This window comes from Lolium rigidum, chromosome 1 (assembly GCF_022539505.1).
Source record: "Lolium rigidum isolate FL_2022 chromosome 1, APGP_CSIRO_Lrig_0.1, whole genome shotgun sequence".
NCBI classification, from domain to species: Eukaryota; Viridiplantae; Streptophyta; class Magnoliopsida; order Poales; family Poaceae; genus Lolium; species Lolium rigidum.
The window spans coordinates 181498045-181570133 of NC_061508.1; the positions used below are offsets into that span (position 1 = coordinate 181498045).

At 41.7% G+C, this 72089-nt stretch overlaps 1 protein-coding gene and 2 long non-coding RNA genes across 4 annotated transcripts; 2 read left to right on the forward strand and 1 right to left on the reverse strand.

Annotated features, from left to right (window-relative positions):
• Positions 1–32406: 32406 nt before the first annotated feature.
• LOC124682787 lies at positions 32407–33407 on the forward strand. Its single transcript, XR_006996444.1, has 2 exons — positions 32407–32627; positions 33011–33407. It is a non-coding gene; the product is annotated as an uncharacterized LOC124682787 (long non-coding RNA).
• A 1099-nt stretch (positions 33408–34506) lies between these two features.
• LOC124682788 lies at positions 34507–36714 on the reverse strand. The gene is made up of 2 exons (XR_006996445.1): positions 36622–36714; positions 34507–34905 (listed from the first exon to the last, which is right to left on the reverse strand). It is a non-coding gene; the product is annotated as an uncharacterized LOC124682788 (long non-coding RNA).
• A 1167-nt stretch (positions 36715–37881) lies between these two features.
• Positions 37882–41418, forward strand: LOC124685705 (syntaxin-52-like). 2 transcript variants are annotated; one of them, XM_047219826.1, is made up of 8 exons: positions 37882–38104; positions 38760–38813; positions 38942–39158; positions 40072–40173; positions 40334–40437; positions 40716–40816; positions 40896–40940; positions 41018–41418. In XM_047219826.1, the coding sequence occupies exons 3-8, from the start codon at positions 38944–38946 to the stop codon at positions 41147–41149; spliced, it is 699 nt and encodes a 232-aa protein (XP_047075782.1). In that variant the 5' UTR covers positions 37882–38104; positions 38760–38813; positions 38942–38943; the 3' UTR covers positions 41150–41418. The 2 variants fall into 2 exon arrangements, with proteins under 2 accessions (XP_047075782.1, XP_047075781.1); XM_047219825.1 differs by lacking the exon at positions 38760–38813 and having other exon boundaries at positions 37883–38104.
• Positions 41419–72089: the final 30671 nt, after the last annotated feature.

Here is a 72089-nt window from a genome sequence, read left to right on the forward strand (position 1 = left end):
TAATTAGCTTGGATTAACACGGATTATCATTGCATAACATATGTTTCAACCAAGTGTCACAAAGGGGTACCTCTATGCCGCTCGTACAAGGGTCTAAGGAGAAGGTTCGCATTGGATTTCTCGCTTTTGATCATTCTCAACTTAGACACCCATACCGGGACAACATAGACAATAGATAATGGACTCCTCTTTTAATGCTTTAGCATTCAACAACAGATAATATTCTCATAAGAGATTGAGGTTTTGTGTCCAAACTGAAACTTTTACCATGATTCATGGCTTTAGTTGGCGGCCCAATGTTCTTCTCTAACAATATGCATACTGATGTCTACGTTCCCCCTCCTTTCCTGTAGACAGTGTTGGGCCTCCAAGAGCAGAGGTTTGTAGAACAGCAGCAAGTTTCCCTTAAGTGGATACCCAAGGTTTATCGAACTCAGGGAGGAAGAGGTCAAAGATATCCCTCTCATGCAACCCTGCAACCACAAAGCAAGAAGTCTCTTGTGTCCCCAACACACCTAATAGGTGCACTAGTTCGGCGAAGAGATAGTGAAATACAGGTGGTATAAATAAGTATGAGCAGTAGCAACGGTGCCGGAAAAGTGCTTGGCGTGTAGTTGATGGTGGTGGTATTGCGAGCAGTAGTAACGCAATAGAAACAATAAACAAGCGGTAGTAATGTAGCGAGTAGTAACACAGCGAGTAGTAACGCAAGCAGTAGTAACTCAGCAGTATTTAGGGACAAGGCCTAGGGAATAGACTTTCACTAGTGGACACTCTCAACATTGATCACATAACAGAACGGATAAATGCATACTCTACACTTTTGTTGGATGATGAACACATTGCGTAGGATTACACGAACCCTCAATGCCGGAGTTAACAAGCTCCACAATAATGCTCATGTTTAAGTAACCTTTAGTGTAAGATAGATCAACGCTACTAAACCAAGTACTAGCATAGCATGCACACTCGTCACCTTCATGCATATGTAGGAGGAATAGATCACATCAATATTATCATAGCAATAGTTAACTCCATAATCTACAAGAGATCATGATCATAGCATAAACCAAGTACTAACACGGTGCACGCACTGTCACCTTTGCACACATGCAGGAGGAATAAACTACTTTAATAACAAATCACTAGAGTAGCACATGGATAAATTGTGATACAACATGCTGCAATCATAAAGAGATATAAATAAGCACCTCACTATGCCATTCAATGAGTAAGTATTCTGTGAAATCTAGCCTAAGAGACCCACACGGTGCACACACTCGTCACCTTTACACACGTGGGACGAGGAGTCTCCGGAGATCACATAAGTAAAACCCACTTGACTAGCATAATGACATCTAGATTACAAGCATCATCATATGAATCTCAATCATGTAGGGCAGCTCATGAGATTATTGTATTGAACTACATAGGAGAGAGATGAACCACATAGCTACCGGTACAGCCCCGAGCCTCGATGGAGAACTACTCCCTCCTCATGGGAGCAGCAGCGGTGATGAAGATGGCGGTGGAGATGGCAGCGGTGTCTATGGAGAAGCCTTCCGGGGGCACTTCCCCGCTCCGGCAGGGTGCCGGAACAGAGATCCTGTCCCCCGATCTTGGCTTCGCGATGGCGGCGGCTCCGGCAGGTTTCGTGGGTTTCGTCAATTCGTCTCGGGTTTTCCGATCCGGGGGCTTCTTATAGGCGAAGAGGCGGCGCCGGGGGTCGAAGGGCTGGCCAAACCCTAGGGGGCGCGGGCCCCCCTAGGCCGCGCCGGGTATGGTGTGGTGGGCCTGTGCCCCCCCTCTGGTCCCTCTCGTGTGTTCTGGATGCTTCCGGGGATTCTAAGATCTTTGGCGTTGATTTCGTCCGATTCCGAGAATATTTCTTTACTAGGATTTCTGAAACCAAAAACAGCAGAAAACAGCAACTGGCACTTCGGCATCTTGTTAATAGGTTAGTTCCAGAAAATGCACGAATATGACATAAAGTGTGCATAAAACATGTAGATAACATCAATAATGTGGCATGGAACACAAGAAATTATCGATGCGTTGGAGACGTATCAGCCCCAAGCTTAGTTCTGCTCGTCCCGAGCAGGTAAAACGATAACAAAGATAATTTCTGGAGTGACATGCCATCATAACCTTGATCATACTATTTGTACAGCATATGTAGTGAATGCAGCGATCAAAACAATGTATATGACATGGGTAAACAACTGAATCATATAGCAAAGACTTTTCATGAATAGCACTTCAAGACAAGCATCAATAAGTCTTGCATAAGAGTTAACTCATAAAGCAATAATTCAAAGTAAAGGTATTGAAGCAACACAAAGGAAGATGAAGTTTCAGCGGTTGCTTTCAACTTATAACATGTATATCTCATGGATAATTGTCAATGCAAAGCAATATAACAAGTGCAATATGCAAATATGTAAGAATCAATGCACAGTTCACACAAGTGTTTGCTTCTTGAGGTGGAGAGAAATAGGTGAACTGACTCAACAATAAAAGTAAAAGAATGGTCCTTCAAAGAGGAAAGCATCGATTGCTGTATTTGTGCTAGAGCTTTGATTTTGAAAACATAAAGAGAGCATAAAAGTAAAGTTTTGAGAGGTGTTTGTTGTTGTCAACGAATGGTAGCGGGTACTCTAACCCCCTTGCCAGACAAACCTTCAAAGAGCGGCTCCCATTTTATTTTATTTTTGGGTGGCACTCCTTCCAACCTTTCTTTCACAAACCATGGCTAACCGAATCCTCGGGTGCCCGCCAACAATCTCATACCATGAAGGAGTGCCCTTTTATTTTAGTTTTATTATGATGACACTCCTCCCAACCTTTGCTTACACAAGCCATGGCTAACCGAATCCTTCGGGTGCCGTCCAACAATCACATACCATGGAGGAGTGTCTATTTTTGTTAATTAATTTGGGACTGGGAATCCCATTGCCAGCTCTTTTTGCAAAATTATTGGATAAGCGGATGAAGCCACTAGTCCATTGGTGAAAGTTGCCCAACAAGATTGAAAGATAAACACCACATACTTCCTCATGAGCTATAAAACATTGACACAAATCAGAGGTAATAAATTTTGAATTGTTTAAAGGTAGCACTCAAGCAATTTACTTTGGAATGGCAGGAAATACCATGTAGTAGGTAGGTATGGTGGACACAAATGGCATAGTAGTTGGCTCAAGTATTTTGGATGCATGAGAAGTATTCCCTCTCGATACAAGGTTTAGGCTAGCAAGGTTGTTTGAGGCAAACACAAGGATGAACTAGTACAACAAAACTCACATAAAAGACATATTACAAGTATTATAAGACTATACATTGTCTTCCTTGTTGTTCAAACACCTTACTAGAAATTATCTAGACCTTAGAGAGACCAATTATGCAAACCAAATTTTAGCATGCTCTATGTATTTCTTCACTAATGGGTGCAAAGTATATGATGCAAGAGCTTAAACATGAGCACAACAATTGCCAAGTATCACATTACCCAAGACATTTATAGCAATTACTACATGTATCATTTTCCAATTCCAACCATATAACAATTTAACGAAGAGGAAACTTCGCCATGAATATTATGAGCTAAGAACACATGTGTTCATACGAACCAGCGGAGCGTGTCTCTCTCCCACACAAGCATGATGTAATCCAATTTATTCAAACAAAAACAAAAACAAAAGCAAACAAACGCTCCAAGCAAAACACATAAGATGTGGCCGAATAAAAATATAGTTTCAGGGGAGGAACCTGATAATGTTGTCGATGAAGAAGGGGATGCCTTGGGCATCCCCAAGCTTAGACGCTTGAGTCTTCTTGATATATGCAGGGGTGAACCACCGGGTGCATCCCCAAGCTTAGAGCTTTCACTCTCCTTGATCATAGTATATCATCCTCCTCTCTTGATCCTTGAAAACTTCCTCCACACCAAACTCGAAACAACTCATTAGAGGGTTAGTGGACAATAAAAATTAACATGTTCAGAGGTGACACAATCATTCTTAACACTTCTGGACATTGCATAAAGCTACTGGACATTAATGGATCAAAGAAATTCATCCAACATAGCAAAAGAGGCAATGCGAAATAAAAGGCAGAATCTGTCAAAACAGAACAGTCCGTAAAGATGGATTTTATTAGGCCACCAGACTTGCTCAAATGAAAATGCTCAAATTTAATGAAAGTTGCGTACATATCTGAGGATCATGCACGTAAATTGGCATAATTTTCTGAGCTTCCTGCAGGGCAGTGGGCTCAGATTCGTGACAGCAAAGAAATCTGGAACTGCGCAGTAATCCAAATCTAGTACTTACTTTTCTATCAAAGACTTTACTTGGCACAACAAAACACAAAACTAAGATAAGGAGAGGTTGCTACAGTAGTAAACAACTTCCAAGACACAAATATAAAACAAAGTACTGTAGCAAAATAACACATGGGTTATCTCCCAAGAAGTTCTTTCTTTTTAGCCATTAAGATGGGCTCAGCAGTTTTAATGATGCACTCGCAAGAAATAGTATGTGAAGCAAAAGAGAGCATCAAGAGGCAAATTCAAAACACATTTAAGTCTAACATGCTTCCTATGCATAGGAATCTTGTAAATAAACAAGTTCATGAGGAGCAAAGTAACAAGCATAGGAAGATAAAACAAGTGTAGCTTCAAAAAAATTAGCACATAGAGAGGCATTTTAGTAACATGAAAATTTCTACAACCATATTTTCCTCTCTCATAATAACTTTCAGTAGCAACATGAGCAAACTCAACAATATAACTATCACATAAAGCATTCTTATCATGAGTCTCATGCATAAAATTATTACTCTCCACATAAGCATAATCAATTTTATTAGTTGTAGTGGGAGCAAATTCAACAAAGTAGCTATCATTATTATTCTCATCAAGTGTAGGAGGCATAGTATAATCACAACAAAATTTACTCTCCATAGTAGGTGGCGCCAAAAGACCACTATTATAATCATCACAAATAGGAGGCAAAGTATCATCAAAGAAAATTTTCTCCTCAATGCTTGGGGGACTAAAAATATCATGAAAACCAGCTTCCCCAAGCTTAGAACTTTCTATATCATTGTCAACAATGGTGTTCAAAGCGTTCATACTAATATTACTACCAGACATGCAAAGAAGATTTCATAGGTTTTTTAATTTTCGCATCAAACAATCCATGTTTTAAATCAGGAAATAGAATAAGAAGCTCACTCTTGTACATTATGCCAAACTAGTGTAAACAAGAAACAACAAGATGCAATTGCAGGATCTAAAGGAAATAGCTTCGAGCACACACACGACGGCGCCGGAAAAAGACTTTACCCGAGACCGTAGTATGAGAGCCTTTTACCTTTCCTCCCCGGCAACGGCGCCGGAAAAGTGCTTGATGTCTACGTTCCCCCTCCTTTCCCGTAGACAGTGTTGGGCCTCCAAGAGCAGAGGTTTGTAGAACAGCAGCAAGTTTCCCTTAAGTGGATACCCAAGGTTTATCGAACTCGGGGAGGAAGAGGTCAAAGATATCCCTCTCATGCAACCCTGCAACCACAAAGCAAGAAGTCTCTTGTGTCCCCAACACACCTAATAGGTGCACTAGTTCGGCGAAGAGATAGTGAAATACAGGTGGTATAAATAAGTATGAGCAGTAGCAACGGTGCCAGAAAAGTGCTTGGCGTGTAGTTGATGGTGGTGGTATTGCAGCAGTAGTAACGCAGTAAAACAGTAAACAAGCAGTAGTAATGTAGCAGTAGTAACACAGCAGTAGTAACGCAGCAGTAGTAACTCAGCAGTATTTAGGGACAAGGCCTAGGGAATAGACTTTCACTAGTGGACACTCTCAACATTGATCACATAACAGAACAGATAAATGCATACTCTACACTTTTGTTGGATGATGAACACATTGCGTAGGATTACACGAACCCTCAATGCCGGAGTTAACAAGCTCCACAATAATGCTCATGTTTAAGTAACCTTTAGTGTAAGATAGATCAACGCTACTAAACCAAGTACTAGCATAGCATGCACACTCGTCACCTTCATGCATATGTAGGAGGAATAGATCACATCAATATTATCATAGCAATAGTTAACTCCATAATCTACAAGAGATCATGATCATAGCATAAACCAAGTACTAACACGGTGCACGCACTGTCACCTTTGCACACATGCAGGGAGGAATAAACTACTTTAATAACAAATCACTAGAGTAGCACATGGATAAATTGTGATACAACATGCTGCAATCATAAAGAGATATAAATAAGCACCTCACTATGCCATTCAATGAGTAAGTATTCTGTGAAATCTAGCCTAAGAGACCCACACGGTGCACACACTCGTCACCTTTACACACGTGGGACGAGGAGTCTCCGGAGATCACATAAGTAAAACCCACTTGACTAGCATAATGACATCTAGATTACAAGCATCATCATATGAATCTCAATCATGTAGGGCAGCTCATGAGATTATTGTATTGAACTACATAGGAGAGAGATGAACCACATAGCTACCGGTACAGCCCCGAGCCTCGATGGAGAACTACTCCCTCCTCATGGGAGCAAGCAGCGGTGATGAAGATGGCGGTGGAGATGGCAGCGGTGTCTATGGAGAAGCCTTCCGGGGGCACTTCCCCGCTCCGGCAGGGTGCCGGAACAGAGATCCTGTCCCCCAGATCTTGGCTTCGCGATGGCGGCGGCTCTGGCAGGTTTCTGTGGGTTTCGTCAATTCGTCTCGGGTTTTCTGATCCAGGGGCTTCTTATAGGCGAAGAGGCGGCGCCAGGGGGTCGAAGGGCTGGCCAAACCCTAGGGGGGCGCGGGCCCCCCCTAGGCCGCGCCAGGGTATGGTGTGGTGGGCCTGTGCCCCCCTCTGGTCCCTCTCGTGTGTTCTGGATGCTTCCGGGATTCTAAGATCTTTGGCGTTGATTTCGTCCGATTCCGAGAATATTTCTTTACTAGGATTTCTGAAACCAAAAACAGCAGTAAAACAGAACCGGCACTTCGGCATCTTGTTAATAGGTTAGTTCCAGAAAATGCACGAATATGACATAAAGTGTGCATAAAACATGTAGATAACATCAATAATGTGGCATGGAACACAAGAAATTATCGATACGTTGGAGACGTATCACATACTCAAACCATTTGATCATGAAAATCGCCCTTACTTCAGACAAGACGAACATGCATAGCAACTCACATGATATTCAACAAAGGTAAAAGTTGATGGCGTCCCCAGAAACATGGTTACCGCACAACAAGCAACTTATTAAGAAATAAGATACATAAGTACATATTCTTCACCACAATAGTTTTTAAGGCTATTTTCCCATGAGCTATATATTATAAAGGCAAAGAATGGAAGTTTAAAGGTAGCACTCAAGTAATGTACTTTGGAATGGCAAAGAAATACCATGTGGTAGGTAGGTATGGTGGACACAAATGGCATAGGTGTTGACTCAAGGATTTGGATGCACGAGAAGAATTTTCCAGGGGCACTTAACTTGCTCAGACGAAAATTCTCAAATTGAATGAAACTTGCGTACATATCTGAGGATCACGCACGTAAATTTGCAGATTTTTCTGAGTTACCTACAGAGAACCCTGCCCAGATTCGTGACAGCAAGAAATCTGTTTCTGCGCAGTAATCCAAATCTAGTATTGACTTTACTATCAAAGACTTTACTTGGCACAACAATGCAATAAAATAAAGATAAGGTAAGGTTGCTACAGTAGTAACAACTTCCAAGATTCAAATATAAAACAAAAGTGCTGTAGTAAAAACATGGGTTGTCTTCCATAAGCGCTTTTCTTTAACGCCTTTCAGCTAGGCGCAGAAAGTGTAAATCAAGTATTATCAAGAGATGAAGCATTAACATCAAAAAATTTCTCACAAACAAAACTTGTTGCAGAGGGTACCTTAGATGCTTCATTATCTAAATTTCCCATAGTGGTACTAAGGGTTTTATCAATTTTAGGCTTATAATAATTCTTCAGCTTAGGCACCTTAGAGACATACATGAATTTTTGCTCCTTGCCCACATAAGCTTTCTCCTTAAATTTAAGAGAAGAAAAGTTGAACCCAATGTTCCCATAGCTTCTTCAAGTTTACCAATTCTATGGGTTTGATTATCATGGATAGCACAAGTTTCTAAAGTAGCAATTCTTTCATTAATTTCTCCTAGGGATTTATCAAGTTTATCAGTATTATCAAGTAATATCCCCAGTTTAGTATCAACACTTGGAAGATTTTTCTCTATGGCTTCCAACTTTTTCATGACATCCTCAAGAGAGATTTCAATTTTAGTTTCATTAACAGGTGGTATTCCAACTAGGCTCTCAATGATGCAACTAGCTTCTAAAGCAGGAGTACCTAGGAAATTATCCCCCGAAAGAGTATCAAGAACATACCTATTCCAGCTAGATATACCAACATAAAAGTTCCTAAGTAGGATAATAGTGGAGTGTTTCTTAGTGCACCTATGATGAGCATCACTAATTCTATACCAAGCATCTTTAAAACTTTCTCCACCTTGTTGCTTAAACGAACGGACTTCAACTTCAGGATTACTCATTTTAGCAGTAGTAAATAAAACAAACTAGATAAAGTAAATGCAAGTAACTAATTTTTTGTGTGTTTTTGATATAGAGAACAAGACAGTAAATAAAGTAAAGCTAGCAACTAATTTTTTTGTGTTTTGTTTTAGTGCAGCAAACAAAAGTAGTAAATAAAGTAAAGCAAGACAAAAACAAAGTAAAGAGATTGGAAGTGGAGACTCCCCTTGCAGCGTGTCTTGATCTCCCCGGCAACGGCGCCAGAAAATATGTTGCTGGCGTGTAGTTGACGTGGGAGATAGAAATCTTTGTGGTGTAACTTTTCTTCGATCCCCGGCAACGGCGCCAGAAAATATGCTTGATGCGTGCAGTTAACACACGTCCGTTGGGAACCCCAAGAGGAAGGTGTGATGCAGACAGTAGCAAGTTTTCCCTCAGAAAGAAACCAAGGTTTATCGAACCAGGAGGAGCCAAGAAGCATGTTGAAGGTTGATGGCGGCGAAGTGTAGTGCGGCGCAACACCAGGGATTCCGGCGCCAACGTGGAACCTGCACAACACAATCAAAGTACTTTGCCCCAACGTAACAGTGAGGTTGTCAATCTCACCGGCTTGCTGAAAACAAAGGATTAAACGTATTGTGTCGAAGATGATGATTGTTTGCGAAGAACAGTAAAGAACAATTGCAGTAGATTGTATTTCAGATGTAAAGAATAGGACCGGGGTCCACAGTTCACTAGTGGTGTCTCTCCCATAAGATAAATAGCATGTTGGGTGAACAAATTACGGTTGGGCAATTGACAAATAAAGAAGGCATAACAATGCACATACATATATCATGATGAGTACTATGAGATTTAATTAGGGCATTACGACAAAGTACATAGACCGCCATCCAGCATGCATCTATGCCTAAAAAGTCCACCTTCAGGTTATCATCCGAACCCCTTCCAGTATTAAGTTGCAAGCAACGGACAATTGCATTAAGTATGGTGCGTAATGTAATCAACACAAATATCCTTAGACAAAGCATCGATGTTTTATCCCTAGTGGCAACAAGCACATCCACAACCTTAGAACTTTCTATCACTCGTCCCGCATTTAATGGAGGCATGAACCCACTATCGAGCATAAATACTCCCTCTTGGAGTCACAAGTATCAACTTGGCCAGAGCCTCTACTAGCAACGGAGAGCATGCAAGAACATAAACAACTCATATATGATAGATTGATAATCAACTTGACCTAGTATTCAATATCCATCGGATCCCAACAAACACAACATGTAGTATTACCAATAGACGATCTTGATCATGATAGGCAGCTCACAAGATCGAACATGATAGCACAATTAGGAGAAAAGAAGACCATCTAGCTACTGCTATGGACCCATAGTCCAGGGGTGAACTACTCACACATCGATCCGGAGGCGATCATGGCGATGAAGAGTCCTCCGGGAGATGATTCCCCTCTCCGGCAGGGTGCCGGAGGCGATCTCCTGAATCCCCCGAGATGGGATTGGCGGCGGCTGCGTCTCTGGAAGGTTTTCCGTATCGTGGCTCTCGGTACTGGGGGTTTCGCGACGAAGACTATATGTAGGCGGAAGGGTAGGTCAGAGGGCTTCACGAGGGGCCCACACAACAGGCCGGCGCGGCCAGGACCTGGGCCGCGCCGCCCTAGTGTGGCGTCGCCTCGTGGCCCCACTTCGTTTCCTCTTCGGACTTCTGGAAGCTTCGTGGAAAAATAAGCCCCTGGGCGTTGATTTCGTCCAATTCCGAGAATATTTCCTTACTAGGATTTCTGAAACCAAAAACAGCAGAAAACAGCAAGTGGCTCTTCGGCATCTCGTCAATAGGTTAGTGCCGGAAAATGCATAATAATGACATAAAGTGTGTATAAAACATGTGAGTATCATCATAAAAGTAGCATGGAACATAAGAAATTATAGATACGTTTGAGACGTATCAACAGGCGTGACGATCGTCGGGGTGGTAACCGCATCGGTTCTGGAGGAAATCATGCCAACTACAGGGAACGACCACTTCGGGTCCCAGACTTACCGTTCGTCGAGCATTTGAATGCTCCTTGTTATATACGCGCGTACATCGACCCAAATGATAACACCAAAAAGTCAAGCCATCTGCTCAGGGTCTGCCGACAGTTTCTTGAGCTTCAGAAGTTCTGCGAGTCGAGTAAGGGGCAGACACGGCTCCCAAACCCACCACCGCTACCTCAGCATCAAGTTCAGCAAGTTCAAACTCATGCCTCTAATGAAGCTTTTCCTCCGCCTCAGGGGCAGATGAGCATGATTCATAAAACCAACGTTTCTAGAAGAGAGATGAAAAAGCATACGCAAGAGATTAATCTTGCAGAAGGCACCATGGCTAACGTCCCGGAGTTCATCGACTGGTCTACGCAAAGCATCCTGTTCAGCAGAGCCGAACACCCGATGTCTATTCCAAGGCCGGGTCATGCAGCTTTGGTACTCGAAGCACAAATCGGAGGATTCAATATGAGAAAAGTATTCATGGATGGTGGAAGCGGATTGAACTTGATATTCGCAAGAACAGTCAAGAATATGGGCATCACAACCGATATGTTGCAGGAGTCCAATACATGTTTCCATGACATTGTACCAACCTTGCCAGCATACCCTCTTGGCAGGATTTCCTTGAATGTAGTCTTCGGGAAACCCGACAATTTCAGGAAAGAAAGGATTGAGTTCGAGGTAGTGAATTGGGAATCATACCGCGCTATTCTCGGGAGGCCGGCTTACGCTAAGTTCATGGTTGTACCGCACTACGCGTACTTAAAGCTTAAGATGGCAGGCAACAACGGAACCAATATTATGGTTCATGGGAGTTTCTCTCGTTCAGATAATTGTGATCGAGAGTTCCAGAAGATTGCTGGTAAGTTTGGGATAATGCAAGAATTTAAAACCATCGACTTCCCTTCCAAGCAGTTGGCTCTTCAAGACAAAGATTCTAAGCTTAAGGAGGTAGATAGCGGCAAGATGACAAAGAAACAACCGGACGATTCTACAACGGCAGTACCAACTGTTAAAACTTCGGCAACAGATGTAAGAGCCTCGGAAGAAGGCACTAACTCTTTGGCAGTAATTGTCAGTGCTTCTACAGAAACTATCGGCACCGCCCCGGATACCATTGGCACTTCAGAAGTCATTGACACCTCAGCAGGCGTCGACCAAGAGAAGAAGGACCCTCCTCTTACTTAAGAAGACGAGCGGTGGCATATATCTTTATTTTCGTAGAATTTTATTTTCAATAAGGCTTTCTTAAGCCATAGCAATTTAGCTTATCTTATCGTCATAGACCTATTAATAAAAGTTCAAGTTAAGTTTATACGAGCACTCGATTGATTCGGGACACCCGACAAAATTTTCAAGATTCTTCGCAATATACCACGAGCATCGACTTCGAAATATGATTACAGTAAGAGAACTCGATAAAAAAGATCGGGAGTCGCCTATGCTGGTTATGCCCAAAATTATCATCTAATCCTTAGGGAAAATGTGAGTGCTGCAATGGATGATAATCAAAGGGTCTTAGAAAAATACACTAATAATACACGTTATCCTCTACCAAAGCCTCAGGGAACATGCGAACGCTGTTAATGGCAAGGATAATATAAATTATGAAAGGCCCATGCCGGTACGTCGAACAAGGAAGTAGTAAGAGCAACGGAGTCAATAGCGAGCATAGTTTCCTCGATTTAACTCAGGGGCTGCCGCCAAAAAAATTATACATTTTCGGTTATAGCAAAGTTGCGATTCCTACGGTTTTCTTGAACCCGCAACATGAGATGATCACTCAAAAATTTGCTGCCAATATTTTTTACAAAGCATCACAATATCAATGCCAGAAAAACTAGTGCATCAAGAATTGCGGCTTAGTCGATAATATCGCCACTGGCGTTTGAAGATAATCTTGCGAGGTATCGATACTTTGTCAAAAGTGGCAAACGTGTCGTCTCTAGCAAGTTATTCATCTTTAGAAAAGTTTTTCAAGATTAATGCAAAGGAAAATATTAGGATTGGGTGAACAAGTTACATCGTACACGCGAATAAACTTATACCCAAAGCATCCGAATATTCGGGTGCAGAGAACTGTCAGAAGCATGAGTTACAATTACAACAGAGTTACAATAGCATCAAAGTTATTCATGGGGAATTCCAACTATACCATCTGCTTCTATGCTGGCCTCCAATCTAGCAACTACAATGGAGGCAGGGGTCCTAACAGCAGGAAAATATTGGCTTATATTGCCATCAGCTTGTGTGATTGCTTCCAAATCCAATGAAGGATGTTGTGATAGCACGAAAGCAAAGGCTGATTCGGCCCCCCGCAAGAAGCTGGCTGCGAACCAACGTCCAAACTCTTTCGGTGTTCTTAAAGTTCGACATTAAAGCCAGTAGCGTTGGAGGAACTCGATTAAGGGGGAACATGGCTTTCCATATCATCCTCAGCCTGCATGGCACTTTTCAAAGAACCGATGCACTTGTTGCACCCGATCCTGCAATTTTGCGACAGTGGCAGCTTTCGACTTGTCTGTCCAAAAGACTTCATTGAATTGCGAAAGATTGGTCAAAGCATTCACGCGCTCATGCACTCACTTGTTTACTTCGGACAAGTTCAGAGCTATGACTGGTAAAGATAATGATGCAAAGATCAGAAGCTAAGGAGAATTATCCTAACAGTCAAGGAAATTGAAGGAATATCGAAGATCAAAGCATTCACGCGCTCATGCACTCACTTGTTTACTTCTGTAGCTTTCTGCAGTTCGCTTAGCGCATATCGCTCTGCTTCAATGGCCAGTTCACCTTTCTTCTTTATCACAACTGCCATGGCATGGATGCTCCACAGATCTTTCTCCATTTGAGAAATCCAGGTCTTCATTCGCTGAAGGCGATCATTTTCAGAGTCGGCAGCCGAAGAACCTTAGACAAAAGAAGGCCCATGAGTCACCTACAAAGTACACCATCAAGTGTGTGTTAAAAATATATATGCGTGGTGTCAATGGATTTTACTCCCATCGGGAGCGCGCAGTCAGAAATAAAAGCATCACAGTTGAAAAGGATGAACTGGCAACATAGCCAGTATTGAATTCATTACAGATGGGGGCTTTAGAAAAGCCATTGTTTGAAGCAAAATGTCAAGTTACAATTTAGTAGCAAAAACTCAAGGAGCCTGGGTATGCGTCGACGGGCTTGGTGTAGTGATGTCTACGCACGCTTCAATTCCTGTAGACAGTGTTGGGCCTCCAAGAGCAGAGGTTTGTAGAACAGCAGCAAGTTTCCCTTAAGTGAATCACCCAAGGTTTATCGAACTCAGGGAGGTAGAGGTCAGAGATATTCCTCTCAAGCAACCCTGCAATTAAGATACAAGAAGTCTCTTGTGTCCCCAACACACCTAATACACTTGTCAGATGTATAGGTGCACTAGTTCGGCGAGGAGATAGTGAAATACAAGTAATATGGATGAATATGAGTGGTAATAACAATCTGAAATAAATACGGCAGCAAGTAAACATGTAGCATAACTTGTTGGAAACGGTGTTTCAATGCTTAGAAACAAGGCCTAGGGATCATACTTTCACTAGTGGACACTCTCAACATTGCAATCATAATTGAATATAAATATAAGCACTTCACTATGCTATTCTGAATTACTCTCTGGCGGGATAACGAACACTAATTCACCGTGTAGGGCTGCAAAAACAAACCTTAAAGATGTATTCCCAAGTACTAATAAACACCCCACGCTCGTCACTCGTGAGCATTCATAGAAGGTACTAACACACCACAATTTCATAGAGACATCCAACTCAAATCATAACCCAGTGAACAAGTATTCTGTGAAATATAGCCTAAGAGACCCACACGGTGCACACACTGTCACCTTTACACACGTGGGACAAGGAGTCTCCGGAGATCACATAAGTAAAATCCACTTGAATAGCATAAGACATCTAGATTGCAAAGCCTATGATCACATAGATGAGCAAATAAGTACTACTCTCAAACACTCGCTTGTTGGATGACAAACACCATTCATTGTGTAGGGCTACAAGAGATCCCTCAAGCCGGAGTAAAAAAGCTCCACAACATCCGGAGTTCATATTCAAAGTAACCTCTAGAGTGCATAATAGACGAGAGTAACATATACACATTCATATAGATCACATCATGGGAGAGAGAGATGAACCACTTAGCTACCGGTAGAGCCCTTAGCCTCGGGGGAGAACTACTCACTCCTCATCATGGGAGACAGCAGCGGCGATGGAGATGGCGGTGGTGTCGATGGAGATGGCTTCCGGGGGCAATTCCCCGTCCCGGTGGCGTGCCGGAACAGAGACTTCTGTCCCCCGAACTTGGCTTCGCGATGGCGGCGGCTCTGGAACTTTTCTCGTGTCGTGGCTTATTCCTTTAGGGTTTTGGAGGCGGAGAGAATATATAGGCGGAAGGGCAACCACGGAGGAGCCAGGGGGTGGCCCCCCCATAGGCTGGCGCGCCCCCCCTTTGGCCGCGCCGCCATGTGGGGTGGGGCCCCCAGGGCTCCCCTCTGGTCCCTCTCTGGCTCTCTGGAAGCTTCCGTGAAATATAAGATCGTGGGCATTAATTTCCTCCAATTCCGAGAATATTTCATGTGTAAGATTTCTGAAACCAAAAACAGCAGAAAAGAGGAACTGGCACTTCGGCATCTTGTTAATAGGTTAGTTCCGGAAAATGCATAAAAACATCATAAAGTATGAACAAAACATGTAGGTATTGTCAAAAAACTAGCATGGAACATCAGAAATTATAGATACGTTGGAGACGTATCAAGCATCCCCAAGCTTAGTTCCTACTCGCCCTCGAGAAGGTAAACGATAAAAAGAATAATTTCTAAAGTGACATGCTACCAACATAATCTTGATCAATACTATTGTAAAGCATATGAGATGAATGAAGTGATTCAAAGCAATGGTAAAGACAATGATTAAACAACTGAATCATATAGCAAAGACTTTTCATGAATAGTACTTTCAAGACAAGCATCAATAAGACTTGCATAGGAGTTAACTCATAAAGCAATAGATTCAAAGTAGAAGGCGTTGAAGCAACACAAAGGATGATTAAGTTTCAGCAATTGCTTTCAACTTGTAACATGTATATCTCATGGATAATTGTCAACATAAAGCAATATAGCAAGTGCAATAAGTAAACATGTAAGAATCAATGAACATAGTTGACACAAGTGTTTGCTTCTAAGATAGAAAGAAGTAGGTAAACTGACTCAACATAAAGTAAAAGAAAGGCCCTTCGCAGAGGGAAGCATGGATTACTATTTTTGTGCTAGAGCTTTTATTTTGAAAACATAGAAACAATTTTGTCAACGGTAGTAATAGTTCATATGTGTTATGCATAATACATCTTATAAGTTGCAAGTCTCATGCATAGAATACCAATAGTGCTCGCACCTTGTCCTAATTAGCTTGGATTAACACGGATTATCATTGCATAACATATGTTTCAACCAAGTGTCACAAAGGGGTACCTCTATGCAGCCTGTACAAAGGTCCAAGGAGATAAATCGCATTTGATTTCTCGTTTTTAATAGATCTCAACCATGGACATCCATACCGGGACAACATAGAAAACAGATAATGGACTCCTCTTTAATGCATAGGCATTCAACAACGAGATAATATTCTCATAAGAGATTGAGGATTAGTGTCCAAACTGAAACTTCCACCATGATTCATGGCTTTAGTTAGCGGCCCAATGTTCTTCTCTAACAATATGCATACTCAAACCATTTGATCATGAAAATCGCCCTTACTTCAGACAAGACGAACACGCATAGCAACTCACATGATATCCAACAAAGGTGTAATAGTTGATGGCGTCCCAGAAACATGGTTACCGCTCAACAAGCAACTTATAAGAAATAAGATACATAGCAACATATTCAAAACCACAATAGTTTTTAAGGCTATTTTCCCATGAGCTATATATTGCAAAGACAAAGAATGAAATTTTAAAGGTAGCACTCAAGTAATTTAATTTGGAATGGCAGAGAAATACCATGTAGTAGGTAGGTGTGGTGGACACAAATGGCATAGTTTTTGGCTCAAGGTTTTGGATGCACGAGAAGTATTCCTCTCAGTACAAGGCTTTGGCTAGCAAGGTTGTTTGAAGCAACCACAAGTATGAACTGGTACAACAAAACTTACACAAGAACATATTGCAAGCATTATAAGACTCTACACTGTCTTCCTTGTTGTTCAAACACTTCACCAGAAAATATCTAGACCTTAGAGAGACCAATCATGCAAACCAAATTTCAACAAGCTCTACGGTAGTTCTCCACTAATAGATTTAAACTACATGATGCAAGAGCTTAAACATGATCTACTTGAGAGCTCAAAACAATTGCCAAGTATCAAATTATTCAAGATAATATACCAATTACCACATGAAGCATTTTCTGTTTCCAACCAAATAGCAATAAGTGAAGCGATCAACTTTCGCCATTGAACATTAAAAGTAAAAGCGAAGAACACTAGGGTTCTTAAGAAAAAGCGGAGCGTGTCTCTCTCCCACACAAGGTATGATCCAATTTATTCAGAGAACTAAGATAACAAAACGAAAATAAAAGCACACAGACGCTCCAAGTAAAGTACATAAGATGTGACGGAATAAAAATATAGTTTCACTAGAAGTGACTCGATAATTTGTCGATGAAGAAGGGGATGCCTTGGGCATCCCCAAGCTTAGATGCTTGAGTCTTCTTGAAATATGCAGGGATGAACCACGGGGGCATCCCCAAGCTTAGACTTTTCACTCTTCTTGATCATAGTATATCATCCTCCTCTCTTGACCCTTGAAAACTTCCTCCACACCAAACTCAAAACAAACTCATTAGAGGGTTAGTGCATAATCAAAAATTCACATGTTCAGAGAGGACACAATCATTCTTAACACTTCTGGACATTACCCAAAGCATCTGAAAGTTAATGGAACAAAGAAATCCATTCAACATAGCAAAAGAGGCAATGTGAAATAAAAGGCAGAATCTGTCAAAACAGAATAGTCCGTAAAGACGAATTTTTTAATGGAACTTAACAGGCTCAGATGAAAAAGCTCAAATTGAATGAAAGTTGCGTACATATCGGAGGATCATGCACGTAAATTGGCAGAATTTTCTGAGTTACCTACAGACGGGGCTGCTTAATTTTGTGACAGTAAGAAATCTGTTTCTGCGCAGTAATCCAAATCTAGTATCAACTCTACTATCAACGACTTTACTTGGCACAACAATGCAATAAGGTAAAGATAAGGAGAGGTTGCTACAGTAGTAACAACTTCCAGGACACAACAAAACAGTAACAAAATAAAAACATGGGTTATCTCCCAAGAAATTCTTTCTTTATAGCCATTAAGATGGGCTCAGCAATTTTAATGATGCTCGCGCAAGAAATAAGAGTTGAAGCAAAAGAGAGCATCAAAAGCAAATAAGAAACACTTTTAAGCCTAATCCACTTCCTATGCATAGGAATCTTGTACACAAATAAATTTATGAAGAACAAAGTGACAAGCATAGGAAGATAAAACACGAGTAACTTCAAAATTTTCAGCATATAGAGAGGAAACTTAATATTATTAAGATGCATATAACCATGTTTCCCCCTCTCATAATAACTTTCAGTAGCATCATGAACAAACTCAACAATATAACTATCACATGAAACATTCTTATCATGAGCTACATGCATAAAATTATTACTCTCCACATAAGCATAATCAATTTTATTAGTAATAGTGGGAGTAAAACTACCATAACCATCATTGTAATCATCATAAATTGCAGGCATGGTATAATCATAATAACCTTTATCCTCCATAGTAGGTGGCACAAAAATACCACTATCATTATAATCATCATAAATAGGAGGTAAAGTATCATCAAAGAAAATTTTCTCCTCAAAACTTGGGGGACTAAAAATATCATACTCATCAAAGCCAGCTTCCCCAAGCTTAGAATTTTCCATAGCATTAGCAACAATGGTGTTCAAAGCATTCATACTAATAACATTCCCATTAGCATGCATATAAAGTTCCATGGGTTTTTTAATTCTCTCTTCAAACACATCATGTCCTAATTTAAGATAAAGTTCATAAAGATCTCTCATTTTGTTGTTGTTTTCCATTAAGCCTAACTAGTGAAAACAAGAAACAAAAAGATATAATTGCAGGATCTAAAGGAAATATCTTCGAGCACTCACACACCGGCAACAGTGCTAGGAAATAGCTTAGTAGTCGGAGGATGTGAATACCTTTTACCTTACCTCCCCGGCAACGGCGCCAGAAAATAGCTTGATGTCTACGCACGCTTCATTTCCTGTAGACAGTGTTGGGCCTCCAAGAGCAGAGGTTTGTAGAACAGCAGAAAGTTTCCCTTAAGTGAATCACCCAAGGTTTATCGAACTCAGGGAGGTAGAGGTCAGAGATATTCCTCTCAAGCAACCCTGCAATTAAGATACAAGAAGTCTCTTGTGTCCCCAACACACCTAATACACTTGTCAGATGTATAGGTGCACTAGTTCGGCGAAGAGATAGTGAAATACAAGTAATATGGATGAATATGAGTGGTAATAACAATCTGAAATAAATACGGCAGCAAGTAAACATGTAGCATAACTTGTTGGAAACGGTGTTTCAATGCTTAGAAACAAGGCCTAGGGATCATACTTTCACTAGTGGACACTCTCAACATTGCAATCATAATTGAATATAAATATAAGCACTTCACTATGCTATTCTGAATTACTCTCTGGCGGGATAACGAACACTAATTCACCGTGTAGGGCTGCAAAAACAAACCTTAAAGATGTATTCCCAAGTACTAATAAACACCCCACGCTGTCACTGTGAGCATTCATAGAAGGTACTAACACACCACAATTTCATAGAGACATCCAACTCAAATCATAACCCAGTGAACAAGTATTCTGTGAAATATAGCCTAAGAGACCCACACGGTGCACACACTGTCACCTTTACACACGTGGGACAAGGAGTCTCCGGAGATCACATAAGTAAAATCCACTTGAATAGCATAAGACCTCTAGATTGCAAAGCCTATGATCACATAGATGAACAAATAAGTACTACTCTCAAACACTCTCTTGTTGGATGACAAACACCATTCATTGTGTAGAGCTACAAGAGCTCCCTCAAGCCGGAGTAAACAAGCTCCACAACATCCGGAGTTCATATTCAAAGTAACCTCTAGTGTGCATAATAGACGAGAGTAACATCTACACATTCATATAGATCACATCATGGGAGAGAGAGATGAACCACATAGCTACCGGTAGAGCCCTTATCCTCGGGGGAGAACTACTCCCTCCTCATCATGGGAGACAGCAGCGGCGATGGAGATGGCGGTGGTGTCGATGGAGATGGCTTCCGGGGGCAATTCCCCGTCCCGGCGGCGTGCCGGAACAGAGACTTCTGTCCCCCGAACTTGGCTTCGCGATGGCGGCGGCTCTGGAACTTTTCTCGTATCGTGGCTTATTCCTTTAGGGTTTTCGAGGCGGAGAGAATATATAGGCGGAAGGGCAGCCTCGGAGGAGCCAGGGGGTGGCCCCCCATAGGCTGGCGCGCCCCCCCTTGGCCGCGCCGCCATGTGGGGTGGGGCCCCCAGGGCTCCCCTCTGGTCCCTCTCTGGGCTCTGGAAGCTTCCGTGAAATATAAGATCGTGGGCATTAATTTCGTCCAATTCCGAGAATATTTCCTGTGTAAGATTTCTGAAACCAAAAACAGCAGAAAACGAGAACTGGCACTTCGGCATCTTGTTAATAGGTTAGTTCCGGAAAATGCATAAAAACATCATAAAGTATGAACAAAACATGTAGGTATTGTCATAAAACTAGCATGGAACATCAGAAATTATAGATACGTTGGAGACGTATCATGTAGCTCCTCCGACAGCCGGCTTGTTAGTTGTCACCAGATCAAGAAGCTGCAGCGTGTATTTGCGCGCTGACGCTTTGAAATGGCTAAGGTTGATAGCTAGCCCATCTTGACCCTTCGACAACTCCTTTGTCAACAACTCCACATCGGCTTTGAAGCCATGCCCCATCAAAAGTTGGAAAGCAAGGAGAGCGACGACGTACTAGGTACGTTTGAATACTTCGATGGTGCCTTCGGTGTTGACGGAGGAAGTATCTGCCAGCTGCCCTAGAGTTTTCTTTTGATCTGTGATGGCGTGCAGTTGTTGGGGAACCCCAAGAGAAAGGTGTGATGACCACATCAGCATGTTTTCCCTCAGTAAGAAACCAATGTTTAATCGACCAGTAGGATAAAGGCGTGTGACTTCTGAAGGTGTTGCTAGCTGACTAGTGGCAGGGCGCACTACCAGCATCAGCAACAACGTGTAACCTGCACACAAGACAACCAAAATACTTTGCCCCAACTTACAGTGAGGTTGTCAATCTCACCGGTTTGCCGAACACAAAGGATTAGACGTATCGAGTGGAAAGAGATGTTTGCAGTGGAATTAAAGAAAACAGTATTTGCAGAAAGTAAACAGAGTAGGATTGCAGTGGTTGAATTTATCGGTGTAAAGGAAAGGACCAGGGTCCACAGTTCACTAGAGGTGTCTCTCCATAAAGATAAATAACATGCTAGGTGAACAAATTACAGCTGGGAAATTTACACAATCTCGACCATACATGACAAGATGATTACTATGAGATTCGTTTGGGCATTACAACATAATACATAGACTGTAATCCAACTGCGTCTATGACTAATAATTCACCTCCCGGTTATCATCCGAACCCCTTCCAGTATTAAGTTGCAAGCAACAGATTATCGCATTAAGCAATGTGTGTAAAGTAAACAATAGAATTACCCTTGGATAAAATATTATTGTTTTCTCCCTACTAGCAACAACACATCTACAATCTTAGAAGTTGTTGTCACTCTTCCAGAAAACTAGAGGCATGAACCTGCTATCGAGCATAAATAGTCCCTCTTGGAGTCACAAGCATATACTTGGCCAGACTATCTACTAGCAACGGAGAGCATGCAAGGTCACAAATAACATAAGACAAGAATATATAATCGATCTCAACATAGTATTCAATATTCATCGGATCCCAGCAAACACAACATGTAGCATTACATAAGGATGATCTTGATCATGTAGGGTGATACGTCTCCAACGTATCTATAATTTCTGATGTTCCATGCTTATATTATACCAATTGCTACATGTTTTATATACACTTTATATCATTTTTATGCTTTTTCCGGGACTAACCTATTAACAAGATGCCGATGTACCAGTTCCTGTTTTCTGCTGTTTTTGGTTCCAGAAAAGTTGTTCGGGCAATATTCTCGGAATTTGACGAAACAAAAGCCAAACCTCCTATTTTTCCGAGGGACACACGGAGCCAGAAGGGCAAGCCAGGGGGAGGCCCACGGCCTCCACACCATAGGCCGGCGCGGCCAAGAGGGGGGCGCGCCGCCATATGGGGTGGGCCCCTCGGGCACCCCCTCGCGTCGCCCTTTCGCCTATATATTCCTTCCGTCGCGAAAACCCTAGAGAATCCAGTCATATTCCACCAAGGGTTCCGCAGCGCTGCCGCCATCGACGACAAGTTTCGGGGGACAGAATCTCTGTTCCGGCACGCCGCCGGGACGGAGAATTGCCCCCGGAGTCATCTCCATCGACACCACCGCCATCTTCATCGCCGCTGCTGACTCCCATGATGAGGAGGGAGTAGTTCTCCCCCGAGGTTGAGGGCTCTACCGGTAGCTATGTGGTTCATCTCTCTCTCCCATGGTGTGATCTTTATGTGATCATGAGCTTTGTAATCTAGTTGAATATGTAGATGTTACTCTTGTCTATTATGCACTCTAGAGGTTACTTTAATATGAACTCTGGAGTCACTCTCCACGGTGTGATGGTGACAAGTGTGCGCATCGTGTGTGATTCCTTTATGACGTTGTGGAGCTTGTTTACTCCGGCTTGAGGTGTGCTTTTGCAGCCCTACACAATGAATGGTGTTTGTTATCCAACAAGAGAGTGTTTGAGAGTACCATTTATTTATTCAATTATGTGATCATTGTTGAGAGTGTCCACTAGTGAAAGTATGATCCCTAGGCCTTGTTTCTAAGCATTGAAACACCGTTTCCAACAGGTTCTGCCACATGTTCACTTGCTGCCATTTTTATTTCAGATTGCAATTGCTACTTACAATCATCCATATTACTTGTATTTCACTATCTCTTCGCCGAACTAGTGCACCTATACATCTGACAAGTGTATTAGGTGTGTTGGGGACACAAGAGACTTCTTGTATCTTAATTGCAGGGTTGCTTGAGAGGGATATCTTTGACCTCTACCTCCCTGAGTTCGATAAACCTTGGGTGATTCACTTTAGGGAAACTTGCTGCTGTTCTACGAACATCTGCTCTTGGAGGCCCAACACTGTCTACAGGAATAGAAGCGTGCGTAGACATCAAGCTATTTTCTGGTGCCGTTGCCGGGGAGGTAAGGTAAAAGGTATTCACATCCTCCGACTACTAAGCTATTTCCTAGCACTGTTGCCGGTGTGTGAGTGCTCGAAGCTATTTCCTTTCGATTCTGCAATTAGATGTTTTTGTTTCTTGTTTTTATTTCACTAGTTAGGCTTAATGGAAAACAACAACAAAATTAGAGATCTTTATGAAATTTATATTGAATTAGGACATGATGTGTTTGAAGAGAGAATTAAAAAACCCATGGAACTTTGTTTGCAAAATAGTTGTAGCCATGTTTTTAGCATGAATTCTTTGAACACTATTATTTTTAATGCTATGGAAAAGTCTAAGCTTGGGGAAGCTGGTTGTGATATTTTTAGTCCCCCAAGTTTTGAGGAGAAAATTTTCTTTGATGATACTTTGCCTCCCATTTATGATGATTATAATGATAGTGGTATTTTGGTGCCACCTACTATGGAGGATAAAGTTTATTATGATTATACCATGCCTGCAATTTATGATGATTACAGTGATGGTTGTGATAGTTTTACTCCCACTATTACTAATAAAATTGATTATGCTTGTGTGGAGAGTAATGATACTTTTATGCATGTGGATCATGATAAGAATGCTTTATGCGATAGCTATATTGTTGAGTTTATCAATGATGCCACTGAAAATTATCATGAGAGAGGGAGACATGGTTTTATATATCTCAATAATATTAAGTCACCTCTCTTTTTGTTGAAAATTTTGAAGTTGCACTTGCTTTGTCTTTCTATGATAGTAGCTTCATGCTTCAATAATTTGTTTTCTCACAAGATTCGTTTGCATAGAAAGTGGGTTAGACTTAAATGTGTTTGGTATTTGCTTTTTGATGCTCTCTTATATTCAACTCTCATCTTTATAAGAGCATCATGAAAATTATCATGCCTAGCTAAAAGGCGTTAAAGAAAAGCGCTCTTGGGAGACAACCCATTGTTTTATTTCTGCAATTTTTGTTTTATATTTGAGTCAAGGTGCTTGTTAATACTGTAGCAATACCTTTGTATCTTTATTTTATTGCATTGTTGTGCCAAGTAAAGTCTTTGATAGAAAGTTGATACTAGATTTGGATTTCTGCGCAGAAACAGATTTTTAGCTGTCACGAATTTGAGCTTTTCTCTCTGTAGAAAACTCGTAAAATCCTGAAAAAATTCATGCGTAATCCTCAGATATGTACGCAACTTTCGTTCAACTGGAGCTTTTTCATCTGAGCATGTTAAGTGCCTCGAAAAAAATCGTCTTTACGAACTGTTCTGTTTTGACAAATTCTGCCTTTTATTTCGCATTGCCTCTTTTACTGTGTTTGAGTGGATTTCTTTGCTCCATTAAATTTCTGTAGCTATGGGTAATGTCCAGAAGTGTTGGTAATGATTGTGTCCTTGCTTAACATGTGAATTTTTGATTATGCACTAACCCTCTAATGAGATTGCTTTGAGTTTGGTGTGAAGGAAGTTTTCAAGGATCAAGAGAGGAGGATGATATAATATGATCAAGAAGAGTGAAAAGTCTAAGCTTGGGGATGCCCCCGTGGTTCATCCCTGCATATTTCAAGAAGACTCAAGCGTCTAAGCTTGGGGATGTCCAAGGCATCCCCTTCTTCATCAAACTTATCAGGTCACCTCTAGTGAAACTATATTTTAATTCCGTCACATCTTATGTGCTTTATTTGGAGCGTCTGTGTGCTTTTATTTTCGTTTTGTTATTTTCTTTCTCTGAATAAATCAGATCCTAGCATGCTTGTGTGGGAGAGAGACACGCTCCGCTTTTTCAATTGAACACCTGTGTTCCTCGTTTTACTTTAATATTCATGGCGAAAGCTGAAAGCCGCAGCACTTATTGTTATTTGGTTGGAAACAGAAAATGCTTCATGTGGTAATTGGTATATTGTCTTGAATAATTTGATACTTGGCAATTGTTTTGAGCTCTCAAGTAGATCATATTTAAGCTCTTGCATCATGTAGTTTAAACCTATTAGTGGAGAACTACCGTAGAGCTTGTTGAAATTTGGTTTGCATGATTGGTCTCTCTAAGGTCTAGATATTTTCTGGTAAAAGTGTTTGAGCAACAAGGAAGACAGTGTAGAGTCTTATAATGCTTGCAATATGTTATTATGTAAGTTTTGCTGTACCGGTTTATACTTGTGTTTGCTTCAAACAACCTTGCTAGCCAAAGCCTTGTACTGAGAGGGAATGCTTCTCGTGCATCCAAAACCTTGAGCCAAAATCTATGCCATTTGTGTCCACCATAACTACCTACTATGTGGTATTTTTTCTCGCCACTCCAAAGTAAATTGCTTGCGTGCTACCTTTAAAACCTTTCAAAAATTCATTCCTTGTTTTTGCAATACATAGCTCATGGGAAAGTAGCCTAAAAAACTATTGTGGTAAGGAATATGTCGCATGTGTATCTTAGTTCTTATAAGTTGCTTGTTGAGCGGTAACCATGTTATCTGGGGACGCCATCAACCTGTCACACCTTTGTTGAATATCATGTGAGTTGCTATGCATGTTCGTCTTGTCTGAAGTAAGGGAGATTTTTCATGAGTTGAAATGGTTTGAGTATGCATATTGTAAGAGAAGAACATTGGGCCGCCAACCAAAGCCATGTATCATGGTGGAAGTTTCAGCTTGGACATTAATCCTCAAATCTCTTATGAGAATATTATCTGTTGTTGAATGCTTAAAGCATAAAAGAGGATTCCATTATTTGTTTTCTATTTTGTCCCGGTATGGATGTTCTCAAGTTGAGATCTATCAAAATCGAGAAATCAAATGCGATTTATCTCCTTGGACCTTTGTACAGGTGGCATAGAGGTACCCCTTTGTGACACTTGGTTGAAACATATGTAATGCGATGATAATCCATGGAAATCCGAGCTAATTAGGACAAGGTGCGGGCACTATTAGTATTTGATGCATGAGGCTTGCAACTTATAGGAAGTTTTATACATAACCCATATGAATTATTACTACCGTTGACACAATTGTTTCCTTGCTTTCAAAATAAAAAGCTCTAGCACATGAGTAATCCCTGCTTTCCTCTGCGAAGGGCCTTTCTTTTACTTTATGTTGAGTCAGTTTACCTACTTCTTTCTATCTTAGAAGCAAACACTTGTGTCAACTGTGTGCACTAATTCTTACATGCTTACTTATTGCACTTATTATATTACTTTGTGTTGACAATTATCCATGAGATATGCATGTTGAAAGTTGAAAGCAATTGCTGAAACTTAAATCTTCCTTTGTGTTGCTTCAAAACCTCTTATTAAGAATCTATTGCTTTATGAGTTAACTCTTATGCAAGACTTTTTGATGCTTGTCTTGAAAGTACTATTCATGAAAAGTTTTTGCTATATGATTCAGTTGTTTAGTCATTATCTTTTTGTTAGCAAACTATAGACCATTGCTTTGGGTCACTTCATTCATCTCATATGCTTTACAATAGTATTGATGATGTTGGTAGCATGTCACTTTATAAATTTTTTTTTATCGTTTACCTACTCGAGGACGAGTAGGAACTAAGCTTGGGGATGCTTGATACATCTCCAACGTATCTATAATTTCTGATGTTCCATGCTTATATTATACCAATTGCTACATGTTTTATATACACTTTATATCATTTTTATGCATTTTCCGGGACTAACCTATTAACAAGATGCCGAAGTGCCGGTTCTCGTTTTCTGCTGTTTTTGGTTCCAGAAAAGTTGTTCGGGCAATATTCTCGGAATTCGACGAAACAAAAGCCAAACCGCCTATTTTTCCGAGGGACACACGGAGCCAGAAGGGCAAGCCAGGGGGAGGCCCACGGCCTCCACACCATAGGACGGCGCGGCCAAGAGGGGGGCGCGCCGCCATATGGGGTGGGCCCCTCGGGCACCCCTTCGCGCCGCCCTTTCGCCTATAGATTCCTTCCGTCGCGAAAACCCTAGAGAGTCCAGTCATATTCCACCAAGGGTTCCGCAGCGCCGCCGCCGTCGACGACAAGTTTCGGGGGACAGAATCTCTGCTCCGGCACGCCGCCGGGACGAGGAATTGCCCCCGGAGTCATCTCCATCGACACCACCGCCATCTTCATCGCCGCTGCTGACTCCCATGATGAGGAGGGAGTAGTTCTCCCCCGAGGCTGAGGGCTCTACCGATAGCTATGTGGTTCATCTCTCTCTCCCATGGTGTGATCTTTATGTGATCATGAGCTTTGTAATCTAGTTGAATATGTAGATGTTACTCTTGTCTATTATGCACTCTAGAGGTTACTTTAATATGAACTCCGGAGTCACTCTCCACGGTGTGATGGTGACGAGTGTGCGCATCGTGTGTGATTCCTTTATGACGTTGTGGAGCTTGTTTACTCCGGCTTGAGGTGTGCTTTTGCAGCCCTACACAATGAATGGTGTTTGTTATCCAACAAGAGAGTGTTTGAGAGTAGCATTTATTTATTCAATTATGTGATCATTGTTGAGAGTGTCCACTAGTGAAAGTATGATCCCTAGGCCTTGTTTCTAAGCATTGAAACACCGTTTCCAACAAGTTCTGCTACATTTTCGCTTGCTGCCATTTTTATTTCAGATTGCAATTGCTACTTATAATCATCAATATTACTTGTATTTCATTATCTCTTCGCCGAACTACTGCACCTATACATCTGAAAAGTGTATTAGGTGTGTTGGGGACACAAGAGACTTCTTGTATCTTAATTGCAGGGTTGCTTGAGAGGGATATCTTTGACCTATACCTCCCTGAGTTCGATAAACATTGGGTGATTCACTTAAGGGAAACTTGCTGCTGTTCTACGAACCTCTGCTCTTGGAGGCCCAACACTGTCTACAGGAATAGAAGCGTGCGTAGACATCATAGGGCAGCTCACAAGATATAAACATGAGGCAAAAATTGGAGAAGACAACCATCTAGCTACTGTTATGGACCCACAGTCTAGGGATGAACTACTCACGCATCACATCGGAGGCGGGAATGACAATGTAGATGCCTCCAGTGATGATTTCCCCCTCCGGCAGGGTGCCGGGAAGAGCTTCAGAACCCTCCCGAGCTAGGGTCTGCAATGGCGGCCGCGACGGAACTTTTCATGGATGAAGTCTCGGGTGTTCCAGGTTTTCCCGAGATCGTGATTAAATAGGCGGAGGGGCGATGTCAGTGGAGTCCGGGGTGGCCCATACCACCCCTAGGCGCGGGCCAGGGCCAGGCCGCACCTAAGGCAGGTGTGGCCGCCCTGCTGCCCCCCTTCAACTCCTCTCTAGACTTTGTCTTAGTTATGGAAAATTTTTGACTTCGGCTTTTGTTTCGTCCAATTCCGAGAAAATTTCCTTTACAATTTTCTGAAATACAAAACATCAGAAAATAGGGAACTGGCACTGTGGCATCTTGTTAATAGGTTAGTGCCGCAAAATGTATAAAAGTGCAATGAAGCATGAGCAAAACATATACAAATTGGTGTAAAACAAGCAATGAGCATCGAAAATTATAGATACGTTTGAGACGTATCAGCATCCCAAAGCTTAACTCCTGCTCGTCCTCGAGTAGGTAAGTGAGAACAAAATAATTTTTGAGGTGACATGAAGCCAACACAATCTTGATCAAGCATTGTAAAGCATTGCGAGTTGGGATCGAAGTACTCTAAATATAGACATGACAGATACTTAGCAACTATGTTATAACATGAGAAGTAACTCAAACAAAGGATCATGAATAATAGTGCATTGAAAGCAACTGTTTGTTTATGAGCTTAGATAAAACATAGCAAAATGGTACTTAGCATGTCCTTTATGAAGTAGCAAAACATAAATGCTATGACACCTTTAAAGTTCAGAGGGTGACTAGATACAAGTAACTTTAAGAACAAGCAATAGCACCATCATGAATCAATCAATAATAATTTTGGGAATATGCACATTGCACTAAGAATGACAATTATGCTCTCTTAATTGGTGCATAAAGTAGAATATCAAGACTCAACATAAAAGTAAAAGAGATATTCTTTGCAGAGTAAGCAAGATAAACAAGTTTTATAAACCTTCCAAAAAGTATGGTACTCATTAGCTTTGAGCTCTCATTGCCGCTATCATAAGCATCTTCAATGGTTAAAGTTAATGTGAGGTAAATATGAGCTATATGCTTGACAAATCACAAGTTGAAAACTTCATGCCCCTTGAATACGAGTACCTAAACCTCATGCTACTCAACTTAGGTCCCAAATAAGTTCTTATCATTGTAAGTATACATGTATCATTGAGAACCGCCAACGGGGTACCTCCTGCCCGATGATATGGAAGCACTCCCATACCAAAATGACAAGACAAACAAACAATGAGCACCTCAACAATTTTTTTTATTTACTATGGGTATAACTTTTTATTAAAAATTCTTCATAGAATGCTCACTATGGTTCGCTGTTAATTTCCACCATGAATGATGCATGGCTTAGATTAGCGGCCCAAGCGTTTCTCTAACTCATATACAAATTCCATGGACTTACAAGTTTCCATTATATTTCGCACCGCTAGGCATCCATAAACAAAAGAACATGAAATCAACTGAATATGAATAAGTGCAATGTTGAAAGCATTCCCCATGAAAGCATGGTTATGCTAACTCCCAACTTGCAATTTGCAAACATATAAACTTCATAAGATAGTCACAATGATCAAATTTATTAAGTGCAAGAAAGTAAATGTGCCATTAAGTTCGTGAGAGCTTTACTGACTAATTTTCTCATGCCAAAATAATTTGGAAGATAAATAAAAACATGATGAATATACTTGAAATAGCAATAATGCTAGTAGGTAGATATGGTGGACACACTTGGCAAACTTTGGTGATGGTGGTTGGATGTACGAGTAGATCTCATACTCAGTACAGGCGGAGGCTAGCAAAAGACTGGGAGCGGCCAACTAAGAGAGCAATAATGGTCATAATCATGCATAGCAACAAAACATTATGAATCAAAGCATAAAGTGATATTACAAGTCAAAAACTAAATGATCATAGAGGTTTTAGTTGTCTGATTATAGTCATAACATGGTATAAGCATTCACCAAGTCAACCCAATAAAGCATCAAAGGAGAATACCACAATATTATGTTTTTATGATGGAAACAACACATGATTCTTTCAATGACACATTATGCACTCTCAGATATTCGAGACAAGTCATGCTACAACAATAAACACTAATCATATGACAAGAATAACATCCAACATGACATGCCAAAGTCTATGGCACAGTCTAGACAAGCTTTCTTTTGCATCACTATAGTCACGAAACATTTTACTCGTCTCCAACACCAATCAACTTATTTGAAATAGCTCTCAGAGATGAAAGACAATATGGACCAGAAAGCTAATCATACATAAATAAAGAATACTAACAAGCTCTGAAAAAAATTTAAGAAGAACAAGAGCTAAACGCAGTACTAGAAAACTAGAACACTCGCAGAACAATAACAACGAAAACTAGAGCGTTCTATGCAATTAAAACGGAGTGTGTATCTCTTCAAAACAAATGTGCAGGGATCCAACATATGCTACATCAAAAAAAACTAAACTAAACTAAAATAAAATAAAGACGTTCGAAGAACAACACATGGCGTATGAAGCAATAAAAATATAGCGCGTAGAGAGATAACCTATTGCTTTGTTGATGAAGAGGGGATGCCTTGGGCATCCTCAAGCTTTGACGCTTGTACCTCTTGGATATTTCTTGGGGTTCAGGGGCATCTAAATTCATCAACATATTTTAGCATAATATTACGCTTTGGAGTGAATACCTTCATTGTGGACTTAAAAGCAAAAGGATTTCTTGTTAGTCCGTCTATTTTTGCCCCCGTATTTCGTCCAAATTACAGATTTGCCACCGCCAAGTGAAAAAACGGTTCGTCCGTCTACACGACAACCAATCTGGCGAGCGGCCCCGCGACGGCCACAAATCCTCCACATCGGCGATAATCAGCAGCAGGTGCTCCTGCGTCCCGACCGAGCTCGACCTGTGGACACCGACTCAGCCATGAAACGACAGTTGATTCAGACACGCAAGGACAAACCTGATGACGACCTGCTGAACTTAACAATGATGTCAGTGTAAACTGGGGGACCTACTGGTGCTTGTTTTTCGTTTGTTCTGGAGTGGGTTACATGGGTTATATGCATGAGCTGCCGAGAAAAAAAAAGGATCGATTGATTTTTTTTATATAATGCCTTTGCTGCTTTTTGTGCGGGAGAAAGATGGAGGCCAGCTGATTTGGTAGGGAGAAGCCTACGTCAAATTTGTGGTTCCCCTTTCAGAATCTACTTAGTTCTGAATTTCATTTGCAAGAGAACATGCACACTAAGTTGATTTGGGAACATTATGCTACTAACAGCAACAGTCTTCTCTCTTGCAGCTGACGCCCAAATCATCATTTAAGCTCAAGCTACACGTTCCAATGGTCTTTCGGCTTCCTGATGCATGTAGGCATACTGCTGGTCACACTAGAGGAAACAACATATTTGCCGCGTATCAAAAATACCCGGCGACGGGCTGAAAGCATCCGGTGAAGACAACATGGAAAAGACCTGGCCGGAGAAGAATGGGACTTTGCCGTGTACAGATTTTCGGCACCCGGAGGAAAAAATATGGCCTACCTAAAAATTTGACTTTGCCATGTACCATCAAAAAACACCAGATAAAGATGCTCTTTTCCGGGTATCTAACGGGAGACACCCGGCGAAGAAACGCGTCATTATTCTCCCGTTGGACGTGCGCCTTATACGCCATGTGGAAGCCTTCTTCGCTGAGTGTCCCGTTGTGGCACTCGGCAAATAGCAACTTCGTCCTGTGTATTTATTTACTTAGCGTGTTTTCTCTATTGTGTAGTGTTTTTAATATTCGCCGGGTGCTAACACTCGGCATAGTATTCTTCGGCATGTAATGATTTTTGGCACCTGGTGCAGAGTGTCTTTGCCGTGTACCCGAGAAAATACACCCAATAAAGATAAATACAAGTTTTATCATGATTGGCGATTTTAGGAACCGTCCAATCAGTTTAATCCAACGGTAGAAAAATTAGTAGTACCGGAAAGTACACAGAAATAAGTACTGGAAAGTACTCATTTATTTTATTTTTTAAAGAGCAAATATGTCATTTTACGTCCATTGACCCAACTTGTCTGGATGATCTCTCTAACTGTCTCCTTTCTCTCCCCGCGCATGTCCCCTGTCCCCAATCCCTCCCCCACCTCGCCGCCGGCGTGAGCTCCGACTGAGCGAGGACGCCGCGGACGATCGCCCCAGCCGAGAGTGGCGGCGGGGCCAACAGGAGGTTGCGCAGCCCCGCCTACTTTCCCTCCACCACGTCGCCCTGGGCCTGAGCTCGCCAATCGATCCACCACCTGGCCGCCGGCGTCAGCTCCGATTTGGGGTCTGTTTGTCGGTTCCAAAACGCTTGTAGCTGGGGACGCCTTCATTTTCCTCAGGTCTGATGTTGCTTCTTTTCTTCCCAATATAACACTTCCGTTAATGAGAATTGTCATATTTGCAGTGGACTATTTATCATTTGGTTTACGTGAATGATTGTGTTGTATGGAGATTATGTTGTATCGAATGTTTGTGTAGTTGACAGAAACTACATGTCAGAATCAATTTCGTTTGCAACGGTACAACTTTTGTAAAAGCTCTTAGAGGGGGAAAGAAATGTGATTTGTACATTATCAGGAATGGTCCACCCTCAATTGGTAGTTATGATAATGATAGCATGAGTGAAGAGGTACTTTACGTTGCTAATTTTGTACAAATTTACAAAGTTTTTCTCTATATTACCTCTATGTTGTTCGTAATACTCTTTTATGCTTTCGGACAGGATCAGCTCATTGCAGATTCATGGTGGGAGGCCACTGATATGGGCGAGTGGAACATGGAGGAAGATGGGTCATCAGCATGGACAGAGCAACCTCAACTGAACACCCATAAACAAGGCATTGACTTTTAGCAACACCGATATAGTCATTCAGTATGTAGAAAGAAACTGAATAACCGGGATGATTCTGAATGGTTATTTAGTAGGCTCTGAGATGAAGGCCCTTCCTGACATTTTTATCTATCTTTCATATTTGCCCTTTTTGTCTTGTGAATTCGGTCAGGTCGGGATGAAGGCCCTTACTGACATATTTATCTATCTTTCATATCATGGGATTATTTTCCATCACTTTCTCATATATATATGGATTGGCTGAATAGCTTTTCCAAGGTTTCCTCTTTGTTCAGCTAGCCTTCTCAATAATCTATAGCCGTGTTTATTGTTCTTGTCTAGCGTAGGATAATAATGTTCTGTACATCTACGTATACAATTACCTTGTACGGAGTATCAGCTGACTCGGAATCAATGGATAAAGCTCTCCTCAAATTGTGCAGCCTGTATGCTGGATTGGAGAGGAGCCAAAGTACACAAATTATACTCTAGGTTTTACTTGAACATTGTACTACATATTTTTGTTGGACAGCAGTTCAGTAAAACCTACAAGCCTTCATCTCCCACGAGTGTAGGCCTGCCCAACTTTGACCATACTAGCGATCATTTACCAATTGGTTCTGATTTTAAGGTTCTCACTAGCTAGCGCCTATGCTGGTCGCTTTTTTCGACTTATTTTTTTTGACACAAAAACAGTAGGGGAAAAAACTCCCTACCGTGTCATTTTTCATTTATATATATGCAAAGGATCATAATTTACAATGGAGTTCTCAACAATCTAAGCTCATAAATTATCTAACCAGGATAGCATGCCCTCCTTAATACCCTCCTTAATACTAGGCTTGGCTCGGTGAGAGTGGATTTTGTACACCCACGCATGGGTGTGGGTGTTTCCATCACCGTCCATTGTGCTTTGAGATTTGGATAAAAATATGAGAGAGAAAAGAATCTTTCTATCTACCATGGTGGGCACGAATCTTGAGAAATAAATGAACGGTGACGGAAACATCCACACCCATACGTGGGTGTACAAAAGTATTTCTTTTTACATAATCTTTAAACTTGTACAAGCATCTGGATAGACTAGGAGCATTATTATTAAAGATGGCGTCATTTCTTTGGTCCCATATACTCCAGCATCCTGTAATGATAATCTCCATAAGAAAATTCATATGGTATCTTTCCTTAACTTCAGCAATCATATAATTGATGGTTAAATCAGTATATAGTTTGCTCATTGCTTATCTTGTGTGAAATGTTCTGTTCAGTTGCTCCATTAGGAGTCAATCGCAAGTGAGCTCATAATAGGGTATTAGCAGTAAAACCAAGTACTGTAGAAGATTCAGCGATGTTTCTATTAGACAGACGAGTGAAGTTGACGTGCCAGGAAAATAAAACACAAAGATTAACCATCACATCGTCTTTTATCATCTCTTTGCAAAGACACAGGACAGGTTCCTGTGAACCCACCGAGCTGGTTAACAAAACCCACCACCAGCAGTATTACATATGATACCATATCAGTGTTTTACATTTTATTGATGACTACACCCAGACGGTTGCGCCTTTGGTTCAAACTACACCCTCCTTGGCTCGATTGAGAACAACTTGGAGCATCTTTGCAGCTGTTCTTCTCTCGTCCAATCTACACGCTCGTGTTTGCGGATGTTCTTCTCTTTTCCTGATAGAGGTATGGCTATGAGATTCAGGTTCATCAGCACGATGAACTGGCACATCGTCAGCCTCACCAAAAACAGCTTTATGCATTACTTCAGAGATATAAGATCCTTGGAGGCACATAAACAAGAGCACATAAGGTAACAGTGAGTTAAGCTTGGAAAAAGAAATAGTAGTGGTAGTATACTTGAGTTTGCAGGAGCTCCTTCGAAATAGATGGGGCAGACAATAGATACATGCTGTAAAATTCAAGCCTGGTTCGTCTTTCAACCAGGAAAATTTTACCTCAGCTATGCACAAGCCACAAGAAACATACACAACTAAAAGAAAAAGGAGATAAGCTACAACACCCACAAAAAGAAGTTCGCCGTCAGCACAAGATAGCCATAACTATAATAATCAGCAAATACACAAAACAATTGAGCCAGAGAAATAAGACAATCATGCAAATACACAAACACCAGGATTAGTACAGTTACACTATGAACCCTTTTACTGGTGGTTGATGGTAAGCAGTAACAAGGTAGCATGCCAGGAACTGTTCAGATAAGGCATCACCCATATCTCACCACCGTCTTCACCATCAGCATTATCTGATTACAGGACTTCACCATATAGAGCAATCTCTTTCTCTCATGACAGACTTAATAATATATTTGAAACTGATGCTAAGCCACTAGTGCTGTCCCTAGCATTCTTGTTTGATCAAATCACCGTTCAGTATAACAGCGAGAGCTGGCTCCTAATGACTCCCACACATGTTTTCTCATACCATAATGCAGGAACTAGAACATAATTCAGCTTTGAAGTATGCATTACGAATTCCACAACTATAGGTATCTTTCCTCCACCATACCCAGGCACAACTAAGAACTGTTGTCACCTTTCATGCTCCACAAGCGATGCAGTTATTAGTCACTAAGAAGTAACATCAAACTTCAAAAGTTCGACACATATTCCGTCCTAAGTTTTACAGTGTACACAAAGCCCTCGACATGGGTGTCCAGGCAATGCCAGAATAGCTTGATTATGCCTTTCATTTATCTCTAGAAATGAATGACAACAGAATATCATTCTATATTCCAACAGAAAGTTTTTTTTAAAAAAAAACCGTAAGACAGAGCTCGTGTAAATTATAAATACATGTAAGCTCTTCAAAGTGTAAATTGCAGCCAAACCATAGCAAAACTTTATAGTTAAATAATCAGGTCCTTTAAAAGTGTACAGTACAAATGTACAACCAAAACTCCACAAGTACAGGAAAATTGTATAATTCAGCCAAGTCCTTGAGAAGTGGAACTCAATCCAATAAAAAATTTATCAGAAATATTTGTTATTGTACATAAATCATATCTTCTTAAAAAAATGAACATTACTAGCTAGATGTATGATGCAAGGATATGCAACACTAATGCAGAAAGAGATGGAACATGTTAGAAAATAAATGCCTTGAATATGAAGAGCTCCCTGGAGTCCCTGTGATGACAAGATGTAAAACAGAAATATTCAACCATAGGCTGATAAAACAGTTCTCTCACCAAAAGTTTTAAGTGATGATCTGTTGTTTATAGCAGTAGTGCATTAGCATGCAGTACTATGATTTTGATTACGAACTGGGACTAACAAGTGATATTTGCAATTGCACATTTAGTTGGCTCAAATTTTATAAGAACATAGTACCTTACGGCTGCATGATTTGGCTCCGACCAAAGAGAAAAAAGGTGTACGGCATATTCAAGTATATTTGAGAACTGTGCAACAACCAACTTGTCTGTACGAATTTGCGATTTGCAACCCAGCAGAAAAAACAAGTTCAGGCTGCTCACCTGGGGCCGGTAGATCGACCTCTTGCCGGAAGGAGGCGGCGGGGCAGTGGGCAGAGACGGCGGACCGCATCATGCTCTCCAGCGGCTAGGGCAGGCGGGCGGCGGCTGGGCAGGCTGGCAGAGGCGCAGGGAAGTCCCCCAAAAGCAGCGGCGAGGCCAATCCCCGGCGAGGCCCGTATTTTGGCGCAATCACTGCATCCTGCATCGCCGTTGGCCGAGATCCCCATCGTGCAACGCCCGCCTCCGCTTGACTGGATCGTGCTCTCTAGCGGAGAGGTTGTGCAGGGTGAGAAGTTACAGTAATACCCTAGGTCCTGGTTTTATGAATTGATAAATAATTGCGTGAGATCAACGGCTAAAATAAATCGAAGCGGTAGTACTGGGTAGTACTAGGAAGTACTTGCCAACCACCGTAAAAGGGCTCAAAGATAAAAGAATGCAGCAAAGATCTGTTTTCCTGAAGTGTCAGATCTAGAATGGCAAGCAAGTCAAAAAGCGTCTGATGAGTCTGAGTCATCTTCTATTGCCACTTTATTTATAAAGCTTGCATCCTCTCTAGGACCTAGCATTTTCAAATAGATATTTGCGATTTATTCATGTACCGTGGTTGATGGGTATCGGTAGAAATTATGTTCTTTGCGCAAGCATTTTATTATGATTTATATAGTCATAAAATTCTTCACATTTAAAAAAAAAAAATTAACATAGATGGCATATTTGCTTTTGTGTGGATTGTTCTATAGTAGGACATGTGTAAGAGAATAGAAATTTGGGTGAAAACCAAGTTCTGAAACAATGGTACGAAAAAATCAAGGCATACTTTAAACCTATATTGTTTGATTTATTTTAGACCCTTGCAACGCACATGCACTTTTCCTATTTAAACATAAATATGAATAAAACATATAGAAAATATTACCCATATCATTATTTTTGGTAGATGAGTCCAGTAAAAAAAATGAAATTTTGAGTAATTACAATTTCAAGTTTGAAAAATATTTAATAAAAATTAGTTGAAGAATCTTCACCCGGTGCAACGCACGGGCTCTTTTGCTAGTCTATTTAAATGTACGGAGTAGTTGATTTATGTAGAGCGAGGCGGCAGTTTTTTTTTCCGGGTGGAAACAAATTTGAGTTGTCCTCCCTGCGGACCCCGCCCGATGGCTCGTCGGCTCGCCGTGTCCGTCGCCGTTGACGTCCCTATCGCATCAGACACTCACAGAACGGCACGTATTTTCTCAAAAAAATTAAAACTCCATAAAAAACACGGAGAAAATAACAGGGCGACAAGCGGGGAAAGCCGAAAGGGGGAGGCGACGCAGCCTAGAGGCGTAATCCCAAGAAGCTTCAACCTCCGATTCCCGAGAGCATATCGTCCAGGTTCCTGAATTTACATCCGGATCCACTGGAGGCGTCCCCTACCCGTCCACGATAGTAACCGCTCGCTCCCAGAAAAGTCCTCCCCCACCACGCGCTCGACCAGGTTCGTCTGCCTCCGTTTTTCCTCCAATTTCGCTCAAATTCGAGCTCAAAATTCCACACCTAACGGGATCCACGGAGAGGAAGAAGATTTGACGGGAGGGGAGGGGTTTGGGTGGCGCTGCCATGGTGAGCCGGGAGAGGAAGAAGAAGATTCGGCATGGGAGGGGCGGGGACGGCCGGGAGAGGGGGGTAAGTCACCCAGCCGGCCAGGGCGCGCGGTCAGAACGAGTTGGGGGCAGGGGCACGTACAGATCGACGCCATCCCGACCACCTTGATTTTGACCTCACCTCCGATCTGTGCGCAAATATGTCAACTCAGAGAACATAAACGTGCACAGATGTACCCATTTTTTTCTTGGAACAGGAACAATGAGCGGTAGCAATTCTGCGGGGTGCTGTCTGCTAGAGCCACTGATTGCAATTTTTCTACTGTTGTCAAATTGTTGTCCAATTGATTGGGAAATTGAGTGGAGTTGACTGCAATTTCGCCAATTTTGCTACTGCTTATGTTGAATAAATTGTACCCTGCTTTGTTTTATGTCTCAGTTCTGCTAATTTTGCATTGTTAAAACATTCCCTGTTTGGTACTTCTTTTTTGTTTTGGTACATTTATGAATTATTTCTTGTGGTGTATGAATTATTCCCTCAAATTGTAGCGGTTCAAGAAATAACCATTACGAAGTTGGTTACAAAGTATTGGTAAAATATAGGTAAATGTGATATTGTTAAAATATTGCTCCTTCTTATACCTATATATCATGCTAAAGCTTTATATCATGCCATACTTTTTTGTGCTCACCTGACAATTATTATGCTAATACTATTGTGAATTAACCAGCAATGGCATCATCTTCGGACCCATGGATGAAAGAGTACACTGAAGCATCTAAGCTTGTTGATGATATAAGTTCCATGATTGCCGATAGAGGATCTCTTCCACAATCAGGCCCTGAAATTATGCGTCACACATCAGCTATTCGCAGAAAAATAACTATTCTTGGGACTAGACTGGATAGTTTGGTGACGTTGTTGTCCAGGATTCCTCCAAAGTCACTGTATGTTCTATTACGACTACTTTTTCTTTATGCATTATATACTGATGATCATTGGAGTCCCTACATTGACACTATATTTGTAGACTCTGATGTCTTGACAGTTTATTGTGAAAGTTACAAAGGTATATCGGACAGTAGAATCTCAGAGAATTTGTATTAAATGTTAAATACCACTATTGTCATGTTCGATGTATCCTACATCGGTTGGCTGCTTAACTCTTCTAGGCTCAGTAAAACAATCGTTATAATGGTCTGTGCAATATAGGGAAGAGGCTTCCATGCTGGTTGCAAGTTTCATGTGAAATGTGTATCTGGTACGACCTGGTAGTTGTGAGTTGCTAGAGGACTAGGCTTTGGCCCAAGTGCCTTGAGAGCAACTCTGGTCAATCGGAGCACATGGAGAAAGCAGGGGATGATGATAGGAGAAGGGGAGTAGGGTTAAAGAGACTTCTTATAACAAGGCCAAGGCCTTAGATAGCCGGCTGCTATTAACTAACTCCTTTAGCAAATAAGATGAGGTTCTAAAAAAATAAGTAAATGGAGATAGTCCTAGTAGATTGGAGAAAAAACTAAACTAGAATACTAAGACCCTTGTATATATAACAGTAGTCTATGTGAATTTTTTTAGTACTGTAGGATTGTCATTGAAGGCTGATTTTTGTCTTCTGCATCAATAACAACTACATCAAAGCCTTTTCCCCAAGCTAGTTGGGGCAGGCTAGATATGAAAGCCAATGGACATATAAGGAAACCAAAAAGACAAGGAGAGAAAAACTAATTAAAGAATGAGTAAACTAGGATTTTTGTCTTCTGCATATGTATAATAAATTAGTATCCTGCGGTTAAAAGGTCTGATGATTTATACTTGCTATCAAAAAATTAAGCATAGTGTTTTTTTATAAAATTTGTGCAGCACTGACAAGGAGATGCATAAGCGCCAAGATGCGCTTTCCAACTTAAAATCGAAAGCAAAGCAGATGGGGACAAGTTTCAATGTGTCAAACTTTGCAAACAGGTGTGTTCTTTCATGTCAGTACTGAACCTAGTGCCCTCTTATCCTGCATCAGTGCTCACCTTTTCTTGGGGGTTAAAAATATACTTGAAAACTTAATTTCTTTCAAATTTGCTCAGAATACGTAATAAGAATATATATAATATGCATTTATTCTATGTAGGGAGGATTTGCTTGGTCAGGGTAAGAAAGCAGCTGATGATATGAGCAGAGTTGCTGGGTTGGATAACCAAGGGATTGTTGGCCTTCAGAGGCAAGTTATGAAAGGTATTACTGTTAGTTTTTATTATTGTTCCTCCAGTAGTTTTCCGTTAACTATGGGCCTTCTCAATTATGTAAATTGAATAAATACACATTTGTGCCTAAGCGAACTTAATATGTTCCATGGGCCCCTGTTTGGTATTGTTACTACATTCATGTTGGTTAGCACATATATTTATATTATTCTCCTTTTTGATTTTTTTTATATTCTTAAAAGTACCAGTGTCTTGTACAGATGATAACCATTGTGTGGTAGCTTATTCCTTTTCTTCAACAATTTGCAGAACAAGATGAGGGTCTTGAAAGGCTGGAGGAGACAGTACTGAGCACAAAACATATAGCACTAGCAGTCAATGAAGAACTTACTCTGCATACAAGATTGATTGTTAGTGCTAGTGCCCCTAAAAGAGCCATGTGAATGTGTTTCCAATAATGGATGAATAATTCCTTTCTCCATGTTGCAGGATGACCTTGAAGATCACGTGGACGTTACGAACTCCCGACTTCAGGTAGATATTTTACTACTATTTGACATGAATTAGTCAGCTTATGCGGATGTGACATTGACGGGGCTCTCTTCATTCAGCGTGTGCAAAAGGGGCTTGCAGTTCTGAACAAGCGCACCAAAGGTGGCTGCTCATGCATGGCCCTGCTGCTATCTGTTGCCGCCATAGTGCTGCTCGCCGTGATTGTTTGGCTTCTCATCAAGTATCTGTAAAGAAGATGCTGCTTTGCAACCTTTGTTCATTGCATCGCTTGTTTGCTACTCCATTGGAATGTGCAGTCTCTCGAAAGATATATGATGGTTTTTATGGTGGTACTTTCCTTTTTTTTTTTTTGGAATGGTTATACTCCGAATCAATATGTACAAGGTATGAGGCTCGGGCATACGTCCAGCAATATGTGTGAACATTTGTGCCCTTGTAAGCTTGCGGTGAGAAATGTAGACATTTTATGTGAGGATTTATACATATCCTGTACCTGTCATTTTCCATTGTCGTAGTGTGCCACCAATGCAAGGCCGCTTGTATTGCAAAACCAGGCCCATCTCTTCAGGCCACAATGTTGAACTTTGTTGTTTTTATCTGGGCCGATGGTCGTCCACGAGGCAGAGGGTTTATAGTGGTTGCAGTTGACTGTGTTGACGATTGATTTGATTGGTAGTTAACACAATGTTTCCGCAGCCGAACTCAAGGCTAAGGAGTGATTGGTTGTTCACAAGGAAATTTCCATATTTTTCCATTTAGCCTACTGGATACCTTATGAGGAGAAATGGAGCTTGGACTGTTGTTATGTTTGGTTGCAAACAATTTTAGTAGCGGTATGAGGGTGAAGTAAATGCCAGACTGGTTGGCAAGCCACAAATCGTGTTTCTCAGCTTCGTTGATACAACACATATTGTTCTATAGCTCGCATAAATTTCGATAAGGTCACCTTGCACAGTCAGCCGAAAGTTCGCAGATGATCATATGTAGGATGTATAACGTAAAGAAGAAAGTAAGGTGTGAAATGACGAGAGGGTCTAATGTTGATAAGATGATTTATGGTGTTAAGGTCTCTAACGCGGAAGACTGGTGGTAATTTAGGTTGAAAGAGGAGGGTTCAGAAAACTTCATTGGTGGTGTGGATCATGCGTTCGGCTCGGCCATTTTGGGGAGGTGTATAGGGACAGGATAGGCGAAGAGCGACACCATGGGAAAAGAGATAGATCCGTAGATTGGTGGTGAGAAATTCTTCTCCGTTATCATATTGAAGACATCGTATGGTTGTGTGGAATTGATTTGCGATGAAGACAAAGAAGCGAAGCAGAGTATCACAAGTATCAGATTTTGCATGTAGAGAAAACACCCAAGAAAAATGCGAGAAATCATCAGGAATAACTAAGTAATATTTGTAGCCTGGACAACTAAGAACAGGTGACGTCCACAGATCAGAATGAATAAGATCAAACGGAAACGATGCATGGGAGTGGGATGTAGAAAAATGTAATTTCGTGTGTTTCCCTAATTGAAAAGCATCGCATAAAGTTTGAGACGTTGCATGTTTATTACAACTTGAAAGAAAATCTAAAGGTAAATGCGACATGGCGGAAGAGTTGTGGTGGCCTCCGGCGCAGGCTCCGTTGTCGGGATGGCCACCCGAGTAGTGATGTTGCTGACCTCTACCGCGGTCACGTCCGCCGCCGTGCTTCTGACCTCCACCTCGGCCTCCACGTTGGCCGTATTGGAACCCAGGGATCGGATACCGTCCACGGTAGTTGGGGCTAACGCCAGGAGGACGCACGGGGTTGCAGCTGCCACTGCGGGCGCCACGGCCACCAGTCTGCACAGTGAGTGCTTGGGCACCAACATGGTGGTTTTGAGAGGTGGCGTCAACCTCAGCGCGATGAAGACGGGAGCAGGCGTCGGCGAAGGAGCGGACCGCTGACTTGAGAATCTCGGCCTATAGCTATTACTGCTCACCAAGGCCGTCGATGAACTGAAGGATGAGGTCGTGGTCGTCAACGGGGCGGCCGATTGCAGCAAGATCATCTGCGACCCGCTGCAGTTTGCTGGCGTAGGTGGAGATGGAGAGATCGCCACGAGGGCTGCTGCGAAACGCCTTGCTAAGGAAGAGGTAGTGCGATGCCTCGTTGTCGAGGAAGAAGCGGGTGATGTGCGTCCATGTCGAGCAGTCTCGGCCGTCGGGGCCGGAGACGAGGCGGTAGAGATCATCGCTCAAGGTGCCCATGAACCACAGAGAGATGTGGATATCCACTGCTATCCAAAAGTCGTCGGGGGCGGTGGGGGCTGCACCGTCGATGATGTGATCCATCACCTTATACATGTTGAGGAGGAAGATGATGATCTGCCTCCACATTGAGAAGTGTTCGCCAGCGGAATTGACCTGAAATTTGATGTAGTTGTGGATGTGAACTCCGATGATCGGGTGAGAGGTGGGCTGTGATGGAAGCGGCGTGTAGAGGATGGAAGTCTACAAGGCAGTGTTGGTGACGATCGGAAGATCGATCATTAGGATTTGGAGGTTTAGGGAATCAGAAGTTGTAGTGTTTAGGGGGATTTTGGGAAGAGGTGGGCCAAGAGACGGTAGTGTTTGGGGGATTTTGAGAAGTTCGCTGGAGGCGTTTGGGTTTTGGGGAGGTGGGAATACGTCGGTGGTGGCGGCGCTGATGGAAGGCGGCGCGCCTGACTCTGATACCAAGAAGACGGAATATATTCTTATTATTGATAATAAACCAAGGATTACAAGTGTTCATATAGGGGAGAGAGGGAGAGGTAAAACCCTAGCCGAACCAGGCCCATATAGAAGTACAATTCAACACGTCGGACTTCCTCTTAAGAGGACCGCAAGGCCCATAGCTTTAGCCCGAGGGATAGGTGGTCTCTCTCAGGCACTATGACTATGTCGCTCAAGATGATCTATGTGAAGAACGCTTCAGCAACCTTTCTGCACCTCTCGATCTAGACTGGATGAGGTAGGAGAACTACATCAATACTCTTGAAGCACACAGGGATCGCGTGAAGGGACGCGTAGGGATAGTCAAGTTTGTCAACACCAATCATCCTTCACATCAAAGAGAAAGACACCGTTGAGAGATACTTTCACAGGAGGCACATATAAGGAGACTTTTTTTATTCATGCACCGTGAAAAATTTATTCATCAACACGCACATGAAACCACAACAAAAATGGGAGTAAAAGGTGTCCGAGGACATCCCCTATCCAAAAAAACCCGTTTATAATCTCGATGAATAGGTGAGTAAGATCGAGTTCAGAACATGGAGTAACAAGCCTGAAAACAAAGAGGAACTCAACTCCATATGTAAAGTTTTTACTAATAGCATGAATAAGCTTCTTGAATATGTACCCAGGATCAACCGAGGCATAGCCTACCTAGAATAATCCAACAACTTGCTACGGGACACCCTCATCAACGCCACAACTCCGCTCTCTACCTCGCCTTCCCATGGTACCAAATAATCTCTAGGGATTATTTGATCCTACCTAGCTTGATTTCAATCTTGGGGAATTTTTAAGACCTTGCAATCTTTATTATTTTAGCATGTTTACATTTTTGCAAGTTTAGTTTGCTTTCCTATGTTGCAAAATAAGTTGCATCATCATCTCTTAAATAGGGGATGATTCTTATCTTTTGGGCCATGAAACAATATTAAGAATTCAGTTTGTGATTGTTTTATTAGATGTATGAATTAAGTTGAGTTCTACCTCACTTGTACTTTGATGATGATTTTAGGATCTTACACACCATTAATCTTATTCAGACATGTATAAGATAGTTGATGTCATGGGACATACCATGAGCTTGATTATCAAATACAAGAAAAATAAAAATAAAAAGGGAAGAAAAAGATAAACAAAAGAAAATATGTATAAGTTTAATCTAGAATCTTAGAATGAGTAAGAAGTTGAGGTAGATACTCAACTCACAAACAATGAATTACTTCAAACTCGCCTTTGAAGTCTCCTTGGTCTCTTTTAAGTCTTCTCGTGTAATAGAATTTAAGCATGTCTAGCTTATGGCACAACTCTAAAAAATGACCTAATAATAATTGTTCTATGAGCAAGTAGACATGCCCGCATGTGTGAGAATAAATGAAAGTGATTGTTCTAGGTCGTTTATTTGTAACGTCTAAATATGTTTTAGATCTTCTCATTACGCTTGTTCGGTTGAACTTTATGAGCTATATCATGTTATTTACTATTCTCCGCACAATAAAATAATTCTGAAGGTGAGGAATCCTCCCAAATCATTTAATTTGTATAACTAATATAGAGCCCAATGATGTTTCTATATCTTTCAAATTTATTATATGTTGTAATGCACTCATTTATTTTAATATTGACTTGCTCTCCGAAAACATGAGGACGATGTTTTTAAAGCTGCTATCTTGCTCAGGGATGAGCAAGGATCTAAGCTTGTGGATGTTGATGATTGTATTTTACATTGTGTTTTTCATTATGTTTTTACATAAGTAATGATAGGAGTTTTGCATTTTACCATGATCGCGTGTGGACACACACAATTTTTTTGGGTCATTCCCACCCTCCGAGGCTCGCTTCCCAGGGAAACCCTAATCCATTGACTAATTGCCGTCAGCGCATGTGCGTGTAGCCGGACGCACCCGGGGGTTACAAAATTGGTTGAAAACACACCCCACCATGATAATGTACACACCATGTGGACACTCATAATTTTTTGGGTCATTCCCACCCTCCTAGGCTGGCTTTCCAGGGAAACCCTAATCCATTGACCGTGTAGTCTACAACATTGACTAATAGCCGCCAGCGCATGTGCGTGTAGCCGGACGCACCCGGGGGTACAAAATTGGTTCAAACAACACCCCACCATGTTAGTGTACACACCATGTGGACACACACAATTGTTTTGGGTCATTCCCACCCTCCGAGGCTCGCTTCCCAGGGAAACCCTAATCAATTGACTAATTGCCGTCAGCGCATGTGCGTGTAGCCGGACGCACCCGGGGGTACAAAATTGGTTCAAACACACCCCACCATGAAAATGTACACAACATGTGGACACACACAATTTTTTGGGTCATTCCCACCCTCCTAGGCTCGCTTTCCAGGGATACCCTAATCCATTGACCGTGCGGTCTACAACATTGACTAATTGCCGTCAGCACATGTGCGTGTAGCCGGACGCACCCGGGGGTACAAAATTGGTTCAAACAACACCCCACCATGATAGTGTACACACCATGTGGATACACACAATTTTTTGGGTCATTCCCACCCTCCGAGGCTCGCTTTCCAGGGAAACCCTAATCCATTGGCTAATTGCCGTCAGCGCATGTGCGTGTAGCCGAACGCACCCGGGGGTAAAAAATTGGTTCAAAACACACCCCACCATGATAATGTACACACCATGTGGACAAACACAATTTTTGGGTCATTCCCACCCTCCTAGGCTCGCTTTCCAGGGAAACCCTAATCCATTGACCGTGCGGTCTACAACATTGACTAATTGCCGTCAGCGCATATGCGTGTAGCCGGACGCACCCGGGGGTACAAAATTGGTTCAAACAACACCCGACCATGATAGTGTACACACCATATGGACACACACAATTTTTTGGGTCATTCCCACCCTCCGAGGCTCGCTTCCCAGGGAAACCGTAATCCATTGACTAATTGCCGCCAGCGCATGTGCGTGTAGCCGGACGCACCCGGGGGTACAAAATTGGTTGAAAACACACCCCACCATGATAATGTACACATGATACGCGTGAAGCACACATCCGTTGGGAACCCCAATTGGAAGGTGTGATGCGTATAGCAGCAAGTTTCCCTCAGTATGAAACCAAGGTTATCGAACCAGTAGGAGATGAAGGCCACGTGAAGGTTGTTGGTGAACGAGTGTAGTGCGGCGCAACACCAGAGATTCCGGCGCCAACGTGGAACCTGCACAACACAATCACAATACTTTGCCCCAACTTAACAGTGAGGTTGTCAATCTCACCGGCTTGCTGAAAACAAAGGATTAAACGTATGGTGTGGAGAATGATGTTTGCTTGTAGAAAACAACCGAGAACAGAGATTGCAGTAGATTGTATTCAGATGTAAAAGAATGGACCGGGGTCCACAGTTCACTAGTGGTGTCTCTCCCATAAGATAAATAGCATGTTGGGTGAACAAATTACAGTTGGGCAATTGACAAATAGAGATGCATACATATCATGATAATTACTATGAGATTTAATCAGGGCATTACGACAAAGTACATAGACCGCTATCCAGCATGCATATATGCCTAAAAAGTCCACCTTCAGGTTAGCATCCGCACCCCTTCCAATATTAAGTTGCAAACAACAGACAATTGCATTAAGTATGGTGCGTAATGTAATCAACACAAATATCCTTAGACAAAGCATTGATGTTTTATCCCTAGTGGCAACAACACATCCACAACCTTAGAACTTTCTTCCACTGTCCCAGATTCAATGGAGGCATGAATCCACTATCGAGCATAAATACTCCCTCTTGGAGTCACAAGTATCAACTTGGCCAGAGCCTCTACTAGTAACGGAGAGCATGCAAGAACATAAACAACATATATATGATAGATTGATAATCAACTTGACATAGTATTCAATATTCATCGGATCCCAACAAACGCAACATGTAGCATTACAAATAGATGATCTTGATCATGATAGGCAGCTCACAAGATCTAACATGATAGCACAATGAGGAGAACAACCATCTAGCTACTGCTATGGACCCATAGTCCAAGGATGAACTACTCACGCATCAGTCCGGAGGCGGGCATGGTGATGTAGAGCACTCCGGTGATGATTCCCCTCTCCGACAGGGTGCCGGAGGCGATCTCCTGAATCCCCCGAGATGGGATTGGCGGCGGCGGCGTCTCTGGAAGTATTTCCGTATCGTGGCTCTCGGTAATAGGGTTTTCGCGACGGAGAGTTTAAGTAGGCGGAAGGGCAGAGTTGGAGGCAGCGCAGGGGCCCACACCATAGGGCAGCGCGGGCCCCCCCTTGGCCGTGCGGCCCTGTGGTCTGGGCGCCTCGTCGCCCCACCTCGTATCCTCTTCGGTCTTCTGGAAGCTCCGTGGAAAAATAAGACCCTGGGCGTTAATTTCGTCAATTCCGAGAATATTTCCTTTGTAGGATTTCTGAAACCAAAAATAGCAGAAAACATCAACTAGCTCTTCGGCATCTCATTAATAGGTTAGTGCCGGAAAATGCATATAAATGATGTAAAGTATGTATAAAACATGTGAGTATTGTCATAAAAGTAGCATGGAACATAAGAAATTATGGATACGTTTGAGACGTATCAAGCATCCCTAAGCTTAGTTCCTACTCGCCCTCGAGTAGGTAAACGATAACAAGGATAATTTCTGAAGTGACATGCTATCATAATCTTGATCAATACTATTGTAAAGCATATGAAGTGAATGAAGTGATTCGAAGCAATGGTAAAGACAATGATTAAACAACTGAATCATATAGCAAAGACTTTTCATGAATAGTACTTTCAAGACAAGCATCAATAAGACTTGCATAGGAGTTAACTCATAAAGCAATAAATTCTTAGTAGAAAGTTTTGAAGCAACACAAAGAAAGATATAAGTTTCAGCAGTTGCTTTCAACTTCAACATGTATATGTCATAGATAATTGTCAACACAAAGTAATATGATGAATGCAAATAAGAAAGTATGTAAGAATCAATGCACACAGTTGACACAAGTGTTTGCTTCTAAGATAGAAATAAGTAGGTAAACTGTCTCAACATAAAATAAAAGATTGGCCCTTCGCAGAGGGAAGCATGGATTACTATTTTTGTGCTAGAGCTTTTATTTTGAAAACATAGAAACAATTTTGTCAACGGTAGTAATAATTCATATGTGTTATGCATAATACATCTTATAAGTTGCAAGTCTCATGCATAGAATACCAATAGTGCGCGCACCTTGTTCTAATTAGCTTGGATTAACACGCATTATCATTGCATAACATATGTTTCAACCAAGTGTCACAAACGGGTACCTCTATGCCGCCTGTACAAAGTTCCAAGGAGATAAATCGCATTTGATTTCTCGTTTTTAATAGATCTCAACCATGGACATCCATACCGGGACAACATAGAAAACAGATAATGGACTCCTCTTTTAATGCATAAGCATTCAACAACAGATAATATTCTCATAAGAGATTGAGGATTAGTGTCCAAACTGAAACTTCCACCATGATTCATGGCTTTAGTTAGCGGCCCAATGTTCTTCTCTAACAACATGCATACTCAAACCATTTGATCATGAAAATCGCCCTTACTTCAGACAAGACGAACATGCATAGCAACTCACATGATATCCAACAAAGGTGTAATAGTTGATGGCGTCCCCAGAAACATGGTTACCGCTCAACAAACAACTTATAAGAAATAAGATACATAGCAACATATTCAATACCACAATAGTTTTTAAGGCTATTTTCCCATGAGCTATGTATTGCAAAGACAAAGAATGGAATTTTAAAGGTAGCACTCAAGTAATTTACTTTGGAATGGCGAGAGAAATACCACATAGTAGGTAGGTATGGTGGACACAAATGGCATAGGTTTTGGCTCAAGGTTTTGGATGCACGAGAAGAATTCCCTCTCGAGTACAAGGCTTTGGCTAGCAAGGTTATTTGAAGCAAACACAAGTATGAACCGGTACAACAAAACTTACATAAGAACATATTGCAAGCATTATAAGACTCTACACTCGTCTTCCTTGTTGTTCAAACACTTCACCGGAAAATATCTAGACCTTAGAGAGACCAATCATGCAAACCAAATTTCAACAAGCTCTACGAGTAGTTCTTCATTAATAGGTGCAAAGTACATGATGCAAGAGCTTAAACATGATCTATTTGAGCACAACAATTGCCAAGTATCAAATTATTCAAGACAATATACCAATTACCACATGAAGCATTTTCTGTTTCCAACCATATAACAATGAACGAAGCAGTTTCAACCTTGATAAGGGGTTGCCCGATCTTCTCAGTAAGCGACGGGTGTTGATGAACACGTGATGGTAGCAGCGGATGAAATCGATGATGATGAGGAGGATAACTTGTATGACGCCGACGAAGTCTCTCGATTGATTCCTGATGCCAATGCAACAGCTCTCAACCCTGCAAGATATTCGCAACTCCACACACTTGCGCACGTAGCCGCCGACCACGAAGCGGTAGATTGCAATCTTCTAATCCCCAATGGAACAACGAGATCACACAAACTTTCGGTAGCATAAAACTCCGGATCGCAACGAATTGGAGAGTTGGGGAACAATAGTTTTGCTTAGCAAACAACTATGAACTAGGGTTTATCTTAAACGTGGTCTAAAGCAGCTAGGGGGTCGTCCAAGGCACTTATATAGGCGTCCGGGACGAGTTCGGTCGAAAAATACAAGTAAAACCGACCCGGAATAGATCTGGTCGAGATAGACTCGGACTGGTCCGGTCCGGGATCCGGTCGACCGGGCTGTGGACCGGGCGGGCCGGTCTGTGGTCCGGTCAACCGGGCGGAAACCGGGAAACTGCGAAGTTTCCGGTTTTTGCCCGGTACGAGAAAACTCATCCGGTTGGCGGCCGGTTTCCGACCGGTCGACCGGGCCAGAGACCGGGCTGTCCGGTCTGGGGGCCGGTCTGACCGGGTTCTGGACCGGCCTGGACTTCTTCTTCTCCTCTCGCGCATGCCTCCCGCTCCTCCCTCGCGCGTCCATGAGATATCTTCATGTCCAGCTCCATGTCCAGCTTCACGGCCCTCTTGACGTCCGTCTTCATGTCCAGCTGCTCCTCTCCTCGTGCGATGCTTGTCTCCTCTTGATACCTGATGATACATAAATAATAGGACTTAGGCAGTATAAAGTTCTCATCAATCAAAGTATCGTTTAGGAACAAGTTCACCTGTTGTTTAAGTAGCTTCGCACGAGCTCTTGTAATTGGTCCAATCCGAACTTCATTGGACTTGAGCTTCACAGCGAGGTTCATCTTCATTTGCTAATGACGGAGGTAGTAGTGAGGTAGGGATGTCCTCATCATCCCCCCCCTTCAAAAGGCGTCGACCCCGACGCTCCAAGGTCTTCTCCGTCATATGGTGTCAAATCAGCAACATTGAAAGAATTACTGACACCAAACTCATCAACTGGAAGATCTATCGAGTATGCATTATCATACTCGATAATGTACGATAATGTACGGAAAAGACTCAATGAACTCAACCCACTTAGCAAGACGCCTATGCAAAGTAGATTGGGCTTTCAGATATTTCAAAGCTTCATGATCAGAATGTATGATAAATTCTTTTGGCCACAAGTAATGTTGCCAAACCTCAAGAACTCTAATTAAAGCATACAATTCTTTATCATATATAGGATAGTTCAACTTAGCACCAGATAATTTCTCAGAAAAATATGCAATTGGGCGACCCTCTTGCATCAACACACCACCAATTCCAATACCACTAGCATCACATTCAATCTCAAATTGCTTATTGAAATCAGGAAGTGCAAGCAATGGTGCAGAAGTTAATAATCGTTTTAGTTCATCAAAAGCATGATCTTGGGCAACGCCCCACTCAAAGACAACACCCTTTTTAGTCAATTCATTCAAAGGTGCAGCAATAGTAGAAAAATTGGGCACAAAACGGCGATAAAACCCAGCTAGACCATGAAAACTTCGTACTTGACTCACACTCATGGGAGTAGGCCAATTTTGAATAGCTTCAATTTTAGACACATCTACTTCTACTCCATGCTTAGAGACAACATAACCCAGAAATATGACCTTATCTTTGCGAAATGTGCACTTCTCAAGATTACCATAGAGTTTACTATCACGCAACACTTGCAAAACATGTCGAATATGTATAATATGATCAGATTCATTGCGGCTGTAGATTAATATGTCATCAAAATACACAACCACAAACTTGCCAATAAAATCACGCAAAACATGGTTCATCGGTCTCATGAAAGTGCTAGGTGCATTAGTCAAACCAAAAGGCATTACTAACCACTCATATAAACCAAATTTTGTTTTAAAGGCGGTTTTCCACTCATCCCCTTCTTTCATCCTAATTTGATGATAACCACTACGCAAATCAATTTTAGTAAAAACAGCAGCACCACTCAATTCATCTAGCATATCCTCTAAACGGGGAATAGGATGACGATATCGAATAGTAATGTTGTTTATGGCTCTACAATCTACGCACATACGCCATGTACCATCTTTCTTAGGAACAAGAATAACGAGAACAACACAAGGACTAAGGCTTATGCGGATATAACCTTTGTCGAGTAGCGCTTGTACTTGCTTCTGTATCTCCTTCGTCTCTTCGGGATTCGTTCTATATGGCGCCCTATTGGGCAGCGATGCTCCGGGGATCAAGTCAATTTGATGTTCAATACCTCGCAATGGTGGAAGTCCTGCGGGTACCTCTTCCGGAAACACGTCGCTGAATTCCTGCAAAACATTAGAAACACCAAGAGGAAGAGGGGTCATGTCGTTAGAAACCAAAACCGTACCCCTGTACATGAGCACAAGGGGCATGGCTGTAGAATCCTCACTAAATTCTCTCATGTCTTGTTTGGTGGCTAATGAGACTAAGGAATTCACTCTCTCACTTTTCGTTATATCACTCACGGCATTACAATTCTCTCGCCTATCTATGGATGCATCCTCCAAGTTCACTTCAATCTTCTGACGAGACTCATTGACAATTTTCTGTGGTGACATAGGCTGTAAGTTAATTTTCTTGCCCTTCAACTCCAAGCGATATGTATTGGCGCGGCCATTGTGTTGCACAGAACGGTCATAGAGCCATGGCCGGCCCAACGACGAGGTGACAAACCGTCATAGGAACCACATCAAAATCAATGGAATCCTTATACGGTCCAATCTCAAAATCGACTCGCACCATGTGGCTCACCTTCATCTCACCATTATTGCTCAACCACTGAATATAATATGGATGCGGATGCGGTAGATACTTCAGTTTCAGCTTGGCACATAACTCTTTGCTTGCTAGATTGCGACAACTCCCGCCATCAATAATGACCTTGCAAGCTTTATCAGGACCAACTAGTGCCTTTGTTTGGAACAAATTACAGCGTTGTGTAGATGCACTTGATCGCACATTAAGAACACGCTGCGAGACAACAATAGTTTGAGCTTCGAAGGAAAAGCATCATAACCATCGCTATCATAATCATCCTCATCTGGAGCATTTGGATCAACATCATCTCCAGTTTCATACTCATTGTCCTCATTAATGATCATAACTTTGCGATTAGGACAATCCTTCTTGAAGTGACCCTTGCCACCACATGTATGACAAACCATATCACGGTTGCGCGCTGTTGACATGTTAGAACTAGTTCCACTTGCTGCAGGAGCGGGCTTCTTTGTGTTGGTGACACTAGAGACCGGCTTGCTAGACGAAGAAGGAACATCCGCGGGCGCGTAGATGGCGCCATGGAGGGCGGCGCGGGGTGTGTAACGCCCAGCGCCTGTAGCACGGCCCTTCATTTGCAGTTCTTCAGCCAACTGTGACTCAGCTTCTCTTGCATGATGTAGCAACTCATTCATAGTAGCATAAGTGTGATGACGCACAATACCCTTGATGTTAAATCTGAGACCATTCAGAAATCGCTGTAGTGTCATCTCAAGGGATTCTCGGACACGGGCACGCTGCATAAGCATCTCCATCTCCATGTAGTAAGCATCAACTGTCAACACACCTTGTTTCAATTGGGTCAACTTGTCAAAGACAGAACGCAAGTAATTGGTAGGCACAAAACGAGCTCTCATTGCCGCCTTCATAGCACGCCATGTGATAATAGGCAGCTCACCATCTTCTTCTCGAGCACTCACAAGTCCATCCCACCAACGCAATGCATAGCCATCAAATTCGGAGGAAGCAAGCTTGATCTTCCTATCTTCGGTATAGTCGGGATGTAAACGCCATAATCTCTCAATCTTCAGCTCCCATGTAAGATATTCTTCAACATCGGTACCTCCTTCAAATCTGGGAATTGAGAACTTGGGCTTACCCAAACCATCGTCTTGTTGTTGTAGTACACGTTGGGCTCCGACGGGGACAAAACCACGACCACGGAACGCATCACCAACGCCACGTCCAAGACCACGACCAACACCACGCCCTTGAGCATGAGCAGCTTCGGCATTGTCACCTTGCACACTGCCATCTTCATCAAGTGGTGGTTGTTGTTGCACCATTGTACGTATCTCACCAACGGCGGTTGTCAAAGCTTGTATAGATGCTTGAAGAGTCGTCACCGATGTTTGAATGGTATTAACCGCTGTTGTAGTCTCATCGACCTTCAAATGAACACTCTGAATATCCTTGTCCAACGCTTCATTGGCAACACGGATTTCACGTTGTAGGTGATCACGTAGTGCCTCATACTCCAGCCAAGTAACTGTCGCTGCTGGATCCTTTTTCTGCATCACATCAACATTCTCGGTAGAAGACATGATTAGTAGGTTAGTGCACTAAACAAAAATCTTTGGTGGTACTCTCACAACTCACTCAAAACTGATAAGAAAGGTAAATCTTACCGCTCCAAAGTGAATTAGTATTGCTTACCAACTTGGATTGACGGACTAGTGCACGGATGTAGCGAAGCGAATATCAAGGGTATAAGAACAATCACACGACAAAGCAGGATATATGTGGGGCTGTAGGTGGGCTACCTATTTGCACCAATAACAAGCTCTAGCGCTGACCGTAGACAACCAATGATACTCACACAAGGCGATATAATGGGGCAATGCAACTATATGTGGAAAAAGTTGCAATGCACTAGAGAGACGCTAGCAAAGCTCAACGAGACAGGCACAAGATTGCTCAACTACGGGTGCAGTAAAGTAAACTTAGGCCTTCACTTGATTCAACTAGCACGTCACTTTTCTTTTTGGATTTTTCTTTTTTGTATAACACACGCAGCTAGGTAGCTCTGTTTGCTTCTGTTCAATTTTCTCTTTTTTTTTTGATTTTTTTGACACAACTCCTTGATAACACGGCCAACAGAAATTGCAAAGCACCAAAAACCTAACGAGCAGCCTGTCGAGCGGTAAAACTAGTCTCTTCTGGGGAAGTTCCTAGTCACTTTATATCGATAGGCTGTGTCTATGGTTGGGAACAAGCACACTGTAAGCTATATGGACTCGGAGTAACAAAAACTGACACCACTAGATATAGTAACACAAGATGATAGAGTAAACACAAACCCTAACAATTCTACTAGATGAAAGATGAAGAGACGCAAAAACAACTACGAAAAGCAACTAAAACTCGAAATTAGTGCAATCTAAGGCTATGGCAAACCCTAACCCTATCTTTTTATGGCTTTTTCTGGATAGGAAACACTCACAACTCAACTATGGGGTGGATTGTGGATGGCTTACCGAGGAAAACTGGAAATCTGATACCAAGATGATAAGGGGTTGCCCGATCTTCTCAGTAAGCGACGGGTGTTGATGAACACGTGATGGTAGCAGCGGATGAAATCGATGATGATGAGGAGGATAACTTGTATGACGCCGACGAAGTCTCTCGATTGATTCCTGATGCCAATGCAACAGCTCTCAACCCCGCAAGATATTCGCAACTCCACACACTTGCGCACGTAGCCGCCGACCACGAAGCGGTAGATTGCAATCTTCTAATCCCCAATGGAACAACGAGATCACACAAACTTTCGGTAGCATAAAACTCCGGATCGCAACGAATTGGAGAGTTGGGGAACAATAGTTTTGCTTAGCAAACAACTATGAACTAGGGTTTATCTTAAACGTGGTCTAAAGCAGCTAGGGGGTCGTCCAAGGCACTTATATAGGCGTCGGGACGAGTTCCGGTCGAAAAATACAAGTAAAACCGACCCGGAATAGATCCGGTCGAGACGGACTCGGACTGGTCCGGTCGGGATCCGGTCGACCGGGCTGTGGACCGGGCGGGCCGGTCCGTGGTCCGGTCAACCGGGCGGAAACCGGAAACTGCGAAGTTTCCGGTTTTGCCCGGTACGAGAAATCTCATCCGGTTGGCGGCCGGTTTCCGACCGGTCGACCGGGCCAGAGACCGGGCTGTCCGGTCTGGGGGCCGGTCTGACCGGGTTCTGAACCGGCCTGGACTTCTTCTTCTCCTCTCGCGCATGCCTCCCGCTCCTCCCTCGCGCGTCCATGAGATATCTTCATGTCCAGCTCCATGTCCAGCTTCACGGCCCTCTTGACGTCCGTCTTCATGTCCAGCTGCTCCTCTCCTCGTGCGATGCTTGTCTCCTCTTGATACTCGATGATACATAAATAATAGGACTTAGGCAGTATAAAGTTCTCATCAATCAAAGTATCGTTTAGGAACAAGTTCACCTGTTGTTTAAGTAGCTTCGCACGAGCTCTTGTAATTGGTCCAATCCGAACTTCATTGGACTTGAGCTTCACAGCAGGTTCATCTTCATTTGCTAATGACGGAGGTAGTAGTGAGGTAGGGATGTCCTCATCAAACCTTCGTCATGAACATTAAAAGTAAAGCTAAGAACACCAGTGTTCATATGAACGAGCGGAGCGTGTATCTCTCCAACACAAAGAATGCTAGGATCCGAGTTTATTCAAACAAAAACAAAACAAAAGCAAACAGACGCTCCAAGTAAAGCACATAAGATGTGACTGAATAAAAATATAGTTTCACTAGAGGTGACCTGATAAGTTGTCGATGAAGAAGGGGATGCCTTGGGCATCCCCAAGCTTAGATGCTTGAGTCTTCTTGAAATATGCAGGGATGAACCACGGGGCATCCCCAAGCTTAGAATTTTCACTCTTCTTGATCATATTGTATCATCCTCCTCTCTTGATCCTTGAAAACTTCCTCCACACCAAACTCAAAACAAACTCATTAGAGGGTTAGTGCATAATAAAAAATTCACATATTCAGAGGCGACACAATCATTCTTAACACTTCTGGATATTGCACAAAGCTACTGAAAGTTAATGGAACAAAGAAATCCATTCAACATAGCAAAAGAGGCAATGCGAAATAAAAGGCAGAATCTGTCAAAACAGAACAGTCCGTAAAGACGAATTTTTTAGTGGCACTTAACATGCTCAGATGAAAAAGCTCAAAAGTAATGAAAGTTGCGCACATATCTGAGAATCACGCACGTAAATTGGCAGAATTTTTTGATTTTTCTACAGAGAGATCTATGCAAATTCGTGACAGGTAGAAATCTGTTTCTGCGCAGCAATCCAAATCTAGTATCAACTTAACTATTAGAGACTTTACTTGGCACAACAATGCAATAAAGTAAGGATAAGGAGAGGTTGCTACAGTAGTAACAACTTCCAAGACACAACAAAACAGTAGTAAAAACATACATGGGTTATCTCCCAAGAAGTGCTTTTCTTTAACGCCTTTCAGCTAGGCGCAGAAAGTGTGAATCAAGTATTATCGAGAGATGAAACATCAACATCATAATTTGTTCTAATAATAGAATCAAAAGGTAACTTCATTCTCTTTCTAGGGAAGTGTTCCGTACCTTTCTTGAGAGGAAATTGATACTTAATATTACCTTCCTTCATATCAATAATAGCACCAACAGTTCGAAGAAAAGGTCTTCCCAAAATAATGGGACAAGATGCATTGCATTCAATATCCAAGACAACAAAATCAACGGGGACAAGGTTATTGTAAACCGTAATGCGAACATTATCAATCCTCCCCAAAGGTTTCTTTATAGAATGATCAGCAAGATTAACATCCAAATAACAATTTTTCAATGGTGGCAAGTCAAGCATATTATAGATTTTCTTAGGCATAACAGAAATACTTGCACCAAAATCACATAAAGCATTACAATCAAAATCATTGACCTTCATCTTAATGATGGGCTCCCAACCATCTTCCAACTTCCTAGGAATAGAAGTTTCAAGTTTTAATTTATCTTCTCTAGCTTTAATGAGAGCATTTGTAATATGTTTTGTAAAGGCTAAATTTATAGCACTAGCATTAGGACTTCTAGCAAGTTTTTGTAAGAACTTTATAACTTCAGAGATATGAAAATTATCAAAATCTAAACCATTATGATCTACAGCAATGGGATCATTGTCCCCAATATTTTGAAAAATTTCAGCAGTTTTATCACAAACAGATTCAGCAGTTTTAGCAGTTTCAGACAGTTTTGCACGCTTTGTATTAGGAGTAGAAACATTGCCAACACCAATTATTTTATCATTGATAGTAGGAGGTTTAGCAACATGTGAGGCATCAACATTACTAGTGGTGGTAATAGTCCAAACTTTAGCTACATTATCTTTAGCAAGTTTTTCTTCTTTTTCTTCTCTTTCCCACCTAGCATGCAATTCAGCCATCAATCTAATATTTTCATTAATACGAACTTGGATAGCGTTTGCTGTAGCAAATGAATTAATATCTTTAGTTTCATTAGGCATAACTTTCAATTTTAAAAGATCAACATCAGCAGCAAGACTATCAACCTTAGAAGCAAGAATATCAATTTTACCAAGCTTTTCTTCAACAGATTTGTTAAAAGCAGTTTGTGTACTAATAAATTCTTTAAGCATGACTTCAAGACCAGAGGGTACACTTCTATTATTGTTGTAAGAATTACCATAAGAATTACCATAACCATTACCTTTATTAGAAGGACATGGCCTATAGTTGTTACCAGAATTATTCCTATAAGCATTGTTGTTGAAATTATTATTCTTAATGAAATTCACATCAAAATTCTCTTCTTGAGCAACCAATGAAGCTAAAGGAACATTATTAGGATCAACATTAGATCTACCATTCGCAAGCATAGACATAATCACATCAATCTTATCACTCAAGGAGGAGGTTTCTTCAACAGAATTTACCTTCTTACCTTGTGGAGTCCTTACCGTGTGCCATTCAGAGGAATTTATCATCATATCATCAAGAAGTTTTGTTGCGGCGCCTAGGGTGATGGACATAAAAGCACCTCCAGCAGCTGAATCCAATAGGTTCCGCGAAGAAAAATTCAGTCCTGCATAAAAGGTTTGGATGATCATCCAAGTAGTTAGTCCATGGGTAGGGCAATTCTTTACCAAAGATTTCATTCTTTCCCATGCTTGAGCAACATGTTCATTATCCAATTGCTTAAAATTCATTATGCTACTTCTCAAAGATATAATTTTAGCAGGAGGATAATATCTACCAATGAAAGCATCTTTACATTTAGTCCATGAATCAATACTATTCTTAGGCAAAGATAGCAACCAATCTTTAGCTCTTCCTCTTAAGGAGAAAGGAAACAATTTCAGTTTTATAATATCTCCATCTATATCCTTATACTTTTGCATTTCACAAAGTTCAACAAAATTATTAAGATGGGCAGCAACATCATCAGAACTAACACCAGAAAATTGCTCTCTCATAACAAGATTTAGTAAAGCAGGTTTAATTTCATAGAATTCTGCTGTAGTAGCAGGTGGCGCAATAGGAGTGCATATAAAATCATTATTATTGGTGCTAGTGAAGTCACACAACTTAGTGTTTTCAGGAGTATTCATTTTAACAGTAATAAAAACAAGTAAAGCATACTAAGTAAAGTAAAGTAAAACAAGTAACTAATTTTTTTGTGTTTTCAATATAGAGATAGCAAACAAGACATATGAAATAAAGTAAAGCAACTAATTTTTGTGTGTTTTTGATATAAAGAAAGCAAACAAAACAGAAAATAAAATAAAGTAAAGTAAAGCAAGACAATAAACAAAGTAAAGAGATTGGATGTGAGAGACTCCCCTTGCAGCGTGTCTTGATCTCCCCGGCAACGGCGCCAGAAATTTAGCTTGATACGCGTGAAGCACATGTCCGTTGGGAACCCCAAGTGGAAGGTGTGATGCGTATAGCAGCAAGTTTCCCTCAGTATGAAACCAAGGTTATCGAACCAGTAGGAGATGAAGGCCACGTGAAGGTTGTTGGTGAAGGAGTGTAGTGCGGCGCAACACCAGGGATTCCGGCGCCAACGTGGAACCTGCACAACACAATCACAGTACTTTACCCCAACTTAACAGTGAGGTTGTCAATCTCACCGGCTTGCTGAAAACAAAGGATTAAACGTATGGTGTGGAGAATGATGTTTTCTTGTAGAAAACAACAGAGAACAGAGATTGCAGTAGATTGTATATGTAAAAGAATGGACCGCGGTCCACAGTTCACTAGTGGTGTCTCTCCCATAAGATAAATAGCATGTTGGGTGAACAAATTACGGTTGGGCAATTGACAAATAGAGATGCATACATATCATGATAATTACTATGAGATTTAATCGGGGCATTACGACAAAGTACATAGACCGCTATCCAAGCATGCATCTATGCCTAAAAAGTCCACCTTCGGGTTAGCATCCGCACCCCTTCCAGTATTAAGTTGCAAACAACGGACAATTGCATTAAGTATGGTGCGTAATGTAATCAACACAAATATCCTTAGACAAAGCATTGATGTTTTATCCCTAGTGGCAACAAGCACATCCACAACCTTAGAACTTTACGTCACTCGTCCCGCATTCAATGGAGGCATGAACCCACTATCGAGCATAAATACTCCCTCTTGGAGTCACAAGTATCAACTTGGCCAGAGCCTCTACTAGCAACGGAGAGCATGCAAGAACATAAACAACATATATATGATAGATTGATAATCAACTTGACATAGTATTCAATATTCATCGGATCCCAACAAACGCAACATGTAGCATTACAAATAGATGATCTTGATCATGATAGGCAGCTCACAAGATCTAACATGATAGCACAATGAGGAGAAGACAACCATCTAGCTACTGCTATGGACCCATAGTCCAAGGATGAACTACTCACGCATCAGTCCGAAGGCGGGCATGGTGATGTAGAGCCCTCCGGTGATGATTCCCCTCTCTGGGAGGGTGCCGGAGGCGATCTCCTGAATCCCCCGAGATGGGATTGTCGGCGGCGGCGTCTCTGGAAGTATTTCCGTATCGTGGCTCTCGATAATAGGGTTTTCGCGACGGAGAGTTTAAGTAGGCGGAAGGGCAGAGTTGGAGGCGGCGCAGGGGCCCCACACCATAGGGCGGCGCGGGCCCCACCTTGGCCGCGCGACCCTGTGGTCTGGGCGCCTCGTCGCCCCACCTCGTATCCTCTTCGGTCTTCTGGAAGCTCCGTGGAAAAATAAGACCCTGGGCGTTAATTTCGTCCAATTCCGAGAATATTTCCTTTGTAGGATTTCTGAAACCAAAAATAGCAGAAAACAGCAACTGGCTCTTCGACATCTCGTTAATAGGTTAGTGCCGGAAAATTCATATAAATGATGTAAAGTATGTATAAAACATGTGAGTATTGTCATAAAAGTTGCATGGAACATAAGAAATTATGGATACGTTTGAGACATATCAACACACCATGTGGACACACACAATTTTCTGGGTCATTCCCACCCTTCTAGGCTCGCTTTCCAGGGAAACCCTAATCCATTGACCGTGCGTTCTACAACATTGACTAATTGCCATCAGCGCATGTGCGTGTAGCCGGACGCACCCGTGGGTACAAAATTGGTTCAAACAACACCCCACCATGATAGTGTACACACCATGTGGACACACACAATTTTTTGGGTCATTCCCACCCTCCGAGGCTCGCTTCCCAGGGAAACCCTAATCCATTGACTAATTGCCATCAGCGCATGTGCGTGTAGCCGGACGCACCCGGGGGTACAAAATTGGTTCAAAACACACCCACCATGATAATGTACACACCATGTGGACACACACAATTTTTTGGGTCATTCCCACCCTCCTAGGCTCGCTTTCCAGGGAAACCCTAATCCATTGACCGTGCGGTCTACAACATTGACTAATTGCCGTCAGCACATGTGCGTGTAGTCGGACGCACCCGGGGGTACAAAATTGGTTCAACAACACCCCACCATGATAGTGTACACACCATCTGTACACACACAATTTTTTTGGGTCATTCCCACCCTCCGAGGCTCGCTTCCCAGGGAAACCCTAATCCATTGACTAATTGCCGTCAGCGCATGTGCGTGTAGCCGGACGCACCCGGGGGTACAAAATTGGTTCAAAACACACCCCACCATGATAATGTACACACCATGTGGATAGACACAATTTTTTGGGTCATTCCCACCTCCTAGGCTCACTTTCCAGGGAAACCCTAATCCATTGACCGTGCGGTCTACAACATTGACTAATTACCGTCAGCGCATGTGTGTGTAGCCGGACGCACCCGGGGGTACAAAATTGGTTCAAACAACACCCCACCATGATAGTGTACACACCATGTGGACACACACAATTTTTTGGATCATTCCCACCCTCCGAGGCTCGCTTCCCAGGGAAACCCTAATCCATTGACCGTGCGGTCTACAACATTGACTAATTGCCGTCAGCGCATGTGCGTGTAGCCGGACGCACCCGGGGGTACAAAATTGGTTCAAACAACACCCCACCATGATAGTGTACACACCATGTGGACACACACAATTTTTTGGGTCATTCCCACTCTCCGAGGCTCGCTTCCCAGGTGTTGAGGGTACTCCTCGGCAATGCCCTTCGTTTGGGGCTTAGGGTTGATGAAATCATGTAAGCTGATGATGACCCACAAGTATAGGGGGTGTATCGTAGTACTTTCGATTAAATAAGAGTGTCGAACCCAACGAGGAGCAGAAGGTGTTGACAAGCAGTTTTGATGAAGGATTCACTGTAAATGCTCACAGACAAGTATTCAGGGGGTTTTGATATAGCAGATAGATAAAATACAAGTAAGTAAAATGCGAGAGTAATAATTGCAGCGAGTGGCCCAATCCTTTTTAGCACAAAGGACAAGCCGGTTTGTTTACTTATGATGACCAAACATTCTTGAGGACACACGGGAATTTAGTCTAGTGCTTTCGCTTCATATAGTTGATTAATCTTCATTGTTTTGATAATTGTTGTGTGGGTGAACCTATGCTAATGCACCGCCCTTCCTAGGACTAATACATACTTGTGATTAAACCCCTTGCAAGCATCCGCAAATACAAGAAGGTAATTAAGATAAATCTAACCACAGCCTTAAACTCTGAGATCCTGCTATCCCTCATGCATCGATATACCAACGGGGGTTCAGGTTGATGTCACTCCGGCAACCCCACAATTAGCAAACGAATACAAGATGCATTCCCCTAGGCCCATAAAGGTGAAGTATCATGTAGTCGACATTCACATGACACCACTAGAAGAATAACACCACAACTTAAATATCAAACCATTAAATATTAGTCAACATAGTTCACTACTAACATTTAGACTTCACCCATGTCCTCAAGAACTAACCGAACTACTCACAAGACATCATATGGAGCATGATCAGAGGTGATATGATGATGAATAACAATCTGAACATAAACCTTGGTTCAATGGTTTCACTCAATAGCATCAATAACAAGGAGTAATCAACACCGGGAGAGTTTCCCCTATGAAATAATCAAGATTCAACCCTAGATGTTACAGCGGTGACGAGGTGCAGCGGTGACGAGGTGCAGCGGTGGAGATGATGGTGATGATCCCAATGAAGTCCAGCTCGATGACGGTGACGATGGCGACGATTTCCCCCTCCGGGAGGGAATTTCCCCGGTAGATTTCAGCCTGCCGGAGAGCTCTTTTCTCTCTGGTGTTTTCCACCCCGCAGCGGCGGCTGTGTCTATTCTCGATCCCCCCGTACACCTTAGGGTTCTCTAGAGATGAAGTACGCGAAAGGGAGATGGCCGAGGGGGGTCGTGGGCCCCCTCCCCACATGGCGGCGCGGCCAGGGTGGAGCCCGCGCCGGCCTATGGGGGGGCCATGGCGGCCCTCCTCGGCTTCCCCTTTTGGCTGGCTCCGTCATTTGGAAAAATAGGAGCTTCGGTATATTTTCCGTCAATTGTTGATCTTCAGAAATACTGTATCCTGACGGTGCTTTTTCCAGCAGAATCCTGACTCCGGTGAGTAATTCTCCAATAATCATGAAACATGCAAAATAGGTGAAATAACATAAGTATCATCTCTAAATATGAAATATATCAATGAATAACAGTAAATTATGATATAAAATAGTGATGCAAAATGGACGTATCAACTCCCCCAAGCTTAGACCTCGCTTGTCCCCAAGCGAGACTGAACTCAGTAAACAAGACCACATGTTTATGGAGTGAAGAGTCGATAAATAAAATACGGACAAGAAGCATCACATTTATTAATTCACACAAGACATTCTAGTAAACAGTCCTCCTCATATAACTCAACTTGAAACAAGTAAAGGGAAATCACAAATAAAGGTGCATAGGAAATCATAATTGGTGATGGCAAACTTCGTTCTTGGTCAAAGAACAATTAACAGATTGTACTCATCTTTCGAGCAAAGTCTTTATATTAGAGCTTATATGGCAGAACTTACATGCTCAATCATAACAATCTCCTCATAATCATTGATAACTTTCAAGGTCATATTCGTTCAAGTAAAATTGGTACTGAACAAGGAAGAATAAAAGACATGATTAAATAGATCACAATATAAATGGTTGGATCACAACAACTCAATGCTTGCTTGAGATAGAGGGAAATAGGTTTACTGACTCAACATAAAAGTAAAAGATAGGCCCTTCACAGAGGGAAGCAGGGATTAAATCATGTGCTAGAGCTTTTTAAGTTTTGAAATCATATAGAGAGCATAAAAGTAAAGTTTTGAGAGGTGTTTTTTTGAGGGAAAGCCTATCGTCGAGCTTTATTGATTCTCAAAAATGCTTACATCGTTAACGAGTTTTGGAAATAGAAAGCTAGGGGATCATCATCCCAAACTCTACCAACATGTTCAGTGTAACTATACCTAGCTAGCTCATGTGCTGCCTCATTGGCCTCCCTATTACAATGCTGAAATTTGATGTCTCTAAAACCCGAGTTGATAATTCTACAATCATCGAAAATAGCCGCAGATGATGTCGCAGAGAAGCCCCCATCATTCATTGTGTCAATGACAAGCTGGTTATCTGACTCAATGATGAAGCTGTTGCCACCAATAAATTGTGCCATATCTAAGCCTTCTCTTAGAGCATATGCTTCGGCCATGAAAGCATCCGCCACAAACTGCAACTCTTTACAATTTGCCATAATGAACTTCCCATTATTATCTCGAGCTATCACACCCATACCCCCTTTCCCAAATCAGCATCATATGAAGCATCAACATTAATCTTTATAGTCCCCTCTGGTGGCCTATGCCATGCTTCCTTCTTTCTCTCCATCGGTTTTCTCTTCGCTCTCCAGTAGTTTGTAACCAGAACGCCAATAGACATTGCGCTCCTATGTGTAGGCTGAAGATTTTCACCGTGTGTAAATTGGCGTCTCTCCCACCAAAGATACCAAGCTCCTGTGATAATAATCTCAGGCAATCCAATACCACCCATAGGTGTCCAGTTCCCCAGGTTTAGTAGCATATGTTCAATAAGCAATGGCCCTGATCTGTCAGGAAGCATCATCACTCCATCCAGAATACTTCCAACTCCGAGTCTCTCCCAAACTTCCTTTGCCCTAGGACAAGTGAACATAGTATGCAATATGTCCTCACATCCAATATTACAGATAGGGCATTGGCTGGTGGAGCCAATGTGGCGATTCGCCAACACCCCCAGGCATGGTATCATTCCATGTAACATCCTCCACCCAAAGATTTTAATCTTGGCCGGAACTTGTAAGCTCCACAATTTTTTCCAAACTTTACTACCCTGTGATCCGCCAATGTCCATCACATCAGGGTGGTGTCTACCAAATTGGTACTCCCATTCAGCGTGATAAGCTGATCTTACTGACAACAAACCATTTTTTGTGTGATGCCATGCCACGAAATCTTCCATACCTGATGGTGCAATGGGTATTTCCAGAATCTAGTAGCATCAATACTCCAAAAAAGCTCTCTCACTAGATCTTCATCCCAACGCCCGGTTACTGGATTGATGAGATCAGCAACTTTATTAATTAAAATACCTCCTCTTGGTGTATAAACTTTTTTAGTTGGGCTCGCTGGAATCCAAGAATCTTTCCAGATGTCGATCTGTTCTCCATTCCCCACACGCCACATACATCCTCTATTAAAGGTTTGCATCCCATATAGCACACTTTGCCAAGTGTAAGAACTACCACTTTTTAACTTTGCATCCAAAAGGTTTCCATCAGGATAATATTTGGCACGCAATACTCTTGCACATAAAGAATCTGGCTCCTCCATTAGCCTCCAACACTGTTTTGCCAACATTGCCGTATTAAATGTATGTAAATCACGAAATCCCATACCTCCTTGCTCTTTAGGAATACACATTTCCACCATGGTACGCAATGCATTTTCCTGTGGTCATCATCATCACCCCACCATAGCTGCGATATAGCATCAGTAATTCCCTTGCAAATTTTCTTTGGGATATTGAATACTGTCATCGCAAACACCGGCATGGCTTGAGCAACCGCTTTTATAAGCATTTCCTTTCCTCCCATAGATAACATCTTTTCCTTCCATCCACTAATGAGTGCCTGGACTCTTTCAATCAAATAGTTGAAATTATCCGATCTGTCTGCACCCACCATAGAGGGAAGTCCCAAGTATATATCATTAAGTGATTCTGTCCAAATATCAAGCTCCTCACATACCTTCACTTTATCATCAACCGTAGTGTTTGGACTGAAATAAACACTACACTTTGCTGCACTTACTAACTGACCCGAACTGGAACAATATGCATCCAGAATTTGTTTCAACTGTTTAGCATTTTCATCGCTTGCTTCCATCAATATAAGTGAGTCGTCCGCGAACAGCAAGTGAGAGACCATTGGCGCGTCTCGGCATACTTTCACTCCCACTAATGCATTTGAATTCTCCGCATGATTCAACATACATGATAAAGCCTCTGCACATAATAGAAATAAGCAAGTGAGAGGTGTTTGTTGTTGTCAACGAATGGTAGTGGGCACTCTAACCCCCTTGCCAAACAGACTTTCAAAGAGCGGCTCCCATGAAGGACGTTATCTCTACCAGCAAGGTAGATCATCCCTCTTCTCTTTTGTTTACACATGTACTTTAGTTTTATTTATGGTTGACACTCCTCCCAACCTTTGCTTTCACAAGCCATGGCTAAGCGAATCCTCGGGTGCCTTCCAACATTTCACATACCATGGAGGAGTGCCTATTGCAAAATTAAGTTGCTTACTGATAAATCAGAGCAAACATGTGAAGAGAATTATTAATGAAAGTTATTAATTGGGGCTGGGGACCCCGTTGCTAGCTCTTTTTGCAAAATTATTGGATAAGCGGATGTGCCACTAGTCCATTGGTGAAAGTCTGCCCAACAAGATTGAAAGATAAAACTCCACATACTTCCTCATGAGCTATAAAACATTGACACAAATAAGAGATAATAACTTTTTGAATTGTTTAAAGGTAGCACACGAAGTATTTACTTGGAGTGGCGCAAAATACCACATAATAGGTAGTTATGGTGGACACAAATGGCATGAGTTTGGCTTAAGGTTCTGGATGCACGAGAAGCATTCCCTCTCAGTACAGGTCTTTGGCTAGCAAGGTTGATTAGCAAGAATAAGAGTTGAGGGAAACAAACATGTATACATGTGATAGAAACAATCATGCATCTTCCTTGTAAGCACAAACAATTTTAACTTCAGAATACCAAGCTCATTAGCTAACAAGAAAGATAGATAATGGAATAATATATCTACATGTATTTCCCTCTTTTCTACTTAGGTCTCAAAGTAATGTTGCTATTGACCAATGCTAAGTTTGCCAAAACCAAATAGATTTACTTGATGCTCCCAAAGTGATACCAATACTAATGACAAGATCAATCATATAACAGAAATTGCAAACTAAAATAAGGTGTGCAAAATGTAAATGATAAAACTTCTCATTAATATTTCATAACGATAACTCACACCAAGGGATACATAGATAACCAACTAAAAGAGAGATACTTCCACACTGCAAACCATCTTATATGATAACTTCCCTACTCATGATATGACACTACTTGATAGTAAAAAGGTAAAAGATAGTGATGATGTGATACCGCGGCACTCCCCCCAAGCTTGGGACAAGCCAAGGGGATGCCAATACCAATGATGAATTACTCCTTCGGTGGTGATGGTGGAACGACCCTGATGGGAGTGAGGAACCGCTCTAGCATTCTGCGAAGTCGGTCCTCCTGAAGTATCTCCACTTCCCTTCTCAGAACACGGTATTGATCAAAAAATTCATCGGTAACCCGTAATGCTTCCTCCACAGCAGGGAAAGAGTCGAGGCTAAGAGCAGGTGGTAAAGGTCCCTGCAAGTTATGAGAAAAAGAACGTCGAGTGTTAACCGATCCCACCAAGATTGGCTTACTCCCCACGGCTTGCCGCTCTCTTTTTATTGATGAAATCTCCTTCACTCCCTCCTTGACTTCTTCTCTCGACTCGGGATCTTGAATATCCTCTTCCGAAAGCCCTTTGCCCTTGTTGTTGGAGACCATGGTGCTTCTAGATCAAAAACAGATCCTGGCAGAAAACAACTCGAAACAAAACACGACGAGAAGACGATATACGGACCTCGGAGGGTCCGGGGGATTATATAGCGAAAATTTTCACGACAAAAGGAAAGTACCAGGTCGAAAACGGGTGGAAGAGGGACTCCGAGGTGCCGTCACCACATGGTGGCGCGGCCAGGGTGGAGCCCGTGCCCCCACGTGGGGACGTTCCCTCGTGCGTCTCCTCCACTCCGATTCGATCTCGTAATTTTTCATATTTTCTAAAAACAGCAAAAACATTGTTCGGAAAGTTAAACGCTGAGTTTTTACTACCAGAACTGTTACCTATTCAAAGTCGAACTCTGCAGAACCATCAATTTGATCTTTGATGAAAGTTTTCGGAGTCACCACTCGAATAACATCAATATCTTCATTATAAGAATCTCCAGAAATATAATGCTTGAGTCTTTGTCCATTCACCACTTGTGTGGCATCACCTTTCAGAGAACCAATTTTTATTGCCCCTGAACGATACACCTCTTCAATAAAATATGGTCCTTCCCATTTTGAGAGTAATTTCCCTGCAAAAAATCTGAGACGAGACCGATACAATAGGACTTTATCTCCAACATTAAATTCTCTTTTAATAATTCTTCTATCGTGCCATTTCTTAACTTTGTCCTTAAAAAGTTTAGCATTTTCATAAGCTTCACTTCTCCATTCATCTAAAGAACTCAACTGTAGCAACCTTTTCTTACCGGCAAGTTTAAAGTCTTTATTAAGTTCTCTTACAACCCAATAAGCTTTGTGCTCTAGTTCTAAAGGTAAATGACAAGCTTTTCCATAAACCATTTTATAAGGAGACATACCCATAGGATTTTTATAAGCAGTTCTATAAGCCCACAATGCTTCCCTTAACTTACTAGCCCAATTTTTTCTAGATTTATTAACAGTCTTTTGCAAGATAGATTTAATTTCTCTATTTGATAATTCTACTTGCCCACTAGTTTGAGGATGATAAGCGGAAGCAATCCTATGATTAATACCATATTTAGCAAGAGTTTTTCTAAAACCACCATGAATAAAATGAGAACCTCCATCAGTCATAATATATCTAGGTACTCCAAACCTAGGAAAAATAACATCTAAAAGCATTTTTAAAGAAGTCTCACCATCAGCACTTTTTGTGGGTATAGCTTCCACCCATTTCGTAACATAATCAACAACAACAAGTATATGAGTATTACCTTCTGAAGAAGGGAAAGGACCCATGAAGTCAAATCCCCAACAATCAAATGGTTCAATAACAAGAGTATAATTCATAGGCATTTCATTGCGCCTAGAGATATTACCAACTCTTTGACATTCATCACAAGATAAAATAAACTTCCTTGCATCTTTAAAGAGAGTCGGCCAATAAAAACCTGATCGTAGAACCTTTTGTGCGGTTCTATCTCCGGCGTGATGTCCTCCATAAACACTACCATGACACTTACTCAATATCTCTTGTTGTTCATATTCTGGGACACATCTTCGCATAATACCATCCACTCCTTCTTTATATAAGTGTGGGTCATCCCAAAAATAATGCCTCAAATCATAAAAGAATTTCCTCCTTTGCTGAGCTGAAAAGGTTGGAGGCAAATACTTCGAAACGATAAAGTTAGCATAATCAGCATACCAAGGACTATCTCGCGAGCTCACCTTTATTACAGCCAATTGTTCATTTGGAAAACTATCATTAACAGGAACAGGATCATAAGCAATATTTTCCAATCTAGACAAATCATCAACAACAGGATTATCAGCACCTTTCCTATCTACAATATGTAAATCAAATTCTTGCAAAAGAAGCACCCATCTAATAAGCCTTGGCTTAGCATATTTCTTTTCCATAAGGTACCTAATATCTGCATGATCTGTATGAATTGTGACTTTTGAATCAACAATATAAGGTCTAAACTTGTCGCAAGCAAAAACCACAGCTAATAATTCTTTTTCAGTTGTAGCATAATTTCTTTGAGCAGCATCAAGAGTTTTACTAGCATAATGAATAACATTCAATTTTTTATCTACTCGCTGTCCAAGAACAGCACCAACAGCAAAATCACTAGCATCACACATAATTTCAAAAGGTAAATTCCAATCAGGAGGTTCAACTACTGGAGCAGTTGTTAAGGCTTTCTTTAGATTTTCAAAAGCTTCCTTACAATCATCATCAAAAACAAAAGGTACATCTTTTTGAAGAAGGTTAGTAAGAGGCTTTGAAATTTTAGAGAAATCTTTAATAAATCTCCTATAAAAACCAGCATGACCAAGAATACTACGAATACCTTTAACATCCCTAGGATAGGGCATCTTCTCAATTGCTTCAACTTTAGCTCTATCAACTTCGATACCTCTCTCAGAAATTTTATGTCCCAATACAATTCCTTCATTAACCATAAAGTGGCATTTCTCCCAATTAAGAACAAGGTTAGTTTCTTCACATCTCTGCAAAACTTTATCAAGGTTTCGCAAACAATTATCAAAATAATTCCCATAGACAGAAAATCATCCATGAATACCTCTACAATCTTTTCACAAAAGCAATGAAAAATAGTAGACATGCATCTTTGAAAGGTAGCAGGAGCATTACATAAACCAAAAGGCATACGCCTATAAGCATAAGTTCCATAGGGACAAGTGAAAGTGGTTTTCTCTTGATCTTTAGTTCTAACAGCAATTTGTGAAAACCCAGAATAACCATCAAGAAAGCAGAAATGAGTATTTTTAGATAACCTTTCTAACATTTGATCAATAAATGGTAAAGGGTAATGATCTTTCTTAGTAACTTTATTAACTTTTCGAAAATCAATGCACATTCTATACCCTACAACTACTCTTTGAGGGATGAGCTCATCATTATCATTAGGTACAACAGTTGTGCCTCCTTTCTTAGGGACACAATGCACAAGACTAACCCATCTACTACCAGCAATAGGATATATAATACCAGCTTCAAGAAGTTTCAATACCTCATTCCTTACCACATCCTTCATCTTAGGAATTAGACGACGCTGATGTTCAACAACAGGCTTTGCATCATCTTCCATGTTGATGGCATGTTGGCAAATAGCGGGAGAAATCCCCTTCAAGTCATCAAGAGTGTAGCCAATAGCTCCTCGGTGTTTCTTCAATATTTCCAATAATCTTTCTTCCTCAAAATCTGAAAGCTTAGCACTAATAATAACAGGATATGTTTCCTTATCATCAATATAAGCATACTTAAGATTATCAGGCAACAGTTTCAAATCAAAAACAGGATCTTCCTTTGGCGGTGGCGTTGTACCTAGATCTTCAACCGGTAAGTCATGTTTAAGAATAGGTTGACGAAGGAAAATTTCATCAAGCTCATTCCTTTATTCCCTAAAGACTTCACTCTCATGATCCTCCAAATGTTGCTGCAAAGGATTATTAGGAGCAAGAGCAATAGATGCACACTGTTCAACTCTAAAATCATCGTTAGGCAATTCAGCTTTATAAGGAACTT

Coding starts and splice junctions, on each gene's coding strand:
- LOC124685705 (XM_047219826.1), top strand. CDS start 38,944: ATGGCATCATCTTCGGACCCATGGATGAAAGAGTACACTGAAGCATCT. Junction 40,174..40,333: donor GTGTCAAACTTTGCAAACAG/GTGTGTTCTTTC, acceptor TATTCTATGTAG/GGAGGATTTGCTTGGTCAGG. Junction 40,438..40,715: donor TCAGAGGCAAGTTATGAAAG/GTATTACTGTTA, acceptor AACAATTTGCAG/AACAAGATGAGGGTCTTGAA.